Source organism: Salmo salar, chromosome 05, assembly GCF_965601325.2.
Source record: "Salmo salar chromosome 05, fSalSal1, whole genome shotgun sequence".
Lineage (NCBI taxonomy): Eukaryota > Metazoa > Chordata > Actinopteri > Salmoniformes > Salmonidae > Salmo > Salmo salar.
Window position 1 is genome coordinate 53094807 of NC_138295.1, and position 72089 is coordinate 53166895.

Genomic DNA, 72089 nt, shown 5'->3' on the forward strand with positions numbered 1-72089 from the left:
TATTCTGTCTGTGCCCCTTCTCTACACCCACCTCTGTCTGCTGCTCCTGTACATAATGGTCCGATCCCTGGGAGGAAGTCGGCATTTACTAATACAAAACCTAGAGGAAATCCCTACGAATCCTCAGGGCGCACGTTTCTGCTCGCCCAAAACACAAAAGCTATGCAAATCTGCCCAGACTGTGTTTATCTACCCTTGGTTTCCGTTTGCACCGCGGGAACCAGCATTGTGTCCTGAACTGCGATTATCGCATGTAATTTACATAGAATACGTAGAGGAAACAGTGTGCTGATCTCTAACAAAGCAGGGAGAGTCTCTATCTGCTCAACAGACAGCGATCTGACGGCAGAGCAAAATGACAGGTTTAGCTGTAGGGTATTAAACCGACAAAACCTACAAGGTTTTTCCCTTTTTTATTTCTTGTGTGCATTGAACAGTATCTCCTCAAAGTGTTCCTTGTTTATCTGCTCTGTTTGTTTTATGACCCAACACCCCTTCCAGGAAAACTGCATCCTCATTCCGGTTAATCTTCACTCTCTGTGTTTTCTTTGTCACCGAATCCATGTAGCACATACTAAGGTGCAGCTGGATAGAAAATGTGTGTAATTTTCACAAAGACTCTACTTACTAATGTGTTTGTGTGTGTGTGTGTGTGTGTGTGTGTGTGTGTGTGTGTGACAGTGATAGACACAGCACACTCTGACAATACAACACGTTTTGAGAATGAGGAATGTAAGACATCACACTGTTGTGCTCCTCTGCTGATACAAAGTCTAGTTAGTAACCAGTCTGAAATCTGAGACCTGAGGGAGAGATGAGAGATCAAATTGTTGATGGTGCCATTTCTCTACAGCTGCTAGAGGAACCTATCTTATGTGAGACTGTTAAACTACTGGTCAAACAAAGGTCACACAAAGGTCACCTCCCACTGGGCACATTTCATTGAAATTACATGGAGACAACTTTGGTTCAACCAGTGTGTGCCCAGTGGGTTAATCTACGATTCATCTTTCTGTCCCTGATCTATTGTATTAACTCTTGTAAAAGTTGGCTGTGTGACATTATCAAGAGAAACTCATATAATAGTATCGTTTCAGTCCAAAAATACTCATTGCGTGACATATTAATGTGTTATTTATTGAGTTGGTCAGTGTCGACAGTCAGCAGTCTGGATCAAATGGAACAGACACCCATCTGACTCGTTTCCAGGAAGACAGGCACAAGCACATTCATTCCCATCATGAAGACAACACTGATTCTTTCAGTGCAGACACTCCAAAGGCCAGTCACAAGCCTAGCATGGGGCTCACAGCACAATAAACACCCTTACGGCTTATCATCACCCTCATCATCATCATTATATGATGATTCGCAGTCATCAGTCCGTGGTATGACACTAGGTTTTTTATAGACTTTTATCGTTTTTTTTGTGTTTTTTTTACATCTTTATGTGTATCAATGAAGAAGGAAAGCTAATGTTCTTTTGTGGTACCTTACACGTAATATATCATTTTATGTAATATGTTAAAATATAATGTTGCACCTTATATAACCTTGTAAACACAGAATGTTGTGCAAGGTGAGTATTTAGTTACAGTATTTCATCTGAGCACCTATAAGTGTGTTATTTATTTTTCTTCACCAGAAAGTAGTAACCACAGAGAATTATCGAAGTTAGCCCCAGTCTTTTCACTGTGTCTATGTACTTCCATGCAAAACAAACACACAATCACAAATCCATGACTGTTAACAAGAACTGCGTTGAGATTTATTTTACAATTGAGAAAAAAACTAAATGAAACAAACTAATCGGTGCTAGAAATATTTTTTTCTTTTACAATATCATTGATAAAACATTGAAATGTATAGTCATTGTGCATCGCTTAATTATTTTTCACACCATATCATGCATCAAATTGGATGCAAGTATAATTAAAATCATTTCTGTAAACCAAGCCAAAGAAGCTAAATTCTTATTTCTTAAAAAATGACATTTTTGTGGATCTACAGTATATATCTTTATACACATTTTTTTTTTTTTTTTTTTTTTTTAATATAAAATGATGATATAAAAGTTAAAGAATGCACACACCTTTAAGTACAAAGAATGTTGAGCTATTGCAAATGGCAAGATATGTCTTATGGAGTATGACATTTCACTGCGAGTCATTTACATGTCAAGGACTGTTCTTTTTATGGTTGAATTCAAAGCGGCAACATTTTAAAAAAGGAGCTTGTAACAAACCATACAATTGGAAAATTACTATAAGTGATACTTCACATTAAAAAAAAGAAATTTTTTGAGCAAACTTGCATACTGTACGGCCATTCATTTTCACTGATTGATATGTAACCGGAAGCAGCATTTCAATTACTCTGAATGTTTACATTATCTGTTTATTTTTGTAATACACTGACAGATTTCTGAGCAGGCCATTCTTTATCAAAGATGTTGTAGTGTGACAAGAACCGAGAGAAGAAAATAATTTATCTTTCAAATTAAAACAGATTTTGACAAATGCAGAATATCTTAAAACATGTTCTCTTTACAAATAAAATGTTAAATGTCTATAAGGTGCTACTTCAGTCTTTCAAGGGGTTCTTCCATTCTTTTGGTGTGAACAATGAATTTTCACCTTCTTCATATCAAGTATTGTACAGTTTTCTTTTCCCCCTAATTCATTTTCTGGTCACCACTTTAGTCACCATTGAAACAGTAGTCGTTTTTTTTGTCATGAAAAGATTTTAAAAAAACTTGTGTTTAACCTTGGTTCACTAAAATACATGCACAGATCAGACAAATAGCATATAAATACATTACAAAATAAGTGTTAAAAAAAAGCTTGGCAAAACAAATCAAATAAGACATGGTCCAGTCAGGCAGTATCACAACAAAATATAAGACTGATTTCTGGCGGCTCAGTTCGGCCCAGTGCAGTAACTGTGAACAATGTTATCTTAGTGCAATAAAATTCTGGTCAGTTACACAGCCGTCTTTCTGTCTGTTTATCTGTCTCTTCCCTCAGCTCCAGACCTCTTAACTACTTCTCCAGTTTCTCAAGAGCAGTGACGAACACCAGGTGATCTTCTGGTGACTTGCCATGGGTCTTGCTGAGGTGCAGTTTGACCGCGTGCTTGCTGACGAATGTCCGATTGCAAAGCCTGCACTGGTAAACTGAGCCAGTGTCGTCGTCTGGTGCGGTCAGGGATGCCAGGGTGCTACCGAAAGTCATTTTGTCTGTGATCACCTTGGAGGCAGCCTGCTGCTCCCGTAGGTGCTCATTGGACAGCTTGGACAGGTCCTTCAAGCTGAAGCCCAGGTGAGACTCCAGGTGGCCGATGTAGGCGGACGCAGTCCTGAACTGCGAGGCACAGTCACCGCAGAGGAACACAGGCTGGCAGGAGTCCATGTTCTTCAGGAACTTGGTCCCGCCAGTCCGCCGGAGCTGGTACTTGACGTTGGCCAGCCAGTGAGAGATGGTGGTCATGGAGAGGCCTGTGAACTTGCAGATGTGAACCCGCTCTTGGGGGCCGAGGTCCGTCATGGCGTAGCGGCCCTCCGGGGTCTCCCGCAGGCTAGAGCAGAATTGAGCTTGGAGGATGAGGAGGTGCTGGGGGTTCCAGTTGGACTGCCGCCCTTTCCTCTTCTGGACCGGGGAGAGGTCCTCCAGAGCATCCTCGAACGCACTGCCGTCTGCGTCCGACTTCTCTGAGATGGATGACGGGGCGGAGGACTTGGGTGTCAGCCTGCCTGTAAGGTTCTTCACCATGTCTGAGATGTCCATCAAAGCATTCTCTCTCAGAGGAGCAGAAATGTCAGACAGAGACAGGCTTGACATTATGGGTTTGTTACCATTTATGCTGCTGTTGCTGTTGATGACAGTGCTGTTGTTGTTGCTGTTTTTGGACTTCCTCAGGTCCATAGGCTGGTCGTTGTTCTCGTACTGGTAGTAGTGGTTGATAGGCTCGGCTTGCTTGGCTTGAGTCTGGTTGAAGGCCGGTTTCTCCATCACGCTGTTGCTGATCTTGTAGAGCATGGCCAGCGGGTCGCCCGCGGGACTGATGGGCTTGGAGGCCTTGCCCAGATGGTTGTTCATGATTGACTGAAGTGCGCTGAGGGGGTTGATGAAAGGCCTCTCTGGTGAGTGATCGGTGATGATGCCCAAGCTGTTGGTGCCGTTGGTGATGGGTGACTGGCGAGTCTCTGGGCCGTTCTTTGAATGGCTGTGGTGGTTGTCTACCAGGCTCTCTTTGGGCTCCTTTTTGCAGACCAGCTCCGACTCTAAATTTCCAGGGCTGCTGTTCCTCACAAGGGGCTTCCCGACAATGAGGTCATTGGGCGCTGATTGGTGGTCCCTCTGCTCTTTCAGTACAGGAGACGGCGACTTGATAGAGGATGGATGCCTGTGGCGGTCCAAGCTGACCATCTTCTCCTCTTTCTCTTTCTTCACAGCAGCAGCAACAGCTTTCCTTGTGACCTTCTCCACCAGCTCTTCCATGGCAGTAACATTGCTCCTGAGAGAGGGCGGAGATGCTGGGCTCCTGGGGGAGTGGCTCACTGAGCCTGAGTCCTGGGTCACCAGGCCGCGGATCCCGCTGTTGAACACCGGCTGGATCTGCACACTCTGGACCGAGGAGTGCAGTGCTGCATGCTTCATGTGGCCCTGGAGCTGGTAAGCAGCGTGGATGCTGGGGTAGCCACCACCCCACTGGGGCGTGCCCGTCTGGGCCTTGCTGATGGCACTGGACACAGTGTTCTCCAGGGACTTGAGGATGTCCAAACCTCCTTTAGGAGCCTCCTCCAGGTCCTCCTCTGTCAGATACTTATACGACCCAGCGTTCACCTCAGTCTTCTCACCTGGCTCTTCCTTCTCCTCTTTGATCTTTTTCTCCCCGGGTTCATTTGCCTCCATCCTCTCGTCTTCCGGTTCTCTCTTTTCGTCAGAGCCGCAGGAAAGTGCAGGGGAGACAGGCTGAGATTTGACGCTGGGGACAGGAAGCCTGGTGGTGGTGGGTGGCAGAGGGATGGATTGGATCTTCTCCTCCACCACTGGGTCAAACACTAGCTGCTTGCCCTTTTTTGAGGCGGAGTTGGTGACCTTGAGGAAGTGGCCCGTGACCATCATGTGGGCAGTCAGCTGCTGCAGTGTATCGTGGGAGCTCCCGCACTCCATACACTTCAGGATCTGGGCCTTGCGAGCCTCAAACTGCCAAGTGTAGCTGGCACCATTCTGATAGCCGTAGCGGTTGTTGGGTGTGACATAGGGGTTTGTTGTGGACTTGGGGTCTTTCCCAATGTCCCCTTGGGGCATGTGGCCACTGTTACCGTGGACAGAGTCTGGGGAGCATGGGGATACCAGGGCGTCCTGGAGGGCTCTTTTTTTGGCAGAGGGCATCAGTTTAGTGGCCAGGGCTGGCATCGGTTCTTTGAGGGGCACTTTCTGGTAATGCTTGGTCTTGATCATGTGGACGCTCAGGTCCTGCAGAGACTCGAAGGAGTGGCCGCAGTACATGCACTTGAGCACCTTCTGAGCATCCTCTTTGCCCTCCATCTCCATCAGGGAGCGCTTGCGGGGCTTGGACCAGCGCTTGCCCCGCTCTTCCTCCTTGTCCTTGTTGTCGTCACGGTAGTGGCCCGACTCGTTCATGTGGACCGTGAGCCCTACCAGCGTGTCGTAGGCGCCGCTGCAGTCTTTGCAGCGGAACTTGCTGGCGCCGGTGAAGACTGAGCCGTAGAGCTTGTTGTTCTGGCGGTAGAGCTGCACCGTGCTGAACAGGCTGGGCTCAGGCAGCAGTTGGTAAGGGGTATGCTGGAAGGTCTTAGCCAAGGCTGCCTGGTGCCAGTCATAGGCTACAGCCCCACCGTTACTAGCACCACCACCGCCACTGCTGGTGCCACTGTTGCTACAGATGGAGGTAGCTGCGGTGCCGTTAGAGCTGCCACTGCCACTGCCACTGCTTGTGTGGTGGTTGGTGGTGGCAGTACTTCTTCTCCCATTGTGGTGTTGGCTGCTAGCATTGCTGTTCTCACTGTGGTTGTTGTTGTGTGTGGTGGTAGTGGGGGGGCTGGTGGCGGTGGGGATGGGGATGGCGCCAGCAGTAGCAGGCGTGGCTTTCATGATGTCCATGGCAATGCTGGACCAGGAGGCATCTGAGATCAGGTTTGCATAGACAGCTTTCATCTGAGCCAGGCTGTCCCTCAGGGAGAGGCCATTGTTCGGTCCAGAGGGGATGGGGGCTTCCTCCCTCTCATGGCCATCCCTGGAGGAGGTGCTCTTGAAGTCTGTGAGCCGGTCGCTGGCATCGCTGAGCGGGGAGCCGTAGCCAGCGTCTGGGTTGGTGCCGTTGCTGAGTGGAGAGGCCCGGTAGCTGGGCGGCTGGCCTCCATCCTCTTCCTCGTTGCAAAGGTACGCAGTGTCCTCCCCGTTCAGTGACAGCCCGTCATCCTGCAGGTGTTCCTCATCGGCTGCTCCTGCCTTAAACTCGTCCTCTGGTGAGTAAGCTGGAAGAGAGAGCGATAGAGAAGAGGGAAAAAGGAGGTCAGCAAAGTGAAATAAAAGATTCACAATGCACTAACAGGACCACTGACAAAACATAGTGATGAATAATCTGTGGCGGGAAATATCGGCTTTTATCTGTGTGTGTGTGTGTGTGTGTGTGTGTGTGTGTGCGCGCGCGTATGTCTTTGAGTGTCAAGTGGGGAAGAAATCTAGTTTCATAGAGAAAAAAGACAAAGTGTTAACATTTTCTTTCTTTACTCCCTATTTCATTGCCCATGCCTCCAGTTCCCTAGGATATCGCTAACTGCTTGGCCTTGTTAGCCAGCTGCTTGACTCCCCTCCTTTCCTTCTCCCCCATGCCTTATCTCTACACCCAATCATTCACGCACACACACACACACACACACACACACTTCACTTTATTTAGTCATTCACATGGTGAGCTTATGCAACCGATCAGGAGGGAGGGAAACAAAACAATTATTCTGGGATGTTGCAGCATCTCCTTCACCCACACTCATGTGCCAAAGGCCACTCTCACGGAGTTAATAAATAAAATGAGATTAAATACCAGACGGACCTGTCAAGTCATCTCTACGACGTCAAATAGGGGAGTGACACTCCTTGACTGTCTCTGTTACGTTAGACAGCTTATTGAGAGGTGGAAGTGGGTACGAGTCATACTATACATTGTGTTCCGTGTGATCTTCCTTGACACATACAGTGTGTAAACACGTTATCATCAAAAATACAGGGGATGAAACTAAAGAACGTACAGGATAGGTAGCATAATGTAACAGGTACAAGAGCGAGAGCAAGGGAGAGAGAGCAAGGGAAAGAATATGGGAAATAGTGTGAGTGTGTCTGCGAGCAAGTGGAACGTAGGAGAGGCAGGAGAAAGCTGGTGAGCAATAAAGCCAGGGAGAGGTGGGGGGGGGGGGACAGAGTAAAAAGAGGTGGAGAGAGGGAGAGACGGAGCAAGGGAGGGAGACAGGAAAGACGGCCCCCTCAGTTCTCCCTTTATCTCCTTCCTCCATGGTGAGATGTGTGTCCTAGATGCCAGCATCAGTCTCTCCTGATGAAACAGATGTGCTGTCAGCTTCAAACAGCACGCTAACCTGTCATATCATAATCTAAGTGGACATAATACCTGATATATGTACACTGGCACCATTTACTGCTGCCTGAGAGGAGACGGGAGGGAAAAAAGGCGAGCAGCTGCATACGGAAGTGTGTGTGTGTGTGTGTGTGTGTGTGTGTGTGTGTGTGTGTGTGTGTGTGTGTGTGTGTGTGTGTGTGTGTGTGTGTGTGTGTGTGTGTGTGTCTGCATCGGTGTGTGCCATTCGCATGTTCTCATACATGTATTTTTTCACACGGTAGCTTTCGAACATCAAGGCCCTACCGTTGTCTATAGGTTTGTATTTTCTGTCTATGACTGATATGCCCTTCTCTCCAAAACGAGCCACATACTGTATTTTACTCATTCTCTTGATTCCTGACAGGATTTGGAGGGAAACGAGCGCAGCACAGGAGAACCTGGCTGTGTTTCAATCCCACTGACAGACAGAAGCTGAGACAGTTCCTAAAACTCTGAAAATCCCTAACACAGCAGATTAGCATTAGCTATATACTGTACAAACTCTAACTGTGAGACGTTTCCCCGTTATTATGCCAGCCTTCCCCTCACCAACGGCCAATCTGTGCTTGAAAAGAAAGAGGACTATGAAATCATACAGTAAAATGGCTATTCAGTCGTCACTAGCCTCTGATCAGTTCCAGTGAACCCATGTGAATAACTATGTCCACAACATCGGTGCCAAAAACTGATTTTTGGCAGCCCCGCAAATCTACGGAATGAAAGGGGGAATGGAACGGAAGAAAAATATCTGTGAGTGAATGGCAAAATACAGGCCGAGGCAGGGAGGGGAGGGGCAGGGAATGGTGAACGACAGGACGTGAAGGAAACCCTTTGACGATAACTGTCAATCAATGCTTATCCCCTCGTGTTGTCATGGAAACAACAAAGAGAGGGAAATCAAAGCCTGCAGACAAAAGAACGGCTTAAAACATCTGTAAAATCACAGGTTGGAAAGTGGAAGGCTTCATATGGGATCCTATGATGAAACCCATCTAAAAATTAGGCCTAGGTAGAGAATTGTGAAACATAAAATCTATATCTTTTGACGCTGTGATTAAATCATAAGCAGATGACAACAACCCCCCCCCCCAAAAAAAAAAACCTACTAAACAGAAATAGGACAGCTTTATCAGTTCAGCCATTCATGAAACCCGATCGAACACAACGACTCAAAATCCGACTGGTGACCGAATCCCGCCTCCTCAATGTGTCCTAGACCTAGACACACATACGAGGGGAGACGGGAGCGAGGGGAGGGGTTTGGCGTGCTGTCCCCGGTGGTTTAGCTTGCCGAGCGGGTGATGGCTGTGAGCGGGGCCATCTGCACGGGCGCAAAGGCGCCTGTCACTTCTGCTCCGGGACGCCTCACCGTCAAAGGGACAGGTGGTGGCGCGGCCAGGATGTGTCCGAGTCCTGTGCTGTCACAAACGGCCGGGATCAAGCCACGCCATGTCACCGCAACACACACACACTAAACGCCACGCCATTTCTGGGCACCACACACGCACACATACTAAACGTTATCAACACCACGGAAGATCTACATTGTTTTGAGAAAAAAAGTGGTTAATGGACAGTCCATCTATATTATGTGCAACAAATTACACTATCAGTAACATGTCGACTGCACGTCTGTGGACATGAAACAGGGAAGCTTTAACTGTTACCAAACAAAGTAAACCCTAGTTTCGTCTCACGTTAGGGGGTTTCAGATGTGTGTAGTCTTGTTGGAGAGTAGACCGACAGACAGACAGACAGACAGACACAGGGGTCTAGACGGTGTTATGATTAATGGGTCTGGGATGACTGTGTTCCTTTTCACTCTGTACTGTCTCAACATAATGTTAGGGCTGGAGGTGTAACACACACACACACACACACACTAGTCTGTTTCATTTGATTTGGGGAATGATAACAAATGAAATGTAATCACATGCGTATCAGCGCTTTAGCAGAGAGTAGGCTCAGCGTCATATCATTTCTTCTCAAACTTTGGCATCTCAGTCTGGCCCTTCCATTTTGTGTTTTTCTTGTCTTTCCGAAATCCGCTAGATGTTAAATGAATTCATCTCTCTCTCTGTCAGGCTGGCGATGCCTCGCCATTTGGCCGTAGTCAAACCCAAACAAAACAGATAAGAAAGGCAGAAAGGCGATGAAACGAGAGAGGGAGAGAGGGAGGGAGAGAACGGGGGGGGGGGGGGGGGGGGGGGGGTGAGACCAGTCGGTTACTCCGGCGTCCGACCCCATTTCTCGTCCCCGACACCCCTCCTGTTTCCTTACACACATTTCTCTGTTTATCTGATGTGATTTTGGGAAGAGGGGTGCAATCACCGCAGTCATTTGCACCACTAATGTCCAATCCTGGCCCCCTTCACTCATGTGATTTAGGCTGGTGTTGGAGTGGGCTAGTGGGGGTAATGGGGAGCTGGGAGGGAGGTGGGGGCCAGGGGCCATTTAGCCCACGCTCTAATGGGAAACTGGCAGTCTTATTCCTTCCCCTACATTCTGTTTGTCACCCCGCTCCTCCATTACAGTCCTCTCAGCCCTGATGGCTTTGGACAGGAGCTGATCAAAAAGCCATCGCTTGACCTACGCGCCGTGGCAGCCCGACGAGACGACTCGCGCCAGCCAGAGAGAGAGAGGGATGAGTGTATGTGAAGGGGATGAGGAGGAAGGGTGGGGGGGGGGGGGGGGGGGGTGATAGCTCCTCGGACCGGGACAAGAGGGGAGGGGGGTTGTAAATAAAATGACATTATTATTTATTCTGTCCCGTCATGTAGAAAACCCAATTATGGTAATGTCTGCTGCCGGCCCGCCGTGTCAGAGAGATGGAGAGCAGACAGAGAGCATGCTGGGTTGTGGATTCCTCTGGAGCGGCTAACGTGAGAGAGCAGTGGCCTGCCTGCATGTCGGTCTGCCCACCGAGGCCCTCCCCTCCCCTCCGTCCCGACAGTACACTCTTCGAAAAATGGGTTCTTCGGCTGTCCCCATAGGATAACTATTTTTTGGTTCAAGGTAGAACTATTCTGGGTAACATGTAGAATCCTCTGGGGAAAAGGTTCCATATGAAACCTAATAGGGTTCTACATGGAATCAAAAGGGTTCTTCCTGAAACCAAAAAGGTTCTTCAGTGTTCTCTTTTGGGGACAGCCGAATAACATTTCTAGGTTCTAGATAGCACCTTTTTGTAGACACAGAGGTACACAACAGCAGACCAGAATCTGGGCCTGGCACCCTCCACTCTCCATGATACAGTTGGTTGTTTACAGGACCGTATAGAGTAGGCTACATGCACTATAGATGTGTAAGAAAAAAAACGGATATCTACTGTAAGTGTCTGGAGTTTAGCACCACCGGACGGACCATCTTACCTAAATGAAGAGGTCAAAAATATTTGTAAAATATAGAGAAATCTAAATATATAGGATAATTATCCATTTCTGTAATACATGATTTGTTTCCCTTGCGTCGTCTTTCTAAGTCCTAATATCTAGTCTGGAGGTGTGAGTGATGTAGGTTAATAATTCCTCACCACTGCCAACCCCCCCACCCTCTTTCCACCTCCTCCTCCTTTCCTTTCCTTTTCCTACCCTATCCTCCCTCCCCTGCTTTTCTCTCCCTCTCTCTTGTCCTCCACACTGGTCCAACCACCGACGTCAGCCCCTCCCGAGTGGAAGAATACAGCATATGGCCAAGCACCTACAGAGCCTTAAATAACTGCTGCGCCATTCCGGCTCACCGTACCGATTTATCTCCACTCATTTGAGAAAACCTCCGACCGGAGCAGAGTGGAGGGGTGGCCACACACACTATTCCTGTAGACAGAGCCGGAGCGTGTGTGTGGACATGTTTGACAATACTTGTTGGGGACCAGAAGTCCCCACAACAACAGTAAACAAACCAACATTTGACCAACTGGGGACTTTTTGCCAGTCCCCACAAGGAAAAAGGCCATTTGAAAGGGATTTAGGGTTGGGTTAGAATTAGTGGTAGGGTTAAGGTTAGAATTAGTGTTAGGATTAGAAGTAGGTTAGTTCAGCTAGCCACGGTTAGCTGTCCTCAGCTATCCATTAGCTCGAAAAGCTATCGCCAGTTTTTGTACAGCGCGATTCAGACCAGAGCATACCGGACCTATTCTCTCTCCTTTCCCCCGATTTCTACCGCAGGCTCTGGACATTTACACCTGGATCTTGCAGCTAACTAGCTGCTACCTGAGTGACTATTGGCAACGTCGGTCACGGAATTAACACACATTATTACGGAGCTAGCCAGCTAGCCAGCTGAAGAGTTCCGTCAGCCACTCCTGGGCTATTCATGAGCTAGCCAGCTGAAGTGTCTCCTGGGCTACAACTCACCTATCCTGACCCGTTTTACTGCCGATGCGGAGCCCCATCGGGTCTTCACGACTGGACCACCGACGTTATCTGCCCGAGGGAGTTATCCAACTGGCCCCTCCGTCGCGACGTAACCTGATCGCCCATCTGCGGCCCGCTAATCGTTAGCTGTCTTTTCGGCTGCGATCTGAATAGGTCTATCGGACACTTTTCTTGGGCCACTATAACTAACTATTTTGCCAACTTGGACTGGTCCCCCCTTCCACACGGAACCCCACTAACCCACAGACGGAAACGCACGAGGTGGCTAAAAACAGACCTCCCTCCCATCTTCCACCAGCTTGCTACCTATGGCCCGGCTAGCTGTCTGAATCTCACTGGACCCTTTGATCACTCGGCTAAGCATGCCTCTCCTTAATGTCAATATGCCTTCTCCATTGCTGTTCTGGTTAGTGTTTATTGGCTTATTTCACTGTAGAGCCTCTAGCCCTGCTCATTATACCTTATCCAACCTCTCAGTTCCTCCACCCACACATGCTATGACATCTTCTGGTTTCAATGATGTTTCTAGAGACAATATCTCTCTCATAATCACTAAATGCCTAGGTTTACCTCCTCTGTACTCACATCCCACCATACCTTTGTCTGTACATTATACCTTGAAGCTATTTTATCGCCCCCAGAAACCTGCTCCTTTTTCTCTCTATTCTGGACGTCACAGACGACCAATTCTTATAGCTTTTAGCCGTACCCTCATACTTATTCTTCTCTGCTCCTCTGGGGATGTAGAGGTGAATCCAGGCCCTGCAGTGCCTGGCTCCACTCCTACTCCCCAGGCGCTCTCTTTTGATGACTTCTGTAACCGTAATAACCTTGGTTTCATGCATGTTAACATTAGAAGCCTCCTCCCTAAGTTTGTTTTATTCACTGCTTTAGCACACTCTGCCAACCCGGATGTCCTAGCTGTGTCTGAATCTTGGCTTAGGAAGTCCACCAAAAACTCTGAAATCTTCATCCCTAACTACAACGTTTTCAGACAAGATAGAACGACCAAAGGGGGCGGTGTTGCAATCTACTGCAGAGATAGCCTGCAGAGTTCTGTCCTGCTATCCAGGTCTGTACCCAAACAATTTGAACTTCTACTTTTAAAAATCCACCTCTCCAAAAACAAGTCTCTCACCGTTGCCGCCTGCTATAGACCCCTCTCGGCCCCTAGTTGTGCTCTGGACACCATATGTGAACTGATTGCCCCCCATCTATCTTCAGAGCTCGTGCTACTAGGTGACCTAAACTGGGACATGCTTAACACCCCAGCCATCCTACAATCCAAGCTTGATGCCCTCAATCTCACACAAATTATTAATGAACCCACCAGGTACAACCCCAAAGCCGCAAACACTGGCACCCTCATAGATATCATCCTAACCAACGTGCCCTCTAAATACACCTCTGCTGTTTTCAACCAAGATCTCAGCGATCACTGCCTCATTGCCTGCACCCGTAATGGGTCAGCGGTCAAACGACCTCCACTCATCACTGTCAAACGCTCCCTGAAACATTTCAACGAGCAAGCCTTTCTATTCGACCTGGCCCTGGTATCCTGGAAGGATATTGACCTCATCCCGTCAGTAGAGGATGCCTGGTTATTTTTTTTAAATGCCTTCCTCTCCATCTTAAATAAGCATGCCCCTTTCAAGAAATTTAGAACCAGGAACAGATATAGCCCTTGGTTCTCCCCAGACCTGACTGCCCTTAACCAACACAAAAATATCCTGTGGCGTTCTGCATTAGCATCGAACTGCCCCCGCGATATGCAACTTTTTAGGGAAGTTAGAAACCAATACACACAGGCAGTTAGAAACGCCAAGGCTAGCTTTTTCAAACAGAAATTCGCTTCGTGCAACTCCAACTCTAAAAAGTTCTGGGACATTGTAAAGTCCATGGAGAATAAGAACACTTCCTCCCAACTGCCCACTGCACTGAGGATAGGAAACTCTGTCACCACCGATAAGCCCACTATAATTGAGAATTTCAATAAGCATTTTTCTACGGCTGGCCATGCTTTCCACCTAACTACCCATACTGCATTCAACAGCACTGCACCCCCCACAGCTACTCGCCCAAGCCTCCCCCATTTCTCCTTCTCCCAAATCCATTCAGCTGATGTTCTGAAAGAGCTGCAAAATCTGGACCCCTACAAATCAGCTGGGCTTGACAATCTGGACCCTTTCTTTCTAAAATTATCTGCCGAAATTATTGCAACCCCTATTACTAGCCTGTTCAACCTCTCTTTCGTGTCGTCTGAGATTCCCATAGATTGGAAAGCAGCTGCTGTCATCCCCCTCTTCAAAGGAGGTGACACTCTTGACCCAAATTGCTACAGACCTATATCCATCCTACCCTGCCTTTCTAAGGTCTTCGAAAGCCAAGTCAACAAACAGATTACCGACCATTTCGAATCCCACCGCACCCTCTCCGCTATGCAATCTGGTTTCAGAGTTGGTCATGGGTGCACCTCAGCCACGCTCAAGGTCCTAAACGACATCGTAACCGCCATCGATAAGAAACAATACTGTGCTGCCGTATTCATTGACCTGGCCAAAGCTTTTGACTCTGTTAATCACCACATCCTCATCGGCAGACTCAGTAGCCTTGGTTTCTCAAACGATTGCGTCGCCTGGTTCACCAACTACTTCTCTGACAGAGTTCAGTGTGTCAAATCGGAGGGCCTACTGTCTGGACCTCTGGCAGTCTCTATGGGGGTACCACAGGGTTCAATTCTTGGGCCAACTCTTTTCTCTGTATACATAAATGATGTCGCTCTTGCTGCTGGTGAATCTCTGATCCACCTCTACGCAGACGACACCATTCTGTACACTTCTGGCCCTTCTTTGGACACTGTGTTAACAACCCTCCAGACGAGCTTCAATGCCATTCAACTCTCCTTCCGTGGTCTCCAACTGCTCCTAAACACAAGTAAAACTAAAAGCATGCTCTTCAACCGATCGCTGCCTGCACCTGCCCGCCTGTCCAGCATCACTTCTCTGGACGGTTCTAACTTAGAATTTGTGGACAACTACAAATACCTAGGTGTCTGGTTAGACTGTAAACTCTCCTTCCAGACTCACATCAATCATCTCCAATGCAAAGTGAAATCTCGAATTGGCTTCCTATTTCGCAACAAAGCATCCTTCACTCATGCTGCCAAACATACCCTCGTAAAACTGACCATCCTACCAATCCTCGACTTCGGCGATGTCATTTACAAAATAGCTTCCAATACCCTACTCAACAAGCTGGATGCAGTCTATCACAGTGCCATCCGTTTTGTCACCAAAGCCCCATATACTACCCACCACTGCGACCTGTACGCTCTCGTTGGCTGGCCTTCGCTTCATAATCGTCGCCAAACACATTGGCTCCAGGTCATCTACAAGACCCTGCTAGGTAAAGTCCCCCCTTATCTCCGCTCACTGGTCACCATAGCAGCACCCACCTGTAGCACGCGCTCCAGCAGGTATATCTCTCTGGTCACCCCTAAAGCCAACTCCTCCTTTGGTCGTCTCCCCTTCCAGTTCTCTGCTGCCAATGACTGGAACGAACTACAAAAATCTCTGAAACTGGAAACACTTATCTCCCTCACTAGCTTTAAGCACCAGCTGTCAGAGCAGCTCACAGATCACTGCACCTGTACATAGCCCATCTATAATTTAGCCCAAACTACTACCTCTTCCCCTACTGTATTTATTTATTTTATTTATTTTACTCCTTTGCACCATATTATTTATATTTTATCTCTGAACTTTCTTCAAACTACAAATCTACCATTCCAGTGTTTTTCTTGCTATACTTTATTTACTTTTCCACCATGGCATTTTTTTGCCTTTACCTCCCTTATCTCACATCATTTGCTCACATTGTATATAGTCTTATTTTTTTTTATTTTTTTTTTTTCTACTGCATCATTGATTGTATGTTGTTTTACTCCATGTGTAACTCTGTGTTTTTGTATGTTGTCGAACTGCTTTGCTTTATCTTGGCCAGGTCGCAATTGTAAATGAGAACTTGTTCTCAACTTGCCTACCTGGTTAAATAAAGGTGAAATAAATAAATAAATAAAATAATTAGTGTTAGGGTTAGAATTAGTGTTAGGGTTGGGTTAGAATTAGTGTTAAGGTTAGAATTAGTGTTAGGGTTAGAATTAGTGGTAGGGTTAGAATTAGTGGTAGAGTTAGAATTAGTGTTAGGGTTAGGGAAAGGGGGATACCTAGTCAGTTGCACAACTGAATCCATATAACCGAAATATGTCTTCTGCATTTAATCAAACCCCTCTGAATCAGAGAGGTGCGGGGAGCTGTTGTTAGAATTAGGGTTAGGGGTTAAAGGTTAAGTTTAGGGTTAGGAGTTAGGGTTAGGGTTTTGAGGTTAAGGTTAGGGCAAAGGTTAGTGGTTAAGGAAAATAGGATTTTGAATGGGTATCAATTGTGTCCACAAAGTTGGCGGGGGGGTTGACAGCTGATCGACACAACTCGCAAGGCATAGTTACAGTTACTGTGACGTGGTCTCATAACCTTTAATATTTTTGTTAGCTTAAGTGCTAGCCAAGGGTGACGAGTGAGGCGAAGTCATGTCAGCGGAATTCCTTCCAGATTTTTTCCTATTCCCTTCTGCGTTTATACAGTAGTACCCTATCTTAGTGACTTCACTACAGCACAAGAATACAATTATTATTCTTGAGATTCAAACGTGAGATTACGTTGGGAAACAGTGTTGGGCCGTAACAGCTCTTACATGACGAATCTAGAGAACATGGAGAAGAAAACTACTGCCTGGCAGACAGGTAGCACTGTTCTGTGTGACGGTTTAGACATATTGAATGAGAGGAAGGGGAGGTGTGAGGTGTACATGTACAGTATGTGTGTGTAGATACAAGAGGTAGGGTGCGTGCGTGTGTGTGTGTGTGTGTGTGTGTGTGTGTGTGTGTGTGTGTGTGTGTGTGTGTGTGTGTGTGTGTGTGGTGTGTGTGTGTGTGTGTGTGTGTGTGTGTGTGTGTGTGTTCTTGGCTTGTTTCTCTAAAATTATCTTTGAGTCGGGTATTAATAGACCTGGCTCTATAAATAAAACGGAAGCACCACACACACAGACACACACACACACACACACACACACACACACACACACACACACACACACACACACACACACACACACACACACACACACACAGACATCATTTCTGCACCATGCACTAACCCACACACCCAGATATTTATTTAGCAACACGTTTGTTGGTTCTCCTGTCTGATTGTAAAGAGGGGGATGTAAAAACGAGTGGATGTTTTGAGAGGCTGAGTTGAGTGAATGCACTTGGTGTAGTACAGCTGGGCTGAACGCGCTGTGGGATCAATAGAGTGAACCAGCAGGGATCGATCGCAATTCATCTTGTTTTTCTTTTTACATTTTCATTCTCACCCACACACGCATGTTACTAGCTTGTTAGGAGAGGGGCAAAACACGTGGGTTCATGCACGTATAGGCGTGCATGCAAACACACACACACATTCAAACACACACACCTGAGTAGCTGAACTAAAGCGATGCACGCACACAGAGGTTCAATAAAACAATATGGAATGTATTTATTTTTATTGGGCATATCAGCTCATCCCCGTCGTCTCCTTTGCATAACAAGCCCTGTATAATTAAACCATAAATTTCAACGCGTCCGTTTAATTACCAGAGACAATGTCAGGAGGCAGGAGAGTAAACAAGTGCCTTTGAAGTGAGGAGTTAAAAACCACTCCAACACAGATGCTGTTCATTTAGGTGGGATGCTGTTTTATATGAAAATGTAATGCTCAAAAGAATGGGTGTGTGTGGGTGTGTGTGTGTGTGTTTTGTATATTTTTTTGGTACTTCTCCAGGAATGCTTGGAAAGTAGTAGGCTGGTGAGGTAGTGGGTACAGGTACTAGGTGTGTGGCGTGTTGATGTGTGTGTGCATGTGTGTGTGTGTGTGTGTGTGTGTGTGTGTGTGTGTGTGTGTGTGTGTGTGTGTTCCCTGAACAAACACAATGGACTGAGGGTATAATAATTGATTGGGGGCCACCTCCTTGTCCAGGGTGACCATGGCAACGGACGACAGGGGGACAGACATGACAGTGGCTGGGACGGTCGAGTGGACGCTTCAGGTCAATGTCAACACACACTCGCCGCTTCCAGCAGCTTAGCTAATTACACAGCGGCCCTTAAGGCCACTTACAACAGGTTAGCTAATTATCAAACAACTGATTACAAATGAACAGAGAGGTGTTCTTAATCTCCCACCCCACAGCATGATGACAAACACTAACCGCTTGTAATTAGTTCTGGGTAAAGGGAAGGGTGGTGAGGGCAGGGTTTTGTGTGTCTGCATGTGCTGTTTCGGTAAAGGGACCCCATCGATGTGTCAAACTAACAACAACACTGTCATGATGTAGTTGCCACTTTGTGAAAAGTTCAACGGTCCAGCCACAGTTAACCCAGTCTATGTACCTTCCTATTAGCATAGTGAGTGCCATCGAAATAACATAGGGGTTGAGGGCTAACACAACTCACAGGCCCGGACGGCCATAAGGCTTCGAGTTGCACCTGCCGACAGTTATAAAATCCTTTCTCTCTCCCTCCGCCCTAATTTTCACGGCCCCTAAAACATCCGCTCTCTCGCATGGCCCCAAACGTCCATCTGCCCAAATAAATCCCTTTTTAAAAACGTACCCCCTCCCCCCCCCCCACCACACACAATTGGCACACACGTCACCTGTGCCTTTTAAGCTGCCCCCCCCCCCCCGACACTTCCCTCGAATTCCACCTGCCCCCTTTCAACATCAATACCCCTTCCTCTCTCTCGCTGTAAAGGAACCTGTGACTTTAAATCTCTGTGTCAGGCCCAGCCCGACAATCCAGCAAGCCCAACTTCACCTGAGCACGCCCCCCCCCTCCCCCCCCCCCGACAAGACAACAGTGCGGCCCAGAAAACGGCCTAGCCAGCCGCAGCTGTCCTCCATCGCCTAGCAACGGCGAGCCTGATAGATGACCCCAACGATGGATAATTACCGTAAATCACAAGAGCTCAGACACTAAGGGGGAGAGCTGGGGAGAGAGAGAGAGAGAGAAATACAGAAGAAAGAGGGGAAAATAGAGGGTGAGAGAGAGATTGAGCAGTGGGGAGAGAGAGAGAGAGAGAGAGAGAGAGAGAGAGAGAGAAAAGGATAATAAAGGAGGGGTGGAACTGGTCATGCATGCACTAATGCACCTTGATGAGCTCAGATCCCCCCCCCCCCCCTCCTCCACCCTTGACTCAAACACACACACCAAAACACAAGAACACACACGCACAGGCAGGAACACAGAGGCAGCAGCCTTGTCGCTGTAATCCGACACCCCATTCCCCGCCTCCCTGCAGAGGCGCTTGTCTGTCAGAGATTCACCTCAATACACAGAGGCGCCAATCAAAGGCCAGACAGAGCAGCCCAGAACATTGAGAAAACAAAAAAAGACGCACAACGGGACTGTGGAGAAATGGTGACAAAAAGTCCAAAACAAGTTTAAAAAAACAAAATATTTCACGTAGAACTGTCCAAAGCACAGTTTACTCACTAAAAAGGTTCAGCTTTTTTTTACTAGTCTTACAAACTTCTCTCTCCCTCCTACTTCACTCCTCCCTCTCCACTCTTCCCCCTCCCTGTCTCCCACTGCCTCCCTTCCCCCCCCCCCCCCCCCCTTCCAGATATTTGATCTGGTCCTGCGTGTGATAGATTGACAGGTAATGGGGAAGTTGAAGGGGCGATGGAGACAGGAACAGGTGTTCAGCACAGTCTTTTTGGCCGGCGTTAAAGCTGCCATGTCCTTCACTACATCTACACCACCCGTCTACTTCCTTTCTCTCCCTCTCTCTCTTTCTCTCTCCCCATTGCTCAATCTCTCCCTTTCTTTTTCTCTCCCTCCCTCTCTTTCTGTCTCTGTTTGAGAGATGTAATCCATCAACATAGTGACAGGGTTGGGACATGTAGGCCTACGGTCGTTCATGGGGAAACATATGTGCAGTGGGGGGGAATAACACAATAAGAGCCTATAGTCCCAGCCACAAAACTACTGTGTAACTGTGTCACACTGAGCACTACTGAGCAAAATAGGTTGTTACTGAGTAACTCGCTCTAACCTCTACTCCACCGCTGCGGGTTGGACTGAACCAACAATTTAATGTCATGTGTACGTTCCAAAATGCAATTATTACAGGAGGGGAGGAGGAGAGAAGAGAGTGGAGACAAAAGGGAAAGAAAAACGAAGAGGAGTGAGATGAGTAGGAGAGAAAGAGAGAGCGAGAGAGAGGGGAGTAGGAGGGGGGATGCAGGCCATAAATCAAAAGTGTGGTGACGGTAAATAACTGCGGCGAGGCTGTAACTACCTGCCATCATGTGACCCCAGGAGAGCGTTCAGCGCGAGGGAAACAGGGGTCTCGCTGATAAATCCCCTCCAACTTTTACTGCATAACATTAAAGGACATGTCACCCTCGCAAATCACTCCGGCTCTGCGTTGGAGATGGAAGTAGGGAGTTCAAAACAGGCTCTATTTGCATGTTGTAGCTCCAACATTCCAGAGGAGTGGATATTGGATAAGAAAATCCCTCTCTGACTTGGGTGTATTAACTTGAAAGTACAAACACTTAAAGACATGCTCCAGAACCTTGGCAAGTAGTAAATCTTTTTTAAACCTCTTGCTTTGGGCTGGATTTCTCAATGTGTAGTTCATACTAGAGGTTTGACCGATCGGCATGGCCGATTAAGTAGGGCCGATTTCAAGTTTTCATAACAAATCGGTAATTGGCATTTTTGGACGCCGATTATGGCCGATTACATTGCACTCCACGAGGAGACTGCATAGCAGGCTGACCACCTGTTACGCGAGTGCAGCAAGGAGCCAAGGTAAGTTGCTAGCTAGCATTAAACTTATCTTGTAAAAAAAACAATCAATCTTAACATAATCACTAGTTAACTACACATGGTTGATGATATTACTAGTTTATCTAGCTTGTCCTGCATTGCATATAATCAATGCGGTGCCTGTTAATTTATCATCGAATCACAGTCTACTTCGCCAAAACGGGTGATGATTTAACAAATGCGCATTCGCGTCAGGGTATATGCAGCAGTTTTGGGCCGCCTGGCTCGTTGCGAACTGTGTGAAGACCATTTCTTCCTAACAAAGACCGTAATTCATTTGCCAGAATATTACATAATTATGACATAATATTGAAGGTTGTGCAATGTAACAGCAATATTTAGACTTAGGGTTTGCCACCCGTTCGATAAAATACGGAACGGTTCCGTATTTCACTGAAAGAATAAACGTTTTGTTTTCGAAATTATAGTTTCCGGATTTGACCATATTAAGGACCTAAGGCTCCTATTTCTGTGTGTTTATTATGTTATAATTAAGTCTATGATTTGATATATCAGTCTGACTGAGCGGTGGTAGGTAGCAGCAGGCTCATAAGCATTCATTCAAACAGCACTTACCTGCGTTTGCCAGAAGCTCTTCGCAATGCTTGAAGCACAGTGCTGTTTATGACTTCAAGCCTATCAACTCCCGAGATTAGTCTAGCAATACTATAGTGCCTATAAGAACATACAATAGTCCAAAGTTATATGAAATGCAAATGAGATAGAGAGAAATAATCCTATAATTCCTATAATAACTACAACCTAAATCTTCTTAACTGGGAATATTGAAGACTCATGTTAAAAGAAACCACCAGCGTTCATATGTTCTCATGTTCTGAGCAAGGAACTTAAACGTTAGCTTTTTTTACATGGCACATATTGCACTTTTACTTTCTTCTTTTTTTTTGCATTATTTCAACCAAATTGAACATGTTGAATTATTTATTTGAGACTAAATAGATTTTAGTTATACACTGTATTAAGTTAAAATAAAAGTGTTAATTCAGTATTGTTGTAATTGTCATTATTACAAATTTCCCCCACGTGGACCAGCCCCCTAGCAATTCGAGTTCCAGCCAATGAGCTTCAGCTCCTCGCCCTTTGAGTGACAGCTAGCAAGATGCACACAAAGCAGAGAGAGAGAGAGAGAGAGAGAGAGAGACATAGAACAATGATGTGGTGCACATATCTGCACAGACAGTATGTGACATAGTAGACCATTTTTGGGGGGACACTTTTGGCTCGTGAGCACTACTTTCAGAACTACTGGCCAAAAAGTATACAAAGTACCTGAGAAACTCTTTAAACCAGAGATCATAATCATTAGGTAAATATGGTGGACCTCAATTTAAAATCGCTCAACATGGTGGTGTTGTTCGTTTTTTAAAGATAGGGGAAGATACAGGTAACAGAGAAATCCTAGCGTTTGAATCCCTCTGTAACTGCATTGTAATATTCAAATTCTGCACCAGGGTCTTGTTCGTAAGGCATCAACTGGAAGCAAACGGACTGAAACAGGGAGGGACTACCTTGACTTTTCCAATAAGAAAGGCTCATTTTCACTTACTGTTGCAAAACAAGGTCTGTTGAGTGCTCTAATGAATAGGACCCTGCTAATGCAAATTCAGCACCTGCTCTATCTCTTCCAGTTCTACCTTACCCGAGCATGTGTCCCAAATGGCACCTTATTCCCTACATGGCGCACTACTTTATAGGGAATAGGGTGCCATTTCGGACGCAGGCCATCGCTAACTGACTTCACCTGCACTGACTCACAGGGAAACTTGATAACAACCGTCTGTATTTCTTTCCTTGTTGCCCATCATATAAGATTTACACAAGTTAACAATATCACCAACAGAACGACACAGAGGTTCAAACTGGTCACTCCTTGGCAGTTATCTAGAAACAAAAACAGTCAATCACACACAATCACCTTGAAACACACATGCTTTCTGTCATTTAATAACGCTCTCTTTCACACACACATACACACACACACACCACACACCATTTTCAAGCAGTGTGCCAGGCATCTGCTGTCACGCGACCTGTCTCAGAGAACTAAGCAGAGACAGACACTGTCAACTTAGAGTGCCTCAAATGCCCACCTACGAACAGGCGAGGCAGGAATGAAGGCAGCATCTCCCTCCTGGTATAATTTGAGCTAATCCGCAATAGGAGATAGTCAAGTTTATGGCATATCTGGCTAACAGCGTCAGTCACCGGCAGCTTTTAATCTCATATTTAGACCCGTTTCCATCACGGGCTGACGACAAAAGCAGCCGCACAAAGTGTGATTACCTTGCCTATTTTTACATTTCTGCATGACATGACTTCTGATAATGGCGAGGATTTCAAACAGGAGAAAGAATACACTTAGATTCCCTTCTTAGTGAAGGAAAGAAGGTAAGTTATGGCAGGCGACTGGCTATAAGAGAGGAGTGAAAAAGGAATGTTTAAAATGTGAGCTGTACACTGAGTGTATAAAACATTAGGAAAACCTTCCTAATATTGAGTTGCACCCCCTTTTGCCCTCAGAACTGCCTCAATTCGTTGGGGCATGGAATCTACAAGGTGTAGGAAGCGTTCCACAGGGTTGCTGGCCCATGTTAACCTGTTAGGGCTAGGGGGCAGTATTTGCACGGCTGGATAAAAAAAATGTACCCGATTTAATCTGGTTACTAATCCTACCCAGTAACTAGAATATGCATATACTTATTATATATGGATAGAAAACACTCTAAAGTTTCTAAAACTGTTTGAATGGTGTCTGTGAGTATAACAGAACTCATTTGGCAGGCAAAACCCTGAGACATTTTCTGACAGGAAGTGGATACCTGATGTGTTGTATTACCTTTAAACCTATCCCATTGAAAAACACAGGGGCTGAGGAATATTTTGGCACTTCCTATTGCTTCCACTAGATGTCACCAGCCTTTACAAAGTGTTTTGAGTCTTCTGGAGGGAGATCTGACCGAACAAGAGCCATGGAACGATGATGGCCCATTAGACACCTGGCGCGCGAGTTCATGTTGGGTACCCTCGTTCCAATACGTTATAAAAGAGTATGCATTCGTCCACCTTGAATATTATTCATGTTCTGGTTAAAAAAGGCCCTAATGATTTATGCTATACAACGTTTGACATGTTTGAACGAACGGAAATATATTTTTTCCCCTCGTTCATGACGAGAAGTCCGGCTGGCTTACATCATGTGCTAACGAGACGGAGATTTTTGGACATAAATGATGAGCTTTTTTGAACAAAACTACATTCGTTATGGACCTGTGATACCTGGAAGTGACATCTGATGAAGAGAATCAAAGGTAATGGATTATTTACATAGTATTTTCGATTTTAGATCTCCCCAACATGACGTCTAGTCTGTATCGCAACGCGTATTTTTCTGGGCGCAGTGCTCAGATTATTGCAAAGTGTGATTTCCCAGTAAGGTTATTTTTAAATCTGGCAAGTTGATTGCGTTCAAGAGATGTAAATCTATAATTCTTTAAATGACAATATAATATTTTACCAATGTTTTCTAATTTTAATTATTTAATTTGTGGTGTTGACTTGACTGCCGGTTATTGGAGGGAAACAATTTCCTCAACATCAATGCCATAGTAAAACGCTGTTTTTGGATATAAATATGAACTTGATAGAACTAAAAATGCATGCATTGTCTAACATAATGTCCTAGGAGTGTCATCTGATGGAGATTGTAAAAGGTTAGTGCATCATTTTAGCTGGTTTTATGGTTTTGGTGACCCTGTCTTTGAATTGACAAAACATTACACACAACTCTTGTAAATGTACTGTCCTAACATACTCTAAATTTATGCTTTCGCCGTAAAACCTTTTTGAAATCGTAAAACGTGGTTAGATTAAGGAGATGTTTATCTTTCAAAGGGTGTAAAATAGTTGTATGTTTGAAAAATTTGAATTTTGACATTTATTTGGATTCAAATTTGCCGCTCTTGAAATGCACCTGCTGTTGATGGAGTGCACCACGGGGGGACGCTAGCGTCCCACCTAGCCCATAGAGGTTAACTCCAACGCTTCCCACAGTTGTGTCAAGTTGGCTGGATGTCCTTTGGGTGGTGGACCATTTTAATACACACGGGAAACTGTTGAGCGTGAAAAACCCAGCAGCGTTGCAGTTTTTGATACACTCAAACCGGTGCGCATGGCACCTTCTACCAGACCCCGTTCAAAGGCACTAAAATCTTTTATCTTGCCCATTCACCCTCCGAATGGCCCACATACACAACCCATGTCTCAAGGCTTAAAAATCCTTCTTTGACTGGCTCCTCGCCTACATCGACACTGATTGAAGTGGATGTAACAAGTGACATCAATAAGGAATCCTAACTTTCACCTGGGTTCACTATTTCATGGAAAGAGCAGGTGTTTCCAATGTTTCGTACACAAAAAGTGGAGGTTAACACAGATACACTAACACACACAAACTCACGTGCACAAGAGCAAACAAACACACACACACACACATGCACACGCACCCTTCCTTTTCAGTGCCAAGGTTTACACCCTGTGGTGTTTGCCCTGCGCTGTTGGCCACATGACCGCATGCATTTGAATGTCGGGTGGAGTGCATCCCTCTTCTTTATCCAGAGAGAAGACAAGAACCATAAAAGACGACACACACACAATGAAGACTTTTACCCGAGAGGGACTTAGAGGGGGGTATGCCGGGGTGCAACTCTGGCGGGGGTAGGTACTTTCAGGGCACAAGGCAGAAAACCAGGAGAAAACCAACCTACGCATAACAAGAAAATACCTCCCGACAACATCTGGGAGTGGGGTAAAGTTAACGGCGTTAAAAAAAAAAAAAAGAGATGAGGTGCTTGATTTAGTTGACGAGTCTCTTTCTCTCGGTCTCCCCACAGAGTGTTTTTTTGGTTCGGCTCTTCCATAGAGGAGTGACCTGGGAGAGAGGAAACAGACAAAGGGAAAAAAGGGGAGACAGCACACGGATCCTAATGAAGCCATAAATCAAACGTCCGATGAGAAAAGACTCCGAAGGAGGATCACATCGCCGGGGATCAATGGAGACACATCCAAAGGAGGAGACAACAACAGCCTGGAAACACACACACACACACACACACACACACACACACACATCTAGATGGACACAAACGAGCGCATTGCAAGTACACACAGGCTGAAATACAGCCTCATAAACACACACACACACACACACACGAACATACACACACACACACACTCGCTCACCAAGGCCCAGACCAACTGAGACACGTGCTTGTCTCTAATCTATTCAACTTCCTCGCACATTGTCCCCCCCCCCCCCCCTCCCTTACTACCCAGGAGGGCTCCGAGTTACACCTCCACGCTCAATCCCTCTCGTCTAAATAATATTGGCCGTGATAAATGGCGCCATAACTCTGATATCCACAATCAATCTCTGCTTTAAAGACACATCCATCTTCTGTAATGCTGATGGGGAGGGGGGAGATCCAGGGGAGTGCGAGGGGGTGGAGGGGGAGGAGGAGCCGAGGGAAGACGTGACTGTTTTCCTGACCTCCTGGCAGGGGACTAAGGCGGGGGGGACGGCGGGGCCCGGTGGAGGCGGGCCACTGAGTGATGTCTGTCAGCTCACATCTGGCTGGGAAAATAAATTAGGCTTATGAAGACAAATGAAAAGGGCTGTTCCTGCCGCCACCGCCGAGACACGGGGCGAGAGTGAGAGAGCAGGAGAGAGAGAGAGAGAGAGAGAGAGAGAGAGAGAGACAAAGGGGCAGCGAGAGAGACAGAGAGAGAGAGAGAGAGAGAGAGAGAGGGACTAAATAAAAAAAGAGAGCGAGGGGGAGAGAAGCAAAGCAGCCATTAACGTAGTCACGCTGCAAAGACGCAGAGCTCACTTAGTCAAAACCTTGTCCTTCTCTCTTCTCGCCCTCTCTTCTTTTTTCCTCTCTTGTTCTCAGTCTTTGAGTTGCAAGCCAGGAACATTCTAGATGGCAATATGGCCGCAGTACGAGGAAGATCAAAGACAAGACACTGAGTCCTTCCTTTCTACCTCAGTGGTTGTGCAGTGTACACACAGGGGGGGGTCTGGAGATGCATGGGGGAGAGGGGGGGTGAACTAGGGCTGGGAATCGCCAGGGACCTCACGATAAAATATTATCACGATACTTAAGTGCCAATTTGATATGTATTGCGATTCTCACGATTCTATATGTATTGCGATTCGTGGAGACGTAGAGGGGGATGGGGGGGGGGGGGTGAGCGTTGGAATGAACTCTCTCAGGCTTTGTGGTGCACGTTTCCCAAGGCCCCGGCCTGGCCCCTTTGATAAATGACACATGTCATTCTGTCAGCCCGTGACACTGCAGCTGGGAGGCCCTGTGATGTATGGCTCTGCTGAAAAAGGAAATCAACTTTTTTCCCTCTCTCTCTCTCTCTCTCTCTCTCTCTCTCTCTCTCTCTCTCTCTACCTCTCTCTCTCTCTCTCTCTCTCTACTCTCTCTCTCTCTCTCTCTCTCTACTCTCTCTCTCTACCTCTCTCTTGTCCTGGGCCGAGTGCATGTTCTTTTTTTTATGAGGATTTAAGTTCTTTAGCCCAGTAAGCCTCCTCCTTTTCTTCCCCCCCCACTGCTCTTCTCCCTTCTCTCTTTCCCTGACACAGGCATGCTCAGAGACAGCTAGGTTGGGGCCTGGCTTGGTTCTCACTCACACAATGACACAGCTTATAATGATGTACTAATCTAGTAACTCGAGGAAGGGCACTGCAGCGTCTGAGGTGAATCGAAGATTTATGACAGCGAGGAAGTAAACAAAGTACGAACATAGCGGGGCCTTAGCACATTCCGGTTATTCAGGATGACTGTCTCCCTACTGGGTCCTCTGTCATGCATCTGTCTATGAAAAGAACAACGCTGTAATAAACGTGATCCCACAGAATGAATATACACCGCATGCAATAACTAATAGCTCTGTATATCTGTTTGACGATCACAAAACTCTCTCCCTCCCTCTCTATCTCTCTCTCTAACGGCTGACCTGTTATCAGTTCTCTGGCGATTTGACAGCCAACAAACCCCATCGTTTCAATCAGCTGTGACAGAGGAAATGTTTGAGTGTCACCTCTCAATCGTCATGCGACCAAAAGCCAGTACAGAAAAACAAAGTGGGCGGGAATAAACTTAAAATATTGACTGATTCAGGATCAGTAGTTCAGTAGATATCATCCAACCATGTGGCTGACTGAAAAAAAAGACAGACAGATAACATAGAGGGATCCTTTGACATCCTTGCTGAATGATGAGGTAGAGTGAGAAGTGACTGATAAGAGATCAGTTCGTGTCTGTCAGAAATGTCAGGAATGAGGAACAGGAGAGGACCAGATTACAGGCACCAACGCAGGGTATTCATCAACAACGGATTCCACGCATTATTGGTCCACTGAACCACTACAACATTAAAAGAGTTCACAATGTGTTGCTATGGGGACCAGCTACTTTGACTGAGGGGGGGAGGGAGAGAGAGAGAAGAGAGAGAATAGATAGTTAAAGCACAGAGAGATAGATAGATCGAGAGAGAGAGACGGAGAGAGAGAGAGAGAGAGAGAGAGACAGAGAGAGCACAGAGCTAGAGAGAGCAAACAAAAACAAGAGTCGTCTAGCGAGAGGGCCCGGGCGGGCCACCACCTTGGAGGTCGTGACCCACGGATGACCCCATCAGATGTGCACTCTGGCTGGGTGCTAGCAGGGAGAGGGGCGGGAAAACAAGGCATCATTAGGGCTGAGTGATGAGCCCCTTGCCATGTTTGACCTCCTCCTTCAGTGACTACGGGGCTGCAACGCTCCACCACAGGACCACACTGCATTTATAAATACCCGAGGGCCTTCTCTCTCACACACACACACAGAGGGAGAGAAACAAACAATGCCTAAGCACACATAAACACAATTCCTGAGCAACACGCTACTGAGACTGACCCCACACACCCGTAGCAGCCCTGCTAACAGCATAGCATGCCTGTGTGACCCGCCACATATCGGCTGTTTTTCCATGAGGCACCACCTCTGACCGTCCCAACAAACACCGTTGCCTTTAGCTAGCATAACGTCATTCATACGCCCAGTGTGTTACGGTTACAAACACACTGAGGCCATTGTTAACATTTTGTATTTGTTTAGTTGTTTTTTTTTGTGTGGGGGGGGGGGGGGGGGGGGGGGGATTTTTCACTTTTAATCACAGAAGAGGAAGTGGTGGGGAAAGGAAATAGAGAAAAAAATGAAACAAAAAGGCTAGTGTATGCTGGTCGCACAGTTCAGAGTGCGTATATAAGCGACCGTACAGGGGCAGGTCGCTAAACGACGCAGTCCACAGTGTCAGACTCCATGGTTGATCATGGGAGGCTAAACAGAACCCTAAATACACATCATGGGCCCAGCGTTGCTGAAAGTCCTAGCAATAGAAATCGACTGATTTCAGTCAAAGTGCCTTAGTTTCAGGTGCTTCATCCCGTCTAGTAATTATATTTCTGTGGTTCCCGGTACCTCTGCTCCCTGAGCCTCCGTACGCTGTGTGTTTGCCTCAATTAATCATCCCAGTGGTTATACTGTGGTAATAATAAAACAATCTCCATGATCACACACACAAACAACATTTCAAATTGCTATCATCCATCTCACCTACCCCTTTAAGAGCAGGGGGTTGTACCTCGCACCCCCCTGACTAGGCTGGCCGCTGGAAAAGATGATGGTAAAAAAAAAAAAAATGTGACTCGGCTGCCAAAACGCGTAAAGGCGCCGGGATCAATGCACGGCGGACCGCCGCGACGGGAGCAGCTATGTAAAACACTGCCTTAAGTCAGCCGCATCCGGTTAATATTTAATCCCTCCATCCATCTCGGCGCGAAGCGCTGCTTCCCTTTAGCTTTAGCTCTGCCGTTTACTTTGATTACACACAACCGTTTGGGGGGAGAAAGTGATAAGAGAGAGCACATCCGATTTGCATGGGGATGGAATATGGAATAAAACGCAAGTTTGATAATAGCTTGGAGCAGTCTGGGGCCAGTGTGAGAAATGGAGGGAGATAGAAAGAGGGAGAGGGGAGACGGTTAGAGAGAGAAAGAGAGAGCGAGATAGAGAAGGGGGAGGCCTGAGTAGGAAAAGGTGAAGCACAGAGGCTATAAAAAAAGCTAGCATTTCACTTGGAGGGGAAGCCTTCTTTAAAACAATGAGATATGCAAATACAACAGAATGGAAAAATAACAGTGATAGTATCGTCCCTTTCCCAGTTATTTTTTTATGGCAAATGATTTCTAGGGAGGAATTTCCAAAGGAATCAACTCCCACGTGAGCATGTAAATCTCCATAACTGAATATTCCCAGAGTTGTCTCAGCTCTCTTTCGACTTCTTCTCTTCTGTCACAGATTGTCTATTCCATGAAGGCTGTTTATAAATGGTTTTAGAATATTAATATTCTATATCCCATACTAGGTGTTTAACTGGTTTGACAATACTGTGTAATATGTATGTGATACATACTCAGTCTCTCGACAAACGTGTATGAGACTGTGTTGTGATCAAATATTTTTTGGGGGGGAAAACAATCATTCAGAATGTAGTAGAGGTGGTACAATACAAAATGACATTCACAAACCTACAGTCATACTGTTCAGCTCCCACTTTCATCTATATTCTCCTCTCTCACACACACACACACACACACACACACACACGCGCGCGCACACGCACACACACACGCCTCCAGCTAAACTATCCCAATGACAAACAACACACTTCTCTGCAACCCCTACTACAAGAGCTGAGCATAGTCAGCGAAGAGGGCCTTTTACCAGTCATGCCAATGACATAATTTCCTACAACTCCCAGCAATGCCCTCAGTAATGATGAGGTGGAAGCAGTATGGGTCTCAGAATGACTTCCTCCCTCCCTGTCTTTCAAACATCCAAATACTGTACACTCAACTAAACTCCTGCCAACAGTTGGGGGAAAAAATCTGTTTCTTTAACTTTTTTTATTTTTTCTATATATACACACACACACACACACACACACACACACACACACACACACACACACACACTCACACACACACACACACGTGCCAACCATAGTGAAATGGATTGGGACGAGCAGTGGGGTGTGTGTTAGATGTGAGTTAAAGCATCATTTAGGGAGGAAATAAGCCTTCACGACTGCCAATGACAAGTGTTCATTTTCTCACTCATTGAACAGAGCTAGCCACTTTACAATGTGTGCGACTGTGAGATTAGCCTGTCCTGAAATAGAGAGAGGGGTAGAGTGGGAGAGGGGGGGGGTCAACAAAATAGATGGTGAGGAGGTTTAGTCGCTCTGTCAGAGGGAAGGTTTGCCCGTCTGACTTTGGTCCCACAGGTACTCTACACACGATAGAGGCCACCCGGGCCGACACACATCCCTCAACACACACCTCTCCCAACTACCTCGGTGAGGCCTGGTGAAGAGGAGGATCATGGGAAGTCCTTATCTCTGGCTAACATCACCCATCGGGCGCCACAGCCCTCCACGGACCGAAGGGCGCAATAATTACTAATACAGCACTTTATCGATTGGCGCGCTCGACGGCGCCCCTTGTTTTCGGGGGTCTCCTGCTAGGGGGGCTAACCAAAGTGACACGGGTAAAGTGTTGCTTCTTTCACATGCCGACAGCTGGGCGAGAGAGGAGGGGGCCGCCCTGGCCCACTCCACCCGGCAGTAATTCTTAATTGACACCTGTCAGGATAATGGCGGCAGTCACAGCTGCTGCAGGAGAATTTGTCCATCGTCCCGTTCATCTGTCAGCTTTAATACCCGTCCCGTGGAACTGCCCCCCTCCAGCCCTGTTGCTGCCTGCCTAGCTAGTAACTACCCCCCCCTCCTTCTTTCCTCTCCTCCTCACCCCTTTTCTTTCGTTCTTCCGCTCCCCCTGCGTTTTGCCGCCGATCTACATACTGCCTTGTTTTAAAAAGTAAAATAAATAAATAAATAAATAAATAAATAAATAAAGGCTATCTGAAGGGTGGGGGAGGTTTGAGTACTGCCCTCTCGCATACTCTAAACGCAGGGCCCAACAGAAGGGAGACACTAGAGTGCTACAACGACTACTCTTGGCATCAGCATTTATTCCACCAAAACACACGCATGTTCCTATTCAGAGGTTACGGAGAGCTTTAACTAACAAGGTTGAGAAAAGAGGAGAAGACACAATGAGAGAGAGGTATTTGAGCTAGTAAGATAGGAGGGAGTGTGAGGGAAGCATGTTAGAAAGAGGGAGGGGGCAAGAAAGATAGGGGGAGAGAGATAAGATGGACGTGAGAGAAACAGAAAGAGGGAGGAGGAGGACGAGCGCGAGGGTGTCCCTGGGTAGGATTCGGCTCCTCTGTAGTAGGCCCATCTTGTTTGTCTGTTTGTTTGTTGGCATCAAAGCACTTGCCTCTCGTTCTCCGTGCTCGTCCCCTGCTAACTGATGTAATGAGTGGGTAAGCTACATGTTTTTCTGCGCCGAGAAATTCAAATACTTATTAGACAAAATATTCTGTAATTGCTCATCTTTTATTGATGGCAGAAACATGTTCAATTTGACTGGTACAGACTTCCCATAGCACTGCCAAGCCTCTCGAGGAGGAACACTACCACTGATCAAGAGAACAAATGTACTCACTGGAAATAGTATACTTTACTTAACTACATTTCGGATATCAAAAGAATACTTTCATGTTATTGGACTTCTCTCAAATGATGAACCAAATAAAGCGGCAACAATTTTACAATAATTTGCTGTTAAAACCACCTAGCCCCGCTGTAACTACTACACGGAATACAATAAGTCTACTCAGCATTAACTACTATCTACAGAATAACACATGTAACAAAACGTGACTTTAACATCAAAAGAAACACAAATGCATTTAAATATTTATTAGTACAGTTCCTGTGCTGCATTTACTCTTGTTCTCAATCCAATTAAAATTCCATACAAATAACATTACTAAAATACTTTAAATGTAAAAATTTTTTTTTTTTTTAAGAAGTAAAAAGTAGAATAACGGTGACAGAGCAAACAGAGAGGACTGGGCTAGTGAATCCAATCCCAGAGGGTTGCCTTCTCTATGTTTGACGTTGTTTTCTTTTCTGTCCCCACAACCCCACTCCGAGAGACATTTTGCTCCCGAGCAACAAAGCACATCTGGCTGCTTTAATGATATGATTTCCCATCATACTAAGCCACCCCCATTATGACCTCCCACCGTGCCACAGTGTGTGTGTGTGTGTGTGTGTGTGTGTGTGTGTGTGTGTGTGTGTGTGTGTGTGTGTGTGTGTGTGTGTGTGTGTGTGTGTGTCTACAGTGCAGAGAGGGCGACATTCTTCTGATGGTAGCTTCGTGCCCTGAGGGCAGCTTAGTGAAAGAACGAGAAAGAAAGAGAAAAAGACAAGATGAGCTTAAACATGATATGAAATGTATCCTCAGCTTCACACATACAGTACTGAATCAATACACACAAAAATATGTATGGTTGTATGGCTTAAAACACTTACAAAATATATTCCCAAAGTCTACTACTCTCATATGCCTTATATCTGAAATATAGTTGTCACTACTAAACACACACACACACACACACAACTCCAGCTATGGCAGTAGAGGTTGGGCGACTGAAGGCGTTAAAAAAAAGAGAGCTGAGCATGTTTGACCTTTGACTGGCTCAATTCCCAGATGCAAATTTAACTATTAGCCTCAGAGGGTGGCAGAAGAGCAAAACTGGCTATCGACGAAAGAAATCGATGCCACCTGCTAACGACACAGGCACTCCAATTAAAGTAACCTCTAGTGAAGCAGAGAGAAGAGAGCCTGACCGCCAAACACACACTCAGGGAACTGTTACACACACACACAGAGAGCACAGAAAACCCCCCTACTGTATATCACTGTACATTAGTGATAAGTATGTGACGCTTGTGTGTCCTAGTTAGCTTGGAGTCCTTGTGTTACTAATATGGTAAACAGAGTGTCAATGTACTGCCCTCTCACATACTCTAAACGCAGGGCCCAACAGAAGGGAGACACTAGAGCGCTACAACGACTACTCTTGGCATCAGCATTTATTCCACCAAAACACACACAACAGCACACGCACGTTCCCATTAAGAGGCATTTAGGCATATCTTTGCACTCACAAATGTCATATTCACGTCTCCTTAGAAATGTTCGGGGTACACAAAAACACACAATTCTAACGACGACAAACGTTTGACGTCTCAGTCGACTTCAGAGAAAGCGTGTGAAACATTATCGCTTAACATTTCCCTGACCTTGACTAAATTGTCCACTACATTTGCACGCACCTCCAAAAACAAATCTTGATGTTCTCCGGGCTTCCAGATTAATATCATTTTCAGATTGCTCCCAAAATATATTTTTTGGCAGACAACTACAGGGAAATAAAATGGAAAAATACACCTTGTGTAAGACGGTCCTCCTCAGGCCGTTGATTTAAGAGTGGGCCACATAAATCTCGGCATGCTGATTATTTCGAGGGCAGAATATCACGTAACAGCATCGTCAAGTTAGAGCACAAAGGTCGTTGTGTAATCTTAGCTACCCCGGGCATGCTAAACCATTAATCCCAGGGCACTGGGCTTCTTAACCCACTCCAAATATACTGGGAGATTTTTTTTTTTTAAACCAGGTTTCTAGAATGCCCCTAAACACAAGAGCGGGAGAGATACATTTCCCACACATTAAGACTAAGGCTATACGTGGTTTAGACATGAAGACGTTAAAAGGTGTTGTGTGTGTGTGTGTCTCCCTCACTGTGCTGCTTCAAAACGTTTACAAAATGTACCATCAAATTAAAACGCCTACCAAATTAAAAGCTATACTTTGCATACTAGAATTATGTTGCATAAACATATTAACGTATTAATATCATTTCATTTTACACCGACCAAATTTTGTGCAAAAATAGGCCCCCCCCAAAAAAATGTTCAGGAAAACTTAGCTACATTTCCCGCATTATAAACCTTCACAAACTCTCAAAACTAGAATTTTCTTCTTACGCACAGTAACAATCCTATGGGATATTAAGAAAGACAATTACAGGAGTATGACGGTTATTCTAATATATAAAGGGAAACATAAACATTGCACCGCCATTTGATGCAGGAGTGTAGCCGACATGTGACGACGCAGCTGATTTTGGTTCGGTGTGTCTGGCCTTTATTACGTCGTTAAAGGCAGAGGATTAGGGAGGTCATTAAGAGGTATTGTCTCCTCCGACATGATTAGTCAGGTAGCAAAGTCCATTTGTCACCTGCACGAGCAAATTGAGTTGATACTGCACTAGGGGCTATGGGGACTGTATAATATCAACTTGATTACATCAAGGCAGCTGCGGACTTGACACCTTACTGAATTTGTCAGCATTAATCGTTAGGGCCTGTCACAAATCCATCAGGTTTACAGATAATTAGGGGCCTTCTCTAATGAAGCCCAGAGAAGAAACCTTATCGTTTCTCTCGGATAATGAAGAAGCCTCTATCCCTGGGAAAAAGAGATGTTTTTCTCCCCAGACTACTAGCTCTGACTGGCTGAGACGCACAACCCTCCAATTTAATGAAAGACAACGTCACTCTTCTCTTTTTCTTTTTCCTACATCGCTCCTGTCCTCATCACCATCAAGTGAAACTGATATTCAAGGACAAAATGAGGCTTGAAATAAAGTGACAGATATACACACTCTTACCAACTGCCTTAAATACACTGTAGGATATAAACCGTAGCTCATCTTAAATGACAGGATATCTGAAATAAGTGGAGTAGATCTTATGGTTTTCCCATGACACTACGTATACTGTATATGGCCCCATTTATAACCGTTAAAAGTTCTCTCACACACACACAAACAAACCCACACAGAAAGTAAAAGGCCCTATATTAAATGTCGCTCTATTCTACCCCCCCAACACTAGTGAAAAATAAATACAAATAAAATTTGTCCAGACATGTCTCCTCGTGGTGCTCCGTTCAGCCCTCCTCTAAAAAGGTCCAGTCCTGTACCCCTGGGGTTCCACATTTGTTTTGGTTGAGCCTGGCGTCAACCCTCTCAGTGAAAATATAACTCACAGCAACCTCTTTTCCCGATGGTCGCTCGAGTACTCATTCTCTATACCTCTATTACCATGGTACTACCATGGCGATACTCCCTCGACTCACCCTCTCTACTTCCTTATAGGCTACAGAGTACCAGGCATGGTTCAGTAGCTACTAGCTAGCATTGAAACACTGGACCATCATGCTTTAGCTGAGTGTGTGTCAGTACTTTTGTTAAAGGGGAGGGTTGGAGGGTGCTGTTATTTCCAACAAATTGTCATGATCATGACAGAATGGAAACACTCCCGTCTGCCAAATTGTGATTGACCATTAAAAAGGGCCATAATGTATAAGCCGGTCAATGACAGGCAAGCAGATCAATAGGGCCATGTTGAGGGGTCAAGGTGATGGCAATTTTCGTGTAAGATCTGATCTGTTGGGAACAGCCTATATGCGATCCTATAGCCTGCTACCCAGATTTTTTTTGGTTGATGTGATACAAGACAAGAGACGAATCAGATGCTACTCAACAGTGAGTATAAAGCATAAGACTGCTATTCAACACTGTGTGTCGGAAGCGTACGAACTGTAGAGAGAGGTACTAGTTGAATACTCTTCCCAGTCAATCCAGGCCGACTCCCCGTCATTTGGAGCCTATTTAAAATGATAAACCTGCCGAGTTCAAAGTCTTCGCTGCCCGGCCCTCCCGTTCGGTCCGCTTTACACCTCATATTTCAGAATCTCTTTAAAATTCTATAACGGTCTTTTGTTCACTCCACTTGTTAGTGCCTAACTTCAAAGGCTGCGCCTCATTAGCACAGAGGTGGAAATCCCTGTCACTCATTTACATTTGTTTAAAAGCGGCTTGAAAAAGAGATGAGAGTCGAAATCCAAATCACTAGACCTCAACCTTGTGTTTCGACATCTGGTTTATCAGTGGTTGTTAGATAGTAAATACTACAGTCCTGTGGATATAGACAAGGACTGCATTGGTAAAGTGTTCTATAGGATGAGAGGAGAGTGTGCATTTGGATAAGAAGTGCAAACCTCCTTGTCTTTTACCCAGACCAGGGTTACTGTTGGTAGGCTAGTTCAGGTGCCCTAATTAATTAGGATTTAGGCCTTTCTGTGATCCTCAAAACACTTCCACCCCCTCCCTCTTCCATTTCCTTTCTTTCTCTTTCTTCCCTCTAGTATTTTCTCTCGAAAACAATAAAGAGATAAGGATTTCCCTCATTTTAAAAACTTTTTTCCTTCCCTTTTTTTTAAGACAACAGGGGGGGGGGGTTGTCCTTTGAGTGGCTAAATCGGTAAGGAGCATGCGTGTCTCCATGGAGAGATGAATTGATGTTTATCAGGGATGAATAGATCAAAGGCTGCCACATGACAGGCGATCAATCACGCATCAAATCAATGATGGCAATCCTCTAATAAAACCGAAAAGAAAGAAAACCGGCTCTGGCCAGTTTTTTCTCCCCCTCTTTCGAAGTCAATTATTCATTATTACTCGCTCTTTAACACTGGAATGAACCCCAATAGAAACTCTACCTCTAACGTTACGTTTATCTAGCTACCTAAGTAGTCGACTTTTCTGGCAAGTGAACACATTAGGCCTACCGTGTCACTACAAACGTACCGTGGTTTACTGAAATCATACGGCAAAATAGAAAATAATAATGCTCAACTAATGAAGATGTGTTGAAGGTGAAACTTATTTTTTTTAGGCTATTACATATGCATAACAGGAGAAATGGAAAATGGAAAAATAAAACTTTTAGTGAATTAAAATGTAAAAAAAAGTCCAACATTTTATCTCCATTTAGTAAGAGACGGTGAAAATGAATGTATGTGTGCGCTCGTGCTTACCTGCTGATCGCCTGGGTTCTTGCTGCTTTCTCCTCGGCATAGTGACCGTCACGTTCCACCGTACTTTTCATGCAGGAATCAAAACAATAAGTCTGTCAGTGGAGAAAAACCATCCCGAAGCTTTTTTTTTTCGGAAATAACTGTCAACAGTTTTTCTATTAGAATGGTTTGGTTCTTTTGTAATTGTGGGCTTATGCCAGACAACCTGAAACGGCCACAATATAACTAAATATGTCCTTTAGGCCTACGAATAGAAACAAATGACTGAAGATAAAGGACAAACGAAAAAAAGGGTTTGTGTGATATCAAAACGATGCACGAATTTCGCCAGCTCATAACATGTCTATCAAAGATCATCTTTCCTCATCTCTGTGTGTCAGAAAAAGAGGCAGACATCGATGCCAAGTTTCAGTCACTCCCCTACTGCCATAGGTGGCTATATGGCGGTGTTGGGGCTACTTTGTATCGCCTTCACTCCAAAATAAATAAACTCTGATGGTAAACAAATAAGTCCAGTGTGAGCGAACACCTTTGAAATGTATTTCCGTGGAAGGCTGCGCTTCAAGCTCAGATCTGAAACAAAGCAGAATTGAGAGAAAATAGACAGGGATTAGATGGTTAATGTCAGTCCGTCACCACGCCACCTAGTCGGATCAAGCCTCGCCGTCAGCGGATACTTTTCTCCCCTCTCTAGTTTGAGTCGGGGTGGTAAGTTAGGGATTCTACTTACATTTCTAGTCGTGAAAATAATTATTATCAGGCGCCGAACAAGGAATGTGCAGGTGGTTGATGTGGTGCGGAGCCTGCGACTAAAGAGAAACAAACAAGGTGCAGGCATCCACCCTCGCGGAGAGAATTTTTCTTCTGTAAACTCCAGGGAGTGAACCGAGGTCTCGTCTGCTCCTCCGGAAAAAAAATGAAACACAGGGAATCGAGAAGCGTTTCAGACAGTCTCAACTGATAGACAGACGCATCGAGTGGCTTTTCCTGCTTCATTTTTACTCCTCCCCTCGCGCTACAAGCGTCACCCTGACAGTAGAACCCACCTGTCAATCTTTTTAATTGTCTTGTTTTTCCGCTGATTAAAATTGAAATGACTGACAAAGGAATGCTTGGATCAGTAGGCTAATATCAAATTGTTGCTTTGAAATATTGATCCATAAACTTCATGCGGAATGTTATTATGTCAATTAGTCAATTATTACAAAACTGTTACTAGGTTAGGCTATATTACTACAATTAGCTAATCATCATCATCATCGTATGAAATAAACTTACACCAACTTTATTTTGCCTGACATATGCTATCCTATGCCAAACCCAACATGGCAATGGTTTGGACTTGCATATTTTCGGAACATTCGGACTGAAGTTTCCTAATGTGAGAGCGCCATCATTTACGCATGCTTGAGGAGAAAATATATTCTGCAGATGATAGCCTTTTAATGGTGCTTGTTAATACCTTGAATGGTTGTGGTTGGCACTGGCTGTATTGGCAATTCTTTGGCTTTTTTTGGTGTACAATCGTTGAGGATATGTTTGAGACTACGATTGATTTGTTTCACCTTACTAGGAAGTGTGTCATGTCCAGGAAGGGGAGGGACTCCAAAGAATACAAGCCGCTACAGTGACAGCTTGGCTGCTGCTACAAGGTTGCGCCGTGCTATAGCCTAGTTATCATCAAAGCAAACATTCCAAAAGCACGTTATTGCGTGTCGATCTTATGCGACAAAACTGCGCCGGTAATATTGTTTTAATTGCAATGCATCATTGCATTGGCGTGGCCTACCCTGCTACGTGAAGAAAGCCTAGCATAGGCTAACGATAAGCATATTGGTATCAATGCACAGCCAGTGCCCGTGAACTTTGTCACATATACCCTCCCTGGTGCAATGTCCACCTCTTTCTTATTGAGAAACGGTAAGAGGGTGTTTTCAGTAATCGGCGGGGGGTGCAGAGGAACCGATGCACTTTCTAGAGTTCATTTCGTATCGCGCCGCTTCATTATAGATTTGTCATACTCCACGCACTTCATGGATTTTAAAGGTTCCTCGATACCGAGCTCCATGAAAAAGCTGGTCGTAACGAAGCTTAGCCAGAATTTCAGACGCCGTTGCCTTGCAAACTGTTCCAGTCCCGACACCCGGCGACGGGGACTTGCTTGTCAGAAATCGGTAAGTTTTGGTTAGAAATTGGATACAGAAGGTTCCCATTTTCCGCGGGTGCGTAGCCTATACCCTATGGATAGACTATTCCAACATTGGGCACATTTTGGAGCCAGTATCTTTGATAAACTATTTGGTATTGTTTTCAAGTTATGAAAGGGTCTCTTACCTCGGTTAGAATAGCCTTATCCATCCCCATCGATATTTGTAGCTTACTTGCGACCATTTCAGGAGCGAGCAAAATACGTGAGAAATATTTCCAAGTTCCGCCCCTACATTTGTCTATCAATCCATCTCGGCATCTCGCTCTGTCCTGTCTCCTTACGTCACGAACCTGCAAACAGAAAGTCATTGGGGGGGATAGACTTGCACGAATAGATGAGGAGATGGAGAAACAGCTTTGCATGGCATTTGGGGCTGCGGCAGGATCATCATTTTCCGCTGCATAAAACCAATGCGTAAGACTCAATATATGTCTGTCTGATTCAAAGCAAGATATTTACAAATGTTGATTACATTAACAGGTTACTGTAACAGAGGAATGTTGACTACTTAATCTAACCGGTTATTTACTACAATTTAAGTCAAAGAGATATTAAAATGCTGGTGTAGCCTATTAGAGCGTTGATCAGTGAAATAAAGGCAGGGTCTTGCGTTATGGTTGAGACCAAGGACGTAGTAGCATAATCTAAAGATCAAATAGCTTTTAACGTTTACAGAAATGGTCATATGTAGCCTAAAAGTTTTTCACAGGTTTGTTTTGTGTGCGTAATTTTGTATGCGTAATTTAGGAAAAAAAAAAATGTGTATTGTCTTGTATGTCATTTATAATTAGAAAATGTGTAACATTGAATTATAAATACAATTTGCCATGGAGAAATAGCCTCTCTCTCATCTTGGGAAAGGGAAAGAACTGTTGATGCAGTGGTAGGTTATGTGCTTTGCCCTCTCCCCCTCCCGAAACTGTATGGCATCACATATTGTTCAATATTTTAATGTAGGCCTATGCCCTTATACCTTTTTAACAATTCTTTGTTGTCTGTAATGAATCACTATCATATGAGTTGGCCTGGATTCATCAGCTGTGGTCCTGCTGCTAATAACTAGGCCTCAAGCACCTTCAACTGAAGAAAAAAAAACAAGTTAAAGGGCCTAGTTATTAAGGCATATTTCTTGATATGGCTTATTTATTTGTTAATAACTACATCAGGAAGGCCAATTCAATGGTCTCAATGCAGAGCTCGGAATTAGCAGAAATATCTGTGATGTCGCATTTAGGCCTATGTCGGCCTTGTATTGTATAAGGCCTGCTTGGTTAAGTTCTCTGAGGTGGGAAGACAGTTGCACAACAGCCCACTGTAGTCAAAGGTAATTTAATTGCACATATAGCCTTCTTTTATGCATTATTAACCAGAATTTGTTTGACTAATTTTGAGATTAAATTGAGATATGCATTAGTATCATGTTTCAGTGAGCGAGATTATTGTGCATTCAAAGTTGCACATTTTTAAATCAAGCATCTATAAGAATATCAGCCCAGTTCATTTTAGTTTTGACCTTTGAACTTGCTCTTCTTTAATGCATGGTGTTTCAGTACTGTTGGTCCATTATGAGAGATTCAGGTTCAAGTCTTTACTGGTACGGAATAATTCAGAAGGGCTGGAAAAGCAATTTGGAAAGTATAGTCAAACCTAGATGTTTTCCTATATTTAATTGGAGCCATTTATTTGTAACTAAACCGGGCTGGTACATTTAAGTGCTAAAAATGCAAATGTGACATGCACAATGATGAGTCGCAACAAGGATTCTTCTGGAGGATAGAAAATTATTTATTTATACATTTCTTTCACACAAGGATTTTTTTCTCTCTCCATGTCATCAACTGAGATGAAAACAGTTGTATTTTTTCATGTCGCGGCAAAGAAATATACAAGATTTAAAAGTGCAGTTTGTTCTTGTGTGTCTCTCAAGACAATGAATCATGACATCATGCAATGTGTTGTGTGATACAAACCTCGTCCTGTCAGTGTAAGGTGGGTGTTTTTTCCAAGACAAATGGAATTATTGCCAAAACAAACCAATGTTTCCTTCCCGAACGATGTCACAGATATTTTCTAGAGAATGGAAGTGAAATATTTACCTTCGCAGACATGACTGTAGGCATTCTGAAGTGCTCCTCTTATGTTATTATAACATGAGCTACTATCATGTTATTATCAAAATTCCGACAGAAGAACAACACTAAAGTATCCTATACCGACGTTAATTGATTTTAATGCTATGTAACAATTGTTACTCATTCTGAACTGTCATTCACTTATATTTTTCCTTCTCTGTTCCATTCCATGCAGATTTGTTGGAATCAATGCCTCGGACATCAACTACTCAGCAGGCCGCTACGACCCTACGGTGAAGCCACCGTTTCACGCCAGGTTCGAGGGCATTGGCGAGGTGGTCGGACTCGGCCTGAGTGCCAGCGCACGCTACACCATTGGCGACACCGTGGCCTACTTTGCCGATGGGGCCTTTGCGGAGTACACGGTGATACCCATGATCAAGATTGTACCCGTACCCGCGGTGAAGCCAGAGTTCCTCACCCTGCTGTTAAGTGGTGCCACGGCCTATATTGCCATGAAGCGGCTTGGCGACCTGGTGAAGGGCGAGATGGTGCTGGTGACGGCCACTGCCGGTGCCACGGGACAGTTTGCTGTGCAGTTCGCCAAACAGGCCGGCTGCCACGTTGTGGGCACCTGCTCCTCCAACGAGAAGGCTGGCTTCTTGAAGACCATTGGCTGCGACAGGCCCATCAACTACATGTTCGAGGACCTGAGTGCCACGCTGCCTTGAAGAGTACCCACAAGGCCTGGACGTAGTCTAAGAGTCCATAGGTGGCAGAATTGTTGACATGGAGGTCAACAATCTGGCCAATAAGAGTAAGCTGATCGTGATCGGGATCATCTCAGGGTACCAAATGGCATCAGGGGTCCCAACTGTTAAAGGAGGGACTCTGCCCATGAAGCTGCTCCAGAAGTCAACTAGCGTGAGGGGGTTCTTCCTACCTCACTTCCTGTCTGACTACAAGGAGGCGATGGGAAGCATGATGCAGATGTTTGCTAAAGGGAAGCTGGTGTGTGAAGTGGACTGCGGCGACATGGCCCCCGAGGGCCGTTTCGTGGGGCTGGAGTCCGTCTTTAGGGCTGTGGACTACATTTACGCTGGGAAAAACGTGGGAAAGGTGGTGGTTGAGGTGACTCCACCCTCGCTGGACAGCAAACTGTGATTTGCCTTAATGTGAATGCACTGTAATTCTCGAACAAATCAAATGTATGTATGTACAATGAAATGAACAATGAAAATACATAATCTAATGTATGTATGTACATTGAAATGAACAATGGAAGTATATATGTTGAAGGCAAATTACCCGAACTGTGACAATCTACAGTACTCTGAATTTAATATATTTTTGAACAGTTTATTTCACCTGAGTATATTTAGATATTACTAAAATGTTGTTCTGTTAGAGACAGTTCCTTGTTAATGTCTTAATGATTAGCTGTACTTTATTCAATACAAAGTCCCAATAAATGGGCATAGTACTTGTAGAGCGAAGATTGCTGGTGTAACAACAAAGGTTCTCTCAAGAAAATAATGCTGTACCCCTCTAGATCAAATGCCTCCCTCGTTCTCGTGCTATCTCGCGCACACACTCGCCTGTTTAACTTGCTCTGTGCTCAAGACTAGAGCTCACTAAAATGTAATCATATTAACATTTGTATTGACAGTAACTAGACCCGTGGCTGCATTGACTGTCCACAGCTTACGCATGATTACTGCACTCCAGACAATGTAGCAGCCTATCAGCTGAACTTGTCCCTCTGTTTACACAGCTGAGGACAATATTGCATAATGATCACGTTTAGTGTTACCAGTTTAAACCTCTGTCATACTTTTGGAATATAGGCTTTAGCAGGCCCAGAGCAATTGACCCGTTTAGTCCCACACACACGCACACACACGCACACACACACACACACACACACACACACACACACACACACACACACACACACACACACACACACGTACAGTATACATAAACAGATTACACATTCATATAATTCATAAATTATCTTAAATCAACAGAAAATATTGCACATTTCTCGATGTATTGTAGATGTACAGTAGGTTTTAAAATGGCTAATTTTGAGGAGTAATTACATTTATCATGTGTAATTAACACTCAAATATCTAGATTACATTATTTATCTCACATTCTTGATTTTAGAATCACATTTTGTTGTGTTTTGTTTTAGTAAAATCTGTATATACTTGTCGGAACTAAATGCAGCATCAGGTGTGCTTGGTATTTTATAGCATGTTTGTGGCTGACAGAAACAGCGTTCATATAATCCATCTTTCCATTCACATGCCCCAAGCTGCCCATAATAAAAAATTAGTCCAGCTAACCAGAACTTGGGGTTGAAAATACCATTCGTTTTTCCCACAACAAGCAGAAACCCACTTATATTGAATGTATTGTGGAGTGCCCTCTGAGGTAGGCCTATTTTTTTCTTTCTTTCTTTCTTCTTACTTTTTTTTTTGTTACCGTGAGGAGGTTCCACTTGATGTTTTGGATTCTCTTAAACCAATTCACTCATTTCATTTTTTTCTAATTTAAATATAGAACCCTTTTAGGCTAAATATGTCACCTATGTTAGAGGCGAGGGTAGATGGGATACTAGGTGGGATACAATCGCCATGGAGAAATGCCTTATCTTACATTTTCCATATTAATTCAAAAACTATTTACAAGTTAATGTGGGTGTTATTCTGTGGCCTTTTTTTAAGAAGTGAAAAGAGGTAATTAAAACATCTCTAAGACAATACGTCATGTATCAAGCCTAGGAACACAAAAACAAACACCTGTTTCCACCTGGGAGGGACGTCTGTGTGTTCATGCACTGTGAACATGCAATATCCTCCTCCAGGTGGCCACTCAAAAAAGATCTCAGTGTGAAATACGTTACAGGTGTGACCCCAGCGTGCAAAGCCGCTACCTTCGCCAGGCAGGCAGCTCAGGAAATCAGAAACATACCCACCAGCCTGAAAACCATTTGTACCTGCACCAGTGTGTCTCACACACACACCCATATGTGTTCCAGGAGAGAAGTGGTCTATGTAATGCATACAGTGTATTTTTGTAGATTGGTTCTTACTATCTTTAGTATTTTATTTTATTTGAAGGTCCTCTTTGATTTCTACCCCTGTGTTAAATATATAAATGAAATGATCCATCTCTGCACCCAGCATTGTAAGTGTTTGATAACAGTGCCACTGTACAGCAGAAATGATTGTGAGCGACCTGAAAGCTATTGTTAAGGCAGATGCTCTTACCGCTCATAAAATGTATTGTTCACTCAGTCATTCTAATGCAAGAGCACGCTCTCACACGCTAGTCACACAAAGGTGAGAGAGGTGATACAATTGAATGTTCACTTGAATTTACCATGCTTGAGTACTGTTGCGTGCGTACTCTGGATAGAGGTACGGACTGTCAATGTGTATCTGTCTTCAATGACCAACCGAGGCCTCACTCTGGTCCTCCGGGGCCCACCTGTAGCAGCCATGATTAGTGCGCATTCACAGTCCAATTAAAAGCACAGGACAACCTGGAGAAAACAACTCATTTTATTTAATTGGCTTGTAGCTGTTAGCAGGCTCTTAACAAACCATATAGACACATACCTGTTGTAGTCACCTTCTGAGGTATATGACAAATGTTGGTGGAGTGACAAACATGTTTTGGAAAAGTGTAGCGTTTCTCAACGTAGTTTGAGAATATTAGTTATTGTTTTTTTTTATTGCTTCGACTATAGTTAGGGTTTTTGAGATACAGTATATTACATCCACCTTTAACCTGAGTATAGCCCTTAAACCCTAAACGTAAGATTGAAAAGATTAGAATATGGTAAACGTGAAACAACCACAATTATGTGAGAAAAGTATAAATGTCCAAAAGTGCATGTCATGAATAGTTGTGATACTTGGTTTGCCAGAGGTCTGTGCTTTGTGCATTTCGGATACACACCCAAAATGGGATCTGTGACCTTTTTACAGCTTTACTTTCAATTCAATTGAACCATATAACTGTTGATTAAATTACTACATTGAAAATACTGTCAACAGCTTAGTGAAATGCCAGTGTTGTAATACATCAAATCAATTTGATCAGCTGGGTACTCTATATATTCAATCAACCTCAGTGTTACTTTAGGCTCTGCAATCCATGTTCCTATACTGGCACACCTAACATAGACATCGTTCTGACTGTGTGGTCTGGTATAACCTGGTGCCTTAGTGGCTGACTCTGTCATGACTCAGGTCCACTCTCAGTTACGAAGAGTCACTAAGAGTCACTCAGACCCCTCAACCACCATCATTCCTCCCCCTGTTACAAAACCCCAGTGAACGAATTAGTCGATGCACACCCAAACACTGTAAGTTAAGGTAAAACAGGTGACTTTCCGATATATAAAAAAAAAATATAGTAATATGTTACTTTTACTCATGTTGTATTGCATAGAAATAAACTCAGCGAAAAAAAGAAACGTCCCTTTTTCAGGACTCTGTCTTTCAAAGATAATTCGTAAAAATCCAAATAACTTCACAGATCTTCATTGTGAAGGGTTTAAACACTGTTTCCCATGCTTGTTAAATGAACCATAAACAATTAATGAGCATGCACCTGTGGAACGGTTGTTAAGACACTAACACCTTCTAGACAGTAGGCAATTAAGGTCACGGTTATGAAAACTTAGGACACTAAAGAGGCCTTTCTACTGACTCTGAAAAACACCAAAAGAAAGATGCCCAGGGTCCCTGCTCATCTGAGTGAACGTGTCTTAGGCATGCTGCAAGGAGGCATGAGGACTGGCCAGGGCAATAAATTGCAATGTCCGTACTGTGAGACGCCTAAGACAGCGCTACAGGGAGACAGGACAGTCAGCTGATCGTCCTCGCAGTGGCAGACCACTGGCTTGAGGGCTTGTAGGCCTGTTGTAAGGCAGGTCCTCACCAGACATCACGTCGCCTATGGGCACAAACCCACCGTCGCTGGACCAGACAGGACTGGCAAAAAGTGCTCTTCACTGACGAGTCGCGGTTTTGTCTCACCAGGGGTGATGGTCGGATTCGCGTTCATCGTCAAAGGAATGAGCATTACACTGAGGCCTGTACTCTGGAGCAGGATCAATTTGGAGGTGGAGGGTCCGTCATGGTCTGGGGCGGTGTGTCACAGTATCATCGGACTGAACTTATTGTCATTGCAGGCAATCTCAACGCTGTGCGTTACAGGAAAGATATCCTCCTCCCTCATGTGGTACCCTTCCTGCAGCTCATCCTGATATGACCCTCCAGCATGACAATACCACCAGCCATACTGCTCGTTCTGTGCGTGATTTCCTGCAAGACAGGAATGTCAGTGTTCTGCCATGGCCAGCGAAGAGCCCGGATCTCAATCCCATTGAGCACGTCTGGGACCTGTTGGATCGGAGGGTGAGGGCTAGGGCCATTCCCCCCAGAAATGTCCGGGAACTTGCAGGTGCCTTGGTGAAAGAGTGGGGTAACATCTCACAGCAAGAACTGGCAAATCTGGTGCAGTCCATGAGGAGGAGATGTACATTAAGTACTGCAGTACTTAATGCAGCTGGTGGCCACACCAGATACTGACTGTTACTTTAACCCCCCCTTTGTTCAGGGACACATTATTCCATTTCTCAAGGTTTCTCTTGTGAGCATTTTCCAAACTAATGTCATTATTTTGCACTTCTCAAATTTTTTATGCTTCACTTTTACAAAAAAAAAAGGGTTTCCCTAGGCTGTCCCCATAGGAGAACCATTTTTGGTTCCAGGTAGAACTCTTTTGGGCTCCATGAAGAACCCTCTGGGAAAGGGTTTTACATGGAACCCAATAGGGTTCTTCAAAGGGTTCTCCTATTGGGACAGCCAAAGAATCCTTTTAGGTTCTAGATAACACCTTGTTTTCGAAGAGTGTAGGCTAGCAGTGTGTGTGTGTGCATGCGTCAGTACTGCTGGAGAATCTGTCTGTCTGTCTGTCTGTCTGTCTGTCTGTCTGTCTGTCTGTCTGTCAGGGTCACAAGGACTCAGTGGGACATAAATTAGAATATGTGGCCGCGCCACTCAAGTCTCACTAAGGAGGAGGAATAACTTTCTTAATCAAGTTCCCCTGGTTAATTGTAATAAAGGTGTCATCAATAAATGTGTCCTCCTGATTGAGTAATTTGAAGACAGTAAGCACATCCCTGGTAATTGGGGTTTTACAGTGGGGGGGGATGTAACAGGGAGACACGGCGACGACACAAATAGATCCTCAGTGCGCTGGCAGTTACCCTCCCTCCAGGACAGCCTTCGCACAGCTGACGGTCATGAAATACAATTATCAGTGTGATCTGCTTAAGAATTCATCAGCGACTCCACTGCCCAGTGAAGACATTCACCGAGTTGGAGAGAAAAAGAGAGCGAGAGAGAGGAGGGGAGGGTGCCAAAAGGAAAGGGAGGCCTGACTGATTAAATGAGGTTTCATTTTGTACAGGCCGAATGTTCCTGTGATGGTATACTATAAATTAATGTATTGATTCCTCCCGCATGTTATTTCACGTTCCAAATCAATGTCTTTATCCCTCCCATTTTATTTCAAATGTGAATGAAAAACATCCAGGTGCCTATAAACGTACTATATATATGTGTTAAATACTGTTCAGATTGCATTTCAATATCACACACCAGTCAAATGCATATTGGTCATACGATATGAGTAACAGAGAAAACAAATGTATCCAAATGTATCTGATGTTGGTGGCAATATACAAAGTAGCGGACCTGAGCCACGTAACAACACAGTGCAACTGTCCGGAAAGGCTAGCCTGCGATCACTGTGTCTGATGTCATGCGTACAGGTGAAAGTCAAGGGCAGTAAGTATTCATACAGTGGATGGATGATATTATCAGCACACCATGCCGGGTGACAGCGTCACAATTTCATTGGGCAGTGTCTCTCCACTGCAGACGTAAAGATCGAAACACCCAGTCCAACCCACCCCTGTGAATGACGGACAAGTCCTCAGTTAGCTCAAACACCAGGTCCCCCTGTCCCCATTCTTTACCCGCCAAACGTCACTGCAGCCAAGGACACTGGGGTGTCAGCAGCGAGGCATCTGGGCGACATCGTTCATCAGGGCGCATCGGTAATGGGAACCTCCCGGTGACAGTGGTCATCAGGACACAAAAGCAAAAGGGACCACAAACATGGTATGACAGATGGCCAGGGGGACAAGCTCCGACAGGGAGGGAGGGATGGAGAAAGAGAGAGCGAGAGATGAAGTGAGATAGTGAGAAGGATAGAGAGGAAGAGAGATTTTATGCTAAAGTGTTTGATGTTATGAAAAACAAATATTCAACCCCCGTATGATAACTATATAGTCAATGTCAATGGTGAAGAGGTGGACTGGAAGCATAAGATAAGTGCTGCATTGTCTGTATCATAAATGCAATGGAACCCCTTCTCTTGGTTCCATCAAAGATGAAGTCATATAGAAGTAATTATGTCTCTCCCTACTCAATGAATAAGGTAGGCTAGCTACATTTAGAAAAGCAGAGCGTTCAAAGCAGAAAATCGTTTTTTTTCTTAACATCTCTTCTTTTTCTTTGTTTTTTCTCTCTCCTCTCATCAGTTTAACGAGCTTGCATTTGTTTCAGTTTGTTTACCATCGTGTCAGCGTTGACATCAGCCAATTAGTACAGTGAAACCGTTTAACATGAGCTACAGTATGTCGGGGAGTGAAGGCACTGTGAGAGGACGGAGAGAGATGTTGATTTAAGAACGCACAGACAAGCACCAGGTTTTTATTTAAAAAAACTGGGACAAACAGGCATGATAGCTACTGCAGGACCTAAAGCTGCTAGCATCATACGCTAGCTCAGAAGTTCTTCAGATATTGCCTCCCTGTTCCTTTTAAAACAAACGAGGAACCAATGGGGGGGGGGGGGGGGGGGGGCAGAATTGAGACAATCTGGATGTTTTAAATTGTTTTTGTTTAATCAAGGTCCAGGAAACTGGGCCCTAACATTTTTGCCTGAAGTGGATGGTGTTTTGTGGTAAATCGTGGTGAAAGAAGTTTGAAGTGAACGTAAAAACAAAGGGATAATTACGGCGGTGATAGCAATGACAGAATGTGAGAAACAAACAGGTTGTGTGAAAATGAGGTGAGGCAGGGATGCTGAGGGTTGTCAAGAAATGACTACTTGTTTAAGGTCCCAGAAGAGAGAAGACATCGTTGTGTTAACAACATCCACATCACCTCAGGACTCACATATTGTCTCGACATTCTTATATGAGGTATTAAAGAAGGTGGCATGCACAGCACGGCGACATCCAATAAAAAGTGCTCTATAGGCTACCAGCTGTCTTCTTCTTGTTACTGTTCTTGTTCTTCGTGTTCTTACTTCTTTGTTTGTTCGTCTTCTTCGTCTCCTTCGCCAAACCGGAGCCAAGCTGTGGACAAAGACGTGAGCTTATTGTTCGGTGGAAACAGTCTTGTCTGTTAATCGTCATCCATCCATCGACCCCTGCACCTGTATATAGCGCGATAAAATTACAATATCCATCACTCCACCGTGCCGGCCGTCACTTTGATTGATGGATTACTCACAGAATCCCTCCGTTTTCACAGAAGTGTGTGGTTCTGGAGTGAGAAGTGAACAATATCTCCGCCTGTGATCAGATTGAGAGTGCATATTCCATCCAAGAGTCTATTTGGTTCAGCGATACACAATCCCCTACGGGGCAGCCAAGCAATACTGCTGATTGAGATCTAATTCCATTAGGCGTTATGGTTTGTTATGTCTGTGATTCGTGTGGTAGGCCACTGACGTACTCAGGCAATAGTGTAACACAATGTAACGCCACAGAATCTCATTCTGTGGGAGTCCTTCAAGTCTGTCAACGAGCGGCGTCACTGTCAAGGATGTTGAGCAATATCAGAACAAGCACTTGGTAGTATGAGAGGTATGCTTAAATACCAGACAATCTCCCTCAGAAAGGAATCCTTCAGTAAATACTATAAGAGTATAATCTTCCCTCCTAGACAGAGGTTTTGAGTAACAGATTTGAGCGAGCATGGTGAGCCAGCCTTGCCTCTAGAGAGATTCACGCAGAGCATGAGACAAAAGAGACACAAATATGAACTCTATTACAGCAAACAATTGAACTAGCACTGTAGCGAAGGCCCTCCTTTCCTCCCCTTCCCAAGGACTCCCTCGTCATTGTAACCCAAGGCAAATGAATTTGTCATTATTGTTTTTCCGTCCCATCCCTAATTTGTGTAGCTCTAAGTGTCTGCAGCACCTGAGCAGGGACGTGTGTGTTTGTGTGTGTGTGTGTGTGTGCGCGCGAGCGAGTGCTGAGAGAGGCTTTGACGCGGCGACGACAGGAGACCTAACGCTGCAGGATGGAGAAAGGTGAGCAGGAAACAGAAGGCGCCCACGGAGGAGGTATATGACATCTGTCAGAATCCAGGGTGGTTGGGGGGACAAAGCCCCTCCCTCTCCGGCCAGGGGTCACATCTCACACTGCAGTCGCTGAAGTTGTCACGACACCGCTGACACTTCTTTGGCAATGGTGGCCGAGGACCTGGACAGGCACGGCGTTCAAGGCACACTTATTTCTGAGTAAATGTATCTGAGGGCATTTGTTCTGCTTTTTTTTCTCTCAAGGACCAACAGAAACGTCAGGGTTTTCTTTTTTGTCGGTTGTGGATGCAGGAAGGTCACCTGACATGGCAAGGTCGACAAACAAACAAACAAATAAAAGGAATTAAAATGGAGAAAAACATAACAGGTGAAACAAGGGGGAAAAGGATTAAATGTTTATTTTGAACCTGATGGCATGTAACAGGCATTACTCTCTGTGCTGTCCTCTGCCCCCCATTGGCTACGACACCACCTCCTGGGCTAACACAAGGGTCGTCCAAACGTCCAATCACGTCAAAACCAGCGGTCCAACTTCAACTAGAGAACAGATTCACTATTAGAAATCATGAATACATTTGAATCATTACTTTTGTTTGTGTACCTGCAATTGTTCTGACAAAGTATGACTGCAGTATCAGTTAGCGATGGCCTGACAAGAGAGAGAGAGAGAGAGAGAGAGAGAGAGAGAGAGAGAGAGAAAAGAAAGAGAGAGAGAAAGAGAGAGAAAGAGTGTGAGTGAAATAGAGAAAGAGATAGAGACTGAAAGAGAGAGAGAGAGAAAGAGAGGGATGGAGAGAGATAGAAAGAGAGAGAGAAAGTGAAAAGAAGTGCATAGAATCCAGGGTGATATCATTTTAAACCATCATTATTGGTTTCCATTTTTACCTTTATTTAACTAGGCAAGTCAGTTAAGAACAAATTCTTATTTACAATGAAGGCCTACCCCAGCCAAACCCTAATCCGGACGACACTGGGCCAATTGTGTGCCGCCCTATGGGACTCCCAATCACGGCCGGTTTTGATACAGCCTGGAATCAAACCAGGGTCTGTAGTGACACCTCTAGCACTGAGATGCAGTGCTTTAGACCGCTGTGCCACTCCGGAGCCCCATTAACAAAAGCTACATTGAGAAAGCTAGGACATGCACTTGAGCAGTGGGTTTGTATTGGGCATGCATTGGGTTAGAGCTGATGATATAAAATATAGGCCTTCTACAAGATCCGATCCATCACAGATCTGTATGCAGGGTGCTGTCTTAAAAAGCATGTTTCCTTTGTTTATTCTTTGCGTTGTCTTTTCCTTTCTCTGGAGTTTTGACATTGGATATGACAGGTGTCTGTGGGGAGGAGAGAGAGGGAGGGAAAGGGGGAGAGAGGAAGGAGGGAAGTGCTGGTAAGAAAGAAAACAATCTTTGACTGCCTGTGGGTGAACGTGGGTTCCTCTAGGCAAGGCGGCCTTCAGCGTTTAGCTGGGGGCGCCGTATCCGAATCACAGCCACTGCTGTACCCCTAAGGCTCTAATCTCAACCAGTTACCGTCAAGTGTTGCTCTTCTTTATATTTTCCTCCGTTCCTTACTATCTCTCCATCTTCTTTGTTATTTTCCCGCTAAACCATGCCCAAGTCACACAAGTCAGAGAAAAATGACAGCTTGAATAGATACGAGGGAAGACTTCTTGCATCTTAAGGCAAGCATCGTTTAGCTTTATTAGCAAAAGAAACAGGTAAAATATTCCAAACAGAGGATTTCTTTCATGAAGTGTGTAGGATATGTTGTTGGACAAGATATCAACAAATGTCGACGAGACCTCGCCGTCATCCAGAAGGCTTGATTGAAAAGGTTTGTCGTTTAAGCTGCAGAGAAGTACTAATTCAATAAGTGTTGACTGTGAGGAAAAAAAGGGAAACGTAGGAGGAAAAAAACCTCAAAGATTAGCTGATGACATGTTCAACTGTGCGCATAATAAAAGGCTTAGTTAAAAACGCACATGCTGTTTGTCAATTATAAAAATAAAAAAACTGGAAATTAAGTCCAGGTAATCTCATGAAGTGTAAATAACATTATTTCTTATGGCAGCTTAATTGAATACATTTCACTCCATTTAGAAATAACAGAATTACATTCACTTTCAAAGATCCCCTATACCGTCTGTGAAATGGTGAAAAGGAAACAAAAATACACTGCTTCTTTGTCAATTAATTAATTTACAAAGATAGCGATCACAAAGAACCTGAATTCATCTAAATTAAATTGACTATGATTTAAACTATAGTAGTTCCCTCCAAAACGTGTCTCCCACTCTCTTAAAAGGATAGTTTACCCAAATTACAAAATGACACATTGGTTTCTTTAACCTGTAAGCAGTCTATGGACAAGGTATGACAGTAATCCATGCTTTGGCACTGTTTCCAAATGCTAACATTTCAGCATTTGTGCCCACTGCACTGAGGCTAGGAAACATTGTCACCACCGATAAATTCACGATAATCGAGAATTTCAACAAGCATTTCTCTACGGCTGGCCATGCTTTCCACCTGGCTACCCCAACCCCGACCAACAGCTCTGCACCCCCCGCAGCAACTGGCCCAAGCCCCCCCCCCCCCCCCCTCGCCGCTTATCCTTCAACCAAATCCAGACAGCTGATGTTCTGATAGAGCTGCAAAATCTGGATCCCTACAAATCAGATAGGCTACACAATCTGGACCCTCTGTTCCAATGTTTATCCCCCGCCATTAGTGCAACCCCTATTACTAGTCTGTTCAACCTCACTTTCGTATCGTCTGAGATTCCTAAAGATTGGAAAGTGGCCGTGGTCATCCCCCTCTTCAAACGGGGAGACACTCTACACCCAAACTGTTACAGACCTATATCCATCTTGCCCTGACTTTCTAAAGTCTTCGAAAGCCAAGTGAACAAACTGATCGCCGACCATTTCAAATCCCACCGTACCTTCTCTGCTATGCAATCCGGTTTCCGAGCTGGTCATGGGTGCACCTCAGCCACGCTCAAGGTTCTAAACGATATCATAACCGCCATCAATAAAAGACAGTACTGTGCAGCCGTCTTCATCGACCTGGCCAAGGCATTCGACTCTGTCAATCACCGTATTCTTATCGGCAGACTCAACAGCCTTGGTTTCTCTAATGACTGCCTCGCCTGGTTCACTAACTACTTCTCAGATAGAGTTCAGTGTGTCAAATCGGAGGGCCTGTTGCCCGGACCTCTGGCAGTCTCTATGGGGGTGCAACAGGGTTAAATTCTCGGGCCTAATCTTTTCTCTGTATATATCAATGATGTCGCTCTTGCTGCGGGTGATTTTTTGATCCACCTCTACGCAGACGACACCATTCTGTGTACATCTGACCCTTCTTTGGACACTGTGTTAACAAACCTTCAAATGAGCTTCGATGCCATACAACTCTCCTTCCGTGGCCTCCAACTGCTCTTAAATGCTAGTAAAACGAAATGCATGCTCTTCAACTGATCGCTGCCCCACCCACCCGCCCAACTAGCATCACTACTCTGGAGGGTTCTGACTTAGAATATGTGAACAACTATAAATACCTAGGTGTCTGGTTAGACTGTAAACTCTCCTTCCAGACTCATATTAAGCAACTCCAATCCAAAATTAAATCTAGAATCGGCTTCCTATTCCGCAACAAAGGCTCCTTCACTCATGCTGCCAAACATATCCTCGTAAAACTGAGTATCCCACCGATCCTTGACTTTGGCAATGTCATTTACAAAGAACCTTCCAGTTCTCTGCTGCCAATGACTGAAACGAATTGCAAAAATCGCTGAAGTTGGAGACTTATATCTCCCTCACTAACTTTAAGCATCAGCTTTTTCTGCTCTTTTGCACACCAGTATTTCTACTTGCACATCCTCATCTGCACATCTGTCACTCCAGTGTAAATTGCTAAATTGTACTTACTTCGCCACTATGGCCTGTTTACTTCATTTGCACACACTGTATACAGATATTTCTATTATGTTATTGACTGTACGTTTGTTTATTCAATGTGTAACTCTGTGTTGTTGTTTTTGTCGCACTGCTTTGCTTTATCTTGGCCAGGTTGCAGTTGTAAATGAGAACTTGTTCTCAACTGGCCTACCTGGTTAAATAAATGGGAATTAAAAAAAATTAAAAACTGTGGCACAAATCCCATTCAAGTCCTGGTACCGATACTAGCATTTTTCGTGCATCATGTCCAAATAATCCAAAAGTATCTAAAATTGATTGTGAAACTCAAAAGATTTATATATATATATATGATTTGAACATGATGTGCTTAAAATGCTAATATCGGAACCAGGATTTGTATGTGATTTGTGCCATAAATCCTAAAATGTTAGCATTTGAAAACTGCTAGGAAAGTGCCAGGGAAACTTAACCAATGCTTGGATTGCTGTCATACCTTGTCCATAGACTGCTTACGGGGTAAGCACATCATGCTCAAATCATATATATATGAATCTTTAATTTTAGTGAACTATCTCTTTAAGGCCATATTATCATCAAACATTTCATTTGCCCCAAAAAAATAGGAAACTTCCTTACAAAATGGTACCCTGAATGAGGATGATTCCCTACATAGGTTATACACATAGCAACAGACAGACACAGTCACACAGACACAAGACCCATGACACTTGGGGAGTGTGGATGTGTGTGTTTATGTGAGTGACTGAGGGGAGGGAGGGAGAGAGGGAGACAGAGAAGGAAAAAGGAAAATGGAAGGATTAGATAAAGGCTGTGAGTGCGTGTCATCATCTCTGACATTCTGTTGGGCTTGACCTTAACAGAACAGATCATGTCAGAGAGAGACGGTCTCATCATGGCCGAGGAACACAGACAACCCTTCAGAAATCACTACTGACAACAGGAGCACTCAGGACACACACGTACACAAACACGCAGAACTGCACGCCCACGCACACTTGGCGGCACACACACACACATACTCAAACACACATGCAAACACATACTGTATACACATGCAGAAAACACATGCAGGATGCACGCACGCACACACACACACACGCACACACACATGCACAATTCAACACACACGCACACACACACACACGCACACAAATGCACCTGATTCCTTTGGAAATATAAGTCACATATTCTACCCTATTCATGGGTTGCACGTTTCGTCACAATATTATTTTGCCCATCTGAGCATTCTAATCTATGCCGTCTCAATAGGTGCTGATGAAGACTTAGTCTAAAGTGCATTACTGTCGCTTGGAAACACGATGACTTTTCAAAAGGAGGCAAATAATTAGTAGGACAAGCTTTTGTCATCTTTGTGACGTCACCAGAACGACTTTAGATGCAATACAACTTTAGTTAGCTAGATAAGATTGAGGGGAGATCACCAACATTTTAGCTAGGTAACGTTAGCATTGCTAGCTATTTCTGACAAACTCAGGGCAACATTGCCGTCTTTCTAAAGTAACTTGACGACATCATAATGATGGCAAAGTGGTTTTCTACTAATCTACTTTAGCAATGTCATCGTATTTCCAGGCCACTATTGTAATGTTGAGGAAACCCGTTCAGAAAGACTGAGCATTAACCATCAGTCAGACTTCAATATGCTGCAGCATCTGTGGAACATTGATAACAATGGCGACGACGCGGGCCGAGTGACAGAGGTGCAACCCGTGAATATTAGTGTGTAATACCGTAGTATAAACTTTATCTTCTCCACCTCTCATCTTCCCCCTTCTTCATGGCCAGATTTAGAGTTGGCCATCGGGCTGCTATTATAAAAAATATGGTTTGACCTTTGAGGACCAGAGGTAGTTTAGATCAGAGGTGGTTTTTCACACAGCTGTTTGGACAGCCTGCTCTTCTCACTGATATGAACATATGCCAGTCTCCCTAAATGTTCACAGTCATTCTATTAAAAATCTTAAGTACATCAGTATAATTTTTATTATCCCCATAAAGGAAGCGCTGGCTCACATAATTTTTTTCATTAACAGTGAACTTTCGAAGGGAACTCCAATGGGTTACATAATTAATTTCTGCTTTCTGTTAACCCAAAGCTATATATTTCGGTATGTTTCTCTCTTACTCTTAATTTTAACCCTGGCTTTTTGGCATGTCTTTGATGAGATATTGGAGAAAGCATACAAAATGGTTCTCTCCCTCTCTCTCTCCCTCCCTCTCCCCCCCTCTCTCTCTCCCCCTCCCTCTGTCTATCTGTCTATCCGCCTCTCCGTATGCCTGTCTGTCTGTATGCCTGTCCGTCTGTCTATCTATCCAGCTCTCTGCGAATGCAGTGTAGCCGTCTGCAGCGTGGTCTGTTTCTGACCCATTGCTTGTCTCTGCTTTAATGATGCCGAGGCCTCCATCAAAGTGGGGACCCCCTATGGCTTCTGGAGGCCCCTGGGCTGAACAAGAGCGTCGTTCCTTCAGTCTTCCCCTCACTGCTAAAGGCTTGTCTGAGTAATGAGAAAATGAATTTAAACAAAATGAACACACATACTCCATACCAGAACGGCAGGCACATACTCTGTGTTCAGCTTGAAGTATCAAAATCAAAGATTGGTTTAAAAAGAGGAGTTCAAAAAGACTGGGCTCCTTTTATTTCATATGCCGTTCTCTCTCTCTCTCTCTCTCTCAGCACAGAGAAGGGGATTACGCTGAAATGTTTGTGCACATATGGATTGGTATGTTACAGCCTACTGGACCGATACGATGTGGGGAAAATATTGATTTCTTGCCAATACGGTTCCGTGGGAGCTCAAAGCGACGGTTATTTCTATCCCTCGGGAAAAAAAACAAAAAAAAACAGGCGTGCCACACTTGTTTTGCCAGTCGCCATGGCAACCGGGATCATCAGAGTCAGGGGAGGTCAGTTGCCGTAGCAGAGGGGATTCTTGGTTCAGAGAAATCAACATTACATGAATTGCCCTCCAAACCCTCTCTCTCTCTCTCTCTCTATCTCTCTCTCTGATCCTAGTATATTTGAGAGTGCTGTATGTTGTGTTTTGGGTTAGCCCCTAACAGGACTGGAGCTCTCTTTCCTCTGTGTTGTTGTTGATGGATTGAGTTTGTTACAGCGTTTCCAGATGCACCGCCTCCACCTTTTTGGGTAGCAATACTATTCCGTATCTTATCATCGCGCACTGTAAGCCGCAGAGCTCATGTGTGGATGATTCTAAGCATGTGGAAATTGGTAGTTGCCCACCTCTCAGGTGGTAATTGGCCTCTGATACAATACTCACCTTGTGTAATTAATCTCCTTCACTGACATCGTCTTTCCACTGCTTGCTGTGGAACCAATAAGACCTTACAAGTGTTCACCTGCTGATGTGTGATGAAATACACTGTGTTTACAATCCTATCAAAACTAGGAGCTACACAGTGGGAACGAAGCAAGTGACTCCACTATGCGGGGCTTGGCTCATTACACATAAGCCTTGTTCACACTGCAGGCCTTAATGCTCAAATTAGTTATGTTTTTCAAATCCGTTTTGGAATACTGACTGTGTGTTTAGACAGCAGTCATTAGCTGACATGGCTATGCTAGTTGTCATAGTAATGGCAGTGTGTGTTGGCTGATTGGTGGTGATGCTAGTGCCTACTGTCCCTCAGAAGTTACGTAGCAAGCTAAGATGATAACAATGCCTGCCATGGACATTTCCCAGTCGTTTTGAATGTTCAAAATCATAGGGTAAGAACACTTTTAAAGCCTCAAAGGACAAGATGATCAAAATGTCAAAACAAGTCCTTTTTGGCTAGCCACAGCAGTCAACCAGCTAGCTAGGTAGCTGTTTAGCTTTCTACCACATTCACTAATTTGTTTGTAAACAATTAACAAGCTAGTTTAGCTACCACATGTTCTTGTCAAACTGTCAACAGAGTCGCTAGCAAGCAACAAGATAATCTAAAAATCACTTGAGGGCAAATAAATCAGATTTGACCATTCAGACACAAGTCGCATATCTGATTTCAATCCACCTACGAACGTGCTTTAAATGTGGCTTGAAATATCCGATTGTATGTGCCTTTTGGCTGTTCAGACTGCAGGAAAAATAACAGATTCGAATCGGATATGCAAAAAAATTGGATTTGAGTCACATCAAACTGACAATATGAACAAGGCTTTAGAATACAATTTTACTTGATATTATATTCATTATATTCCAGCCAGACCCCATTTTCAATTTTTTGGGGGGAGATATCGGAATTCACTGGAGATATAAGAAGTCCGTTATTAATTTCTGTCTTAGATAAGGAATTGGAAAAATCCCTCCCAGCTGGGGCCATGATAAGTAACCCAACAAACAGTGGGCCTCAAATATTGTGTTAATTTAACAACATGTCCTCTGTGTTCAATTAACACAAGACAGTGAATCTGCTGCCTAACACCTTAACAACAGAGAGCGAGAGAGAGAGAAAGGAAGAGAGAGAGAAATATTGAGAGACAGAGAAAAAGAGAGATAGAGACAGAGACAGAGAGACAGTGAGGTACACTACCGGTCAAAAGTTTAAGAACACCTATTCATTCAAGGGTTCTTCTTTATTTTTACTATTTTATACATTGTAGAATAATAGTGAAGACATCAAAACTATGAAATAACACATATGGAATCATGTAGTAACCCAACATTTTTTTAACAAATCAAAATAAATGTTATATTTGAGATTATTCAAATAGCCACCCTTTGCCTTGATGACAGCTTTGCACACTCTTGGCATTCTCTCAACCATCTTCACCTGTAATGCTTTTCCAACAGTCTTGAAGGAGTTCCCACATATGCTGAGCACATTCCAAACCATCTCAATTTGGTTGAGGTCGGAGTATTGTGGAGGCCAGGTCATCTGATGCAGCACTCCATCACTCTCCTTCTTGGTGAAATAACCCTTACACACCCTGGAGGTGTGTTGGGTCATTGTCCTGCTGAAAAACAAATTATAGTTCCACTAAGCCCAAACCAGATGGGATGGTGTATCGCTACAGAATGCTGTGGTAGCCATGCTGGTTAAGTGTACCTTCAATTATAAATAAATCACAGACAGGGTCACCAGCAAAGCACCCCCACACCTTAACACCTCCTCCTCCATGCTTTACAGTGGGAAATAGGCATGCAGAGATCATTCGTTCACCCACACTGCGTCTCACAAAGACATGGCAGTTGGAACCAAAAATCTTCAATTTGGACTCCAGACCAAAGGACACATTTCCACCGGTCTAATGTCCATTACTCGTGTTTCTTGGCCCAAGCAAGTCTCTTCTTCTTGTTGGTGTCCTTTAGTAGTGGTTTCTTTGCAGACATTCGACCATGAAGGCCTGATTCACAGTCTCCTCTGAACAGTTGATGTTGAGATATGTCTGTTACTTGAACTCTGTGAAGCATTTATTTGGGCTGCAATTTCTGAGGCTGGTAACTCTAATGAACTTATCCTCTGCAGCAGAGGTAACGCTGGGTCTTCCATTCATGTGGCGGTCCTCATGAGAGCCAGTTTCATCATAGCGCTTGATAGTTTTTGTGACTGCACTTGAAGAAATGTTCAAAGTTCTTGAAATTGTACATATTGACTGACCATGTCTAAAGTAATGATGGACTGTCGTTTCTCTTTGCTTATTTGAGCTGTTCTTTCCATAATATGGACTTGGTCTTTTACCAAATAGGGCTATCTTCTGTATACCACCCCTACCTTGTCACAACACAACTGATAGGCTCAAGCGCATTAAGAAGGAAAGAAATTCCACAAATTAACTTTTAAAAAGGCACACCTGTTAATTGAAATGCATTCCAGGTGACTACCTCATGAAGCTGGTTGAGAGAATGCCAAGAGTGTGCAAAGCTGTCATCAAGGCAAAGGGTGGCTATTTGAAGAATCTCAAATATAACATTTATTTTGATTTGTTTAACACTTTTTGGGTTACTACATGATACCATATGTATTATTTCATAGTTTTGATGTCTTCACTATTATTCTACAATGTATAAAATAGTAAAAATAAAGAAAAACCCTTGAATGAGTAGGTGTTCTAAACCTTTTGATCGGTACTGTACATAGAGGGAGAGACAAACAGACAGAGAAACAGACAGAGAGACATAGAGAGACAGAGAAAGACAGGGAGAAACAGAAAGAGAGAGATACAGGGGCCCCACCAAGAGAGACCAGTATCACTTTATCCCATGTCCACCGATAAACCCCAGCTGTTTCCATCCAAACCAGGGGGCTAGTCAGCCCGGGTGGTTGTTAACTTATTATATGTTCTATCTACTTTGTTTTCAAAAAACCTATATTTTTGATTCCTCATGGCGTCGGAAGGGAAGCAGGCTTTGTTCTCTGTCTGAGCTGTGACTCCCCTACGGTGGCTTTCATTTGACTCCCAGTGTGCGCCTTGTGTTAATTAGGTAAATGCTATATGCACGTCGCTATCCGGCCTGCCGTTCCAGCGCGCTCCGCCGCCATCGCCAACAAAGGGCCTACCAGCGAGGGTAAGTTTGTGATTAAAGAAAAGGGGGACTTTATCACGAGGTGTAACAAAAAGCATACAGCAAGGCTTTGAAGCTTATTTATGGAGCGCCGTCTAATTCCCCCTCCTGTGGCTGTGTAGGAGATATGTATGTATTATTCATACTAATGTATGGTGTCGACTTATGCAGATTCAGGGGGAAAAAGACCAGGAACAAAGGCAAACTTTCTTTTTGTGTTTCGTAAATGGCCAATTATTTTCCTTTCAAGTGATCTGTTGTGGTCAAATGATAAAAACGGAGTTTGATGTCAGGAGACTGATGTTGGCTTTGTCAGTGCTCTGTACTGTAAGAGCTTGATTACACAGGATGACTCTACCAGACAACCAATGGTAAGAAACCCTATCTTGTTTTACTTTGACAAAAGTTGAGACTTCGCACGGCTTCCAGAGATGCAGGTGTGTCACTACGAATATCAAGTATACATTTTGTTTAGTATTTTATGTCTTTGAGTATCTTATTGAAAGGGGAGCAGGGGCCAATGGAAGCAGTGTCACATGCCTGTAAAAAAAAAAAAAAATACATTTATATATATCATTATATAATAGTTATACTGTGATATATCGACACGATATATATCGTGATACAACCTACTGTATTCAGTGATCCAAACCAGACTGATGAGTTGATCTGAACTCAATCCAGAGTCACTCATTGAAGGGGTGTCAGTTGGTGAGGAACCGCTCAGGGTCAGCCTCACTCGACAGTGGATAAGCAAGACAACCGCATATTGTCATAATGGCCAGTGGCATACCGTACGACACACCACCATCCTGTGCTAACAACACACTGGCTCTACTCCAGGTCTGTAAATCAGACTGGTAAGGTGGTAGGACAGTGCTTACGGATCTTATACCCAAACTAAGAGGCTTTAACAAATATATACAATCGTTATTAAAATCGATAATGGATGAGGGAAGACATTAGTGAGAGAAAGCTATTTACGATTTGAGCAGCAGACATGTGACTAAATGAACTCTCTCCCTCTCTATGTGTGTTCTGGAAGTGACAGTTGAGGGGCACTTTACAAAAGTGTTGGCAGTGAAGGATCTCCTGTACCACAGACACAGGGCCTGTCAGTCAGCACAGAGCTGTCACCCTCTGCTGAGATACAAGGGACAGTGTGTGTGTGTGTGTGCGTGTGTGTACGAGTGTTTCAACGTGACAGGTCTGAATTAATGAGAGGTGGGTGACAGGGGTAGAGAAAGACATTGAGGAGTAGGGAGGAGGGCAGAGATGGAGGGAGGAGGGCTTTTGTAAAAATGCCCAGGATTGGGCCAGACTACCTGTAAAAAAGCAGAGGTGGGGAAAAGGAGACAGAGAAGGCCCAGTAGAAGATCCACAATGTAGTGCCTGCATTTCTGGCTTTCTTTTCTTTAGGCGGGCAGTGTTGGGGGTTAAATGATCGTCCTAAATGTGGCTATTGTCGGCGGTTGTCTTATCCACCTTCATTGAGCACAGATAGCATGGTCAAATATAATCTCTTGTATTTGCACCTACGTGTGTATGTGCACGCATGTGTGTGCCAGTTTCCCTCGACTGAAGGAGAAAAACAGCCTGCGAGAGTCTATCAGCATGGCACCTGCTCCAGAACATTCTTGATGAAGCAAAGGTTGTCTTCATTAGATGCATTAATATTCATGACGAATGGTAATTTTGACACAGAAAAGGTCTCGGTAACCTTTTCTTGTGCATTTTTTTCACTTCTCAAGGAAATTACAGTCCGGCAACGACTTAATTAATGCTTGGTTTCCTCGCCAGTCGTTTGAGGGCCTGTCACTTTGGGGCTGGGGTATCTGTCACACAGACAGGATTGAGGGGAGAGAAAGAAAGAGGAGCATGCTGGGAAATCAGAGAGATAGAGAGGGGGGACAAGATCACTGAAATGCACTCATAGTCAGAACTCTTCGCTGGCTTATTTACCATTATATCCCCTGCTCTGTTTTCCTTTACCTTTTGTGTTTGCTCTTTCTCTATCTTTCTTTCTTTCCGTCTTTCGTCCCTTCATCGTGTGCTGGCTGTGCAGTGTGTTGCTGGTATATGGGGGTTGTCACCCTGAAGGGCCTCCAGGCCTCACATCTCAGCCCGTATGTTCATCAGAGTTGACAGGATGTGACTTTTCACTTTGCTCTCTTTATCATCTCACAGATCATTGTGTAACCGGCATTCATTGCCTCAGAACGGGGCACTATGACAAATGTACCGGTGACAGTGAGACACATAGATACTGTAGATCCAAACAAACTAAATAAATACACAGTATTTCATTCGTAAATTAGAATGGGATAATGTTGATTGACTTGTTGTTTTTGATTCTGATAGCTTTCTTGGAATATCTGTAAAAACACATACACACACGCACGCGCACACACACACACACACACACACACACACACACACACACATGCACAAGCAATGTACTCAATCCGCCTCATCTAGACAGTAAAATATTTGAACATAAGGCAGCATTTCTTTTATCATGTCCCATAAAAATAGTAATTTGCCAGAGCCCTTGTAGCACAATATGGAGGCAGTGTGTTTTAACTGATAATGTAGAGATGACAGATAGTTCCATACTGGGAGGTTTTGGTTGAGTCTGGATACAGATGTAATAAATTACACTGAGGAGTGAGGTGGGGGCAGAGAGAGAGAGGGAGGGAGGGAGAGAGAGAGGGGCAGAGGGAAAGAAGGGAGGAGAGAGAAAGAGAGAGAATGAGAAAAAGAGGGTGGCGGGAGAAGAAAGGAGAGGAGGAGAGGGAGCAAAAGAGAGTGTACAGAGATAGAAAGAGAGATGGGCGGGAGGAGAAAAGAGAGGAGAAGATAGAGTAAGAGAGGGAACAGAAAGAGACAGAGAGGGAGGGATAGAGATAGACTCTCCCTCTCGCCATCTCTCTATCCCTACAAAAAAGCATTGCCCGTCGGTCAGTGAGCAGTCATTATACGGCTCTGAAAATGTGGGATTAATTAGGATGGTTAGAGAAAGGCAACCCTGTCTCATTACCGCCTCACTAGCCCTCCTCAAAGATATCACCACTCAGACAGCCACGTCGCTAATACCAGCAGACAAAGTCCTCTCGTTTTCGCCCGTCACCCTTATCATCTTATTTAAGGACACTTAAAAGAGGGCCCCAAAGGTGCGCCACCCCACTACAGGCACTTTTCATTGCCACAAGTGACCACTTTAATCAGGCCTACTCCTCTCACCTGCTACAGAGATGCAGATATTCAAATAAAATATGTGTGTTTTGAATAAGAAAGCAGGTTTTTTTTAGATTAGTGTTAAACGAGAGAAAGGGAGAGTGTTCCAAGTGCCGCAGACTGCCTGTGAGAGAGGTGCAGTAATTAGTCTATGGAGAGTAGCTATACTGTCGCTGTGTTGTTTTACCGCTTAGTCCTCGATCTTTAAAACGTGGCAAAACTTTCCTTTGTGGTTGTGAAGCTTTCTTCAATTCAAAGTTCAATTTCTTTGTAATGAGACTTGTTTGAATAAAATACATTTAAGATTTGATTTAGTAATATTACAGAGTCAACTAAAATATTACTAGACAAAATATGTGTAAAAAAGGGATTTACTTCATCACGTTACATTATTATCCTTTTACAGCAATATTAATTTAATGCTCAGACTAGTAAAAAAATTTAGCATCTCTTTACAGTTAAGTTTTTTAAAGATCTTTGTCAATTTTACATGCCCATTGACCACACAATTTCCACATTATTTATTACAAGATTTAGTTGAGGTGTAGGGTTTAGTGACTGATTTGTCCCAAATAAAAGGCTTTTAGTTTTAGAAATATTTAGGACTAATTTATTCCTTGCCATCCATTCTGAAATAACTGCAGCTCTTTGTTAAGTGTTGCAGTGATTTCACTCGCTGTAGTACAGTGGCTTGCGAAAGTATTCAACCTCCTTGGCATTTTTCCTATTTTGTTGCATTACAACCTGGAATTAAAATAGATTTTTGGCTGGTTTGTATCATTTGATTTACATGCCTACCACTTTGAAGATGCAAAATATTTTTTCTTGTGAAACAAACAAGAAATAAGACAAAAAAAAACAGAAAACTTATTCACCCCCCCAAAGTCAATACTTTGTAGAGCCACCTTTTGCAGAAATTACAGCTGCAAACCCTTGGGGTATGTCTCTGTAAGCTTGGCACATCTAGCCACTGGGATTTTTGCCCATTCTTCAAGGCAAAACTGCTCTAGCTCCTTCAAATTGGATGTGTTCCGCTGTTATACAGCAATATTTAAGTCATACCACAGATTCTCAATTGGATTGAGGTCTGAGCTTTGACTAGGCCATTCCAATACATTTAAATGTTTCCCCTTAATCCACTCGAGTGTTGTTTTAGCAGTATGCTTAGGGTCATTGTCCTGCTGGAGGGTGAACCCCCGTCCCAGTCTCAAATCACTAGAAGACTGAAACAGGTTTCCCTCAAGAATTTCCCCGTATTTAGCACCATCCATCATTCCTTCAATTCTGTCCAGTTTCCTAGTCCCTGTCGATGAAAAACATCCCCACAGCATGATGCTGCCACCACCATGCTTCACTGTGGGGATGGTATTCTCGGGGTGATGAGAGGTGTTGGGTTTGTGCCAGACATAGCATTTTCCTTGATGGCCAAAAAGCTCAATTTTAGTCTCATCTGACCAGAGTACCTTCTTCCATATGTTTGGGGAGTCTCCCACATGCCTTTTGGTGAATACCAAATGTGTTTGCTTATTTTTGTGTTTAAGCAATGGCTTTTTTCTGGCCACTCTTCCGTAAAGCCCAGCTCTGTGGAGTGTACGGCTTAAAGTGGTCCTATGGACAGATACTCCAATCTCCGCTGTGGAGCTTTGCAGCTCCTTCAGGGTTATCTTTGGTCTCTTTGTTGCCTCTCTGATTAATGCCCTCCTTGCCTGGTCTGAAAGCTTTGGCAGGTTTGCTGTGGTGCCATATTCTTTCCATTTTTTAATAATGGATTTTATGGTGCTCCGTGGGATGTTCAAAGTTTCAGATATTTTTTTATTACCCAACCCTGACCTGTTTGGAGAATTCCTTGGTCTTCATAGTGCCGCTTGCTTGGGGGTTCCTCTTGCTTAGTGGTGTTGCAGACTCTGGGGCCTTTCAGAACAGGCATATATATACTGAGATCATGTGACAGATCATGTGACACTTAGATTGCACACAGGTAGACTTTGTTTATCTAATTATGTGACTTTTGAAGGTAATTGGTTGCACCAGATCTTATTTAGGGGCTTCATAGCAAATACATATGCACCCACCACTTTCAGTTTTAAATTTTTTTGATTTTCTTTAAACAAGTTATTTTTCATTTCACTTCACCAATATTGACTATTTTGTGTATGTCCATTACATGAAATCCAAATAAAAATCCATTTAAATTACAGGTTGTAACGCAAAGAAAATTGAAAAATGCCAAGGGGGTGAATACTTTTGCAAGGCAGTGTAGCTGACGTGTATAGTGTTGAGTCATCCACATACATAGACACCATGGCTTTACTCAAGTAAAGTAAAGATTGAAAAAATGAAGGTACCTAGACATCTGCATTGGGGAATTCCCGATTCTACCTGGATTATGTTGGAGAGGCTTCCATTAAAGAACACCCTCTGTGTTCTGTTAGACAGGTACATTTTTATCCACGCTATAGCAGGGGGCGTAAAGCCATAACACATACGTTTTCCCATCAGCAGACTATGATCGATAATGTCAAAAGCCGCACTGAAGTCTAACAAAACAGCTCCCACAATTTTTATCATCAATTTCTCTCAGCCAATCATCAATCATTTGTGTAAGTGACGTGCTTGTTGAATGTCATTCCCTATAAGCATGCTGAAGGTCTGTTTGTTTACAGTAAAATAGCATTGTGTCTGGTCAAACACAATTGTTTCCCAAAGTTTACTAAGGGTTGGTAACAGGCTGATTGGTCGGCTATTTGAGCCAGTAAATGGGGCTTTACTATTCTTGGGTAGTGGAATTACGTTTGCTTCCCTACGGGCCTGAGGGCACACACTTTCTAGTCGGCTTAGATTGAAGATATGGAGATAGGAGTGGCAATATCGTCCGCTATTATCCTCAATAATTTTTCCTCCAAGTTGTCAGACCCCGGTGGCTTGTCATTGTTGATAGACAACAAAAAATGGTTCACTTCTTCCGCACTCACTTTATGGAATTCAAAATTAGAATGCTTGTCTTTCATAATTTGATCAGTTATACTTGGATGTGCAGTGTCAGCGTTTGTTGCTGCCATGTCATGCCTAAGTTACTAATCTTGCCAATAAAAAAAATAATTTAAGTAATTGCCAATATCAGTTGGTTTTGTGATGAATGAGCCATCTGATTCAATGAATGATGGAGCTGAGTTTTCCTTTTTGCCCAAAATTTCATTGAAGTAGCTCCAAAGATTTTTACTATCATTCTTTATGTCATTTATCTTTGTTTCATAGTATAGTTTTGTCTTCTTTTTATTCAGTGTGGTCAGCATTGCAAAATAAATGTACACATACATGTTATTCAATCATTTCATCCAAACTGCTCGCGTGCGTCAACGAGTGTCTGCGTAACCAGGCGCTAAAATAGAACTTGGTTCTATGGGCTTTAACTTGGTTCTATTTTTGATGTGTGATACACTGCAAGTCCTGCCTCTCCCATCTCCTCATTTGTTTTTAGGAGCATATACCCACGTGTGTGATTGAAAGATGAACTGAGGTCCACACTCCAGTCCAGTTGGTGGTGGTAATGCACCTTAAAAGTTGGTTGCCAACAGGCATATAAAGTCCGCAGAAGAAGAAGAAATCTGAAGATTACTAGAAACTAACTAGGTTTCCCCTTTTATCTGTGGATTAATTGTCGGAGTAGAGAACACACAATTTTGTGTGACACAAAATTCGACAAAGATGCAATGTTTATATCCCAGGACAAAAAAGCTAACAGCAAACTAGCTAGCTAAAAAGGCCATGATTGTTTAATGTGTTTAGACCTAGCGCTAAATTATTACAGTTGGTTCAGAGTTCCTTATGATATTTCAACCTGCGTGTCCTGATTGCATCTGGTGTGGATGGACAAAGTAAACATGTGCGTTATGGCGCACTGGACACACGTGCGTGGCCGTTCTAGTCAGCATGTTACACACCGCAGACCAACAAATATTCTTCACATCAACAACATAGGAATCACTACAAAAGTTATTGTATGACCTCTTATACACTATATTAGGCCCAGCCTTTGGAACTTTGGTGTTCCTACATATGGCTACTATATTGTGATCACTACATCCAATGGATTTGGATACTGCTTTAAAGCAAATTTTTGCAGCATTTGTAAAGATGTGATCAATACATGTTGATGATTTAATTCCTGTGCTGTTTATAACTGCCCTGGTAGGTTGACTGATAACCTGAACCAGAATGCAGGCACTAGTTAGAGTTTGAGCTTTTTCTTGAGTGGGTAGCTTGATGAAAGCCAGTCAACATTTAAATCACCCAGAAAATATACCTTTGTTGATGTCACATACATTATCAAGCATTTCACACGTTATCCAGATACTGACTGTTAGCACTTCTAAAGCAGCTTCCCTCCAGAATGGGCTTTATGTGAGGCAGATGAACCTGTAGCCATACTTCTTCTTTAACATGAGGTCCTCTCTAAGCTTTACAGGAATGTGGTTCTGAATATGAATGGCAACACATCCACCTTTGGCATTTCTGTATTTTTTGGAGATGTAATGCAACCACTATCATCAAAGGTATTATCTAAGTGCGTTTCAGAGATTGTCTGAATATGAATGCCATCTGTTAGTAGCAAATTATTGATTTCATGAACCTTGTTTCTTAAGCTACAGGAGGGTAGCTCTCCAGGAACAGGGTTGGACAGCCCAGCTCTAGATGTTGGAACATCGCTGCAGGGACTTGCTTTCATTAAGCCACAAGAGCATTAGTGAGGTCGGGCATTGATGTTGGGCGATTAGGCCAGGCTTGCAGTCAGCATTCTAAGTCATCCCAAAGGTGTTTGATGGGGTTGAGGTCAGGGCTCTGTGCAGGCCAGTCAAGTTTTTCCACACCAATCTCGAAAACCACTTTGTTTGGACCGCACTTTGTGCACGGGGGCATTGTCATGCTGAAACAGAAAAGGGCCTTCCCCAAAATGTTGCCACAAAGTTGGAAGCACAGAATTGTCTAGAATGTCATTGTATGCTGTAGCATTAAGATTTCCCTTCACTGGAACTAAGGGGCCTAGCCCGAACCATGAAAAACAGCCCCAGACCGTTATTCCTCCACCACCAAACTATACAGTTGGAATTGCATTCGGGCAGGTAGTCTTCTGGCATTCACCAAAACCCATTTCATGAAGCTCCCGACGAACAGTTTTTGTGCTGACATTGCTTCCAGAGGCAGTTTGGAACTCGGTAGTTAGTATTGCAAGCGAGGACAGGTGATTTTTACTCGCTGCGTGCTTAAGCACTTGGCGGTCCTGTTCTGTGAGCTTGTGCTGCTGAGCCGTTGTTGCTCCTTAACGTTTCCACTTCACAATAACAGCACTTACAGTTGGCCGGGGCAGCTTCAATATATTCACATAATTTGCCATTCTCATGATGCCATCTATTTTGTGAAGTGGACCACTCCCTTCTGCAGCAAAGCACCCCCACAACATGATGCTGCCACCCCCATGCTTCACGGCTGGGATGGTGTTCTTCGGCTTGCAAGCCTCCCCCCTTTTCCTCCAAACATAACGATGGTCATTATGGCCAAACAGTTCTATTTTTGTTTCATCAGACCAGAGGACATTTCTCAAAAAGTACGATCTTTGTCCCCATGTGCAGTCTGAAGTCTGGCTTTTTTATGGCGGTTATGGAGCAGTGGCTTCTTCCTTGCTGAGCGGCCTTTCAGGTTATGTCGCTATAGGACTCGTTTTACTGTGGATATAGATACTTTTGTACCTGTTTCCTCCAGCTTCTTCACAAGGTCCTTTGATGTTGTTCTGGGATTGATTTGCACTTTTTGAACCAAAGTACGTTCATCTCTAGGAGACAGAACACGTCTCCTTCCTGAGCGGTATGACGGCTGCGTGGTCCCATGGTGTTTATACTTGCGTACTATTGTTTGTACAGATGAAACTGGTACCTTCAGGCGTTTGGAAATTGCTCCCAAGGTTGAACCAGACTTTTGGAGGGCTACAATTTTTCTTGAGGTCTTGGCTGATTTCTTTTGATTTTCCCTTGATGTCAAGCAAAGAGGCACTGGGTTTCAAGGTAGGCCTTGAAATACATCCACAGGTACACCTCCAATTGACTCAAATGATGTCAATTAGCCTATCAGAAGCTTCTAAAGCCATGACATAATTTTCTGAAATTTTCCAAGCTGTTTAAAGGCACAGTCAACTTAGTGTATGTAAACTTCTGAACCACTGGAATTGTGATACAGTGAATTATAAGTGAAATAATCTGTCTGTAAACAATTTTTGGAAAAATTACTTGTGTCATGCACAAAGTAGATGTCCTAACCGACTTGCCAAAACTATAGTTTGTTATCAAGAAATTTATGGAGTGGTTGAAAAACGAGTTTTAATGACTCTAACCTAAGTATATGTAAACATCCGACTTCAACTGTATATAGAGCTCTGGAAAAAATTAAGAGACCACTGCAAAATTATCAGTTTCTCTGGTTTTACTATTTATACTGTAGGTATGTGTTTGGGTAAAAAGAAAACATTTGTTTTATTCTATAAACTACTGACAACATTTCTCCCAAATTCCAAATAAAAATATTGTCATTTAGAGCATTTATTTGCAGAAAATGACAACTTGTTAAAATAACAAAAAAGATGCAGTGTTGTCAGACCTCAAATAATGCAAAGAAAATGAGTTCATTTTCATTTTTAAACAACACAATACTAATGTTTTAACTTAGGAA

The 72089-nt window shown here is 44.1% G+C and overlaps 1 protein-coding gene and 1 pseudogene across 3 annotated transcripts; one reads left to right on the top strand and one right to left on the bottom strand.

Moving 5' to 3' along the window:
• Positions 1-1740: 1740 nt before the first annotated feature.
• On the bottom strand, positions 1741-38961 carry LOC106605074 (teashirt homolog 1). 2 transcript variants are annotated; one of them, XM_014200353.3, is made up of 3 exons: positions 38676-38961; positions 37946-38518; positions 1741-6502 (listed from the first exon to the last, which is right to left on the bottom strand). In XM_014200353.3, the coding sequence occupies exons 2-3, from the start codon at positions 37983-37985 to the stop codon at positions 3042-3044; spliced, it is 3501 nt and encodes a 1166-aa protein (XP_014055828.3). In that variant the 5' UTR covers positions 37986-38518; positions 38676-38961; the 3' UTR covers positions 1741-3041. The 2 variants fall into 2 exon arrangements, with proteins under 2 accessions (XP_014055828.3, XP_045574299.2); XM_045718343.2 differs by lacking the exons at positions 37946-38518; positions 38676-38961 and adding an exon at positions 34333-37905.
• A 90-nt stretch (positions 38962-39051) lies between these two features.
• On the top strand, positions 39052-45408 carry LOC106605076 (prostaglandin reductase 3-like; annotated as a pseudogene). The gene is made up of 2 exons (XR_014392339.1): positions 39052-40119; positions 42462-45408. The product of XR_014392339.1 is annotated as a prostaglandin reductase 3-like (transcript).
• Positions 45409-72089: the final 26681 nt, after the last annotated feature.

What these genes read in the sequence shown, in the direction of transcription:
- LOC106605074 (XM_014200353.3), bottom strand. Translation starts at nt 37,985, where the DNA reads ATGCCGAGGAGAAAGCAGCAAGAACCCAGGCGATCAGCAG. An exon ending in AGAACCCAGGCGATCAGCAG is followed by an intron (nt 6,503 to 37,945) that starts GTAAGCACGAGC and finishes TCTCTCTTCCAG; the next exon opens with CTTACTCACCAGAGGACGAG.